The sequence below is a fragment of the Lepidochelys kempii genome, chromosome 9, assembly GCF_965140285.1.
Source record: "Lepidochelys kempii isolate rLepKem1 chromosome 9, rLepKem1.hap1, whole genome shotgun sequence".
In the NCBI taxonomy this organism is placed as follows: domain Eukaryota; kingdom Metazoa; phylum Chordata; order Testudines; family Cheloniidae; genus Lepidochelys; species Lepidochelys kempii.
The window spans coordinates 42,804,041-42,871,854 of NC_136388.1; the positions used below are offsets into that span (position 1 = coordinate 42,804,041).

General features: G+C 43.7%; 3 protein-coding genes across 4 annotated transcripts; all 3 read right to left on the bottom strand.

The window, feature by feature from the left end:
• Positions 1–19,930: 19,930 nt before the first annotated feature.
• LOC140916903 (G-protein coupled receptor 35) lies at positions 19,931–22,239 on the bottom strand. The gene is made up of 2 exons (XM_073358798.1): positions 22,123–22,239; positions 19,931–20,952 (listed from the first exon to the last, which is right to left on the bottom strand). Exon 2 carries the CDS (start codon positions 20,923–20,925, stop codon positions 19,960–19,962), a length of 966 nt encoding a protein of 321 aa, XP_073214899.1. The 5' UTR covers positions 20,926–20,952; positions 22,123–22,239; the 3' UTR covers positions 19,931–19,959.
• Positions 22,240–37,147: 14,908 nt separating this feature from the next.
• On the bottom strand, positions 37,148–42,427 carry LOC140916904 (G-protein coupled receptor 35). 2 transcript variants are annotated; one of them, XM_073358801.2, is made up of 2 exons: positions 42,371–42,427; positions 37,148–39,360 (listed from the first exon to the last, which is right to left on the bottom strand). In XM_073358801.2, exon 2 carries the CDS (start codon positions 39,343–39,345, stop codon positions 38,362–38,364), a length of 984 nt encoding a protein of 327 aa, XP_073214902.1. In that variant the 5' UTR covers positions 39,346–39,360; positions 42,371–42,427; the 3' UTR covers positions 37,148–38,361. The 2 variants fall into 2 exon arrangements, with proteins under 2 accessions (XP_073214902.1, XP_073214901.1); XM_073358800.2 differs by lacking the exon at positions 42,371–42,427 and adding an exon at positions 41,580–41,834.
• A 5,247-nt stretch (positions 42,428–47,674) lies between these two features.
• Positions 47,675–54,488, bottom strand: GPR35 (G protein-coupled receptor 35). The gene is made up of 2 exons (XM_073358803.2): positions 54,344–54,488; positions 47,675–48,747 (listed from the first exon to the last, which is right to left on the bottom strand). Exon 2 carries the CDS (start codon positions 48,707–48,709, stop codon positions 47,765–47,767), a length of 945 nt encoding a protein of 314 aa, XP_073214904.1. The 5' UTR covers positions 48,710–48,747; positions 54,344–54,488; the 3' UTR covers positions 47,675–47,764.
• Positions 54,489–67,814: the final 13,326 nt, after the last annotated feature.

Consider the following 67,814-nt stretch of genomic DNA (forward strand, 5'->3'; position numbering starts at 1 on the left):
CCACCTGGAACATCTACAAAAAGTCCTTGAGCGCATAAGGGAGGCAGGACTAACTGTTAAGGCTAAGAAGTGTCAAATAGGCCTAAACAGAGTGACTTACCTTGGACACCAGGTGGGTCAAGGAACTATCAGCCCCCTACAGGCCAAAGTGGATGCTATCCAAAAGTGGCCTGTCCCAAAGTCAAAGAAACAGGTTCAATCCTTCTTAGGCTTGGCCGGTTATTACAGACGATTTGTACCGCACTACAGCCAAATCGCTGCCCCACTGACAGACCTAACCAAAAAGAAACAGCCAAATGCTGTTCAGTGGACCGGAAGGTGTCAGAAGGCCTTTAACAAGCTTAAAGCGACACTCATGTCTGACCCTGTACTAAGGGCCCCAGACTTTGACAAACCGTTCCTAGTAACCACAGATGCATCCGAGCGTGGTGTGGGAGCAGTTTTAATGCAGAAAGGACCTGATCAAGAATTCCACCCTGTAGTGTTTCTCAGCAAAAAACTGTCTGAGAGGGAAAGCAACTGGTCAGTCACTGAAAAAGAATGTTATGCCATTGTCTACGCTCTGGAAAAGCTACGCCCATATGTTTGGGGACGGCGTTTCCACCTGCAAACCGACCATGCTGCACTAAAGTGGCTTCACACCGTCAAAGAAACTAACAGAAAACTTCTTCGGTGGAGTTTAGCTCTCCAAGATTTTGATTTCGACATCCAACACATCTCAGGAGCTTCTAACAAAGTGGCTGATGCACTCTCCCGTGAAAGTTTCCCAGAATCAACTGGTTAAAATCGTCCTTGAGATGTGGAAAATATTGTTAGTCTTTATGTACTTGGTAGTATATTTAGAGATGCATGTGTCTTATTAACTCTGTTTTCCTAGAGCTCCAGGAAGAAATCCCAGCCAGTGTTTCACCCTAGCTGAGATTTGGGGGGCGTGTCATAAATATAAAGGGAAGGGTAAACCCCTTTGAAATCCCTCCTGGCCAGGGGAAAGCTCCTCTCACCTGTAAAGGGTTAAGAAGCTAAAGGTAACCTCGCTGGCACCTGACCAAAATGACCAATGAGGAGACAAGATACTTTCAAAAGCTGGGAGGAGGGAGAGAAACAAAGGGTTTGTGTGTCTGTCTGTAGTCGTCTTGGCCAGGGACAGAACAGGAATGGAGCCTTAGAACTTTTAGTAAGTAATCTAGCTAGGTATGTGTTAGATTATGATTTCTTTAAATGGCTGAGAAAAGAATTGTGCTGAATAGAATAACTATTTCTGTCTGTGTATCTTTTTTGTAACTTAAGGTTTTGCCTAGAGGGGTTCTCTATGTTTTTTTAATCTAATTACCCTGTAAGATATATACCATCCTGATTTTACAGGGGGGATTTCTTTATTTCTATTTACTTCTATTTTTTATTAAAAGTCTTCTTGTAAAACACTGAATGCTTTTTTCATTGTTCTCAGATCCAAGGGTTTGGGTTTGTGGTCACCTATGCAAATTGGTGAGGCTTTTTATCCAACATTTCCCAGGAAAGGGGGAGTGCAAGTGTTGGGAGGATTGTTCATTGTTCTTAAGATCCAAGGGTCTGGGTCTGTAGTCACCTAGGCGAATTGGTGAGGCTTTTTACCAAACCTTGTCCAGGAAGTAGGGTGCAAGGTTTTGGGAAGTATTTTGGGGGGAAGGACGCGTCCAAACAGCTCTTCCCCAGTAACCAGTATTAGTTTGGTGGTGGTAGCGGCCATTCCAAGGATAACGGGGGTAATATTTTGTACCTTGGGGAAGTTTTGACCTAAGCTGGTAAAGATAAGCTTAGGAGGTTTTTCATGCAGGTCCCCACATCTGTACCCTAGAGTTCAGAGTGGGGGAGGAACCTTGACAGGAGTCAAAGGTGTTATCATAACCCCATCACTGTCCAACACTAAACTGTGCCAAACAAGGTTTGTGTTTTGGTATAAACAGACCTCAGCCTGTGTAGTACCATGGCAAACACACCATTACAAATCCTTTTAACCTTTTATTAAAGATGTAGGAAAAACAGTGAAAGCATTTGAAATGATAAAGTATTAAGCTTTTTATTTTAGCAACATCCCTTGTTTCCGTTCCCATTAGCTGGGTCCAGATTTTAGAAGGAAAGCTCCCCTTTTGTGGCAGTCTCTTAGATAGTAATAACTGTCTATTTTTGGAGGGGGGGGGAAGAGTTAATTAAGATGAGCTGGAGCTGTCACTGTTCCTGTTGTTAAAGTCTGATCCTGTTTCCCAAGAAGACAACACAAGACAGACACACAAGGAGAGATAAAAGAAAAACAAAGATGAAAATGCAGCCTCTGTCTCTGGTTTGACTTTCACTTGCATCCTTACTGCTGGAGAAAAAACAGGCACTGCATCTGTGACTCTGAGGCCTGGCAAACTTGTACCAGCATTGAACTTTTTAGAGCATTGCTTCTAGCTGCCTGTCTGGTCACAGGTGTACAGCAGAATATACAGTCTTGGCTGGCTAAACCGGACTCTTATTAGACAAATGGAAAGAGGAGAAAGAAGAAATAAGACAGGGAAGGAAATGAATGCAAGGGGAGACAAAGTCTCACATCCCAGGTGGTATTTGGGATTTAGCTGAAGCGAGTGTAGGTGGTGATGGCCTCTGGGTCCCTCTCTCTGATCAGGACATCTCTCAGGATTAGAGCAAAGCAGGCCTATAGTCTCAACAGATGGTGGACTCGCAGTCATGATGGTGAAGCTCACTCCATTAGCCAGTCCCCTCCACCCCGCATTCTCCATATTTTGTCCATTAGATAGGCCTAGTTTGCGGTGTACCAATTTTGTTTAATTGATTTCCAGTTTTCTTATTTACCAAGCATGCTCTTAACACAGTCTGAGGTTATATCAGGAGGCCTTTTGTTTAAGACTTAACTTAGTTTTTCTGTTTCACTTTTGCACCTTCTCCCATCAACATTTGTTGTTGTGACATAATATGAATGCACACTCACTCCTTACAGCTGAGGTTGTAACTAATGTAAACTTGTAGGCCAAGTTCTCACAAGAAGGTCAAGTAGTTGGGGTGCTAGACTGGAACACGAGACATTGGCTTCCGTTCCTTGCACCACCACAGATTTTCTATGTGGCTGAGGGCAAGTTGTTTAGGCTCAGAACGTCAAAGGTATGTAGGCATCTATCTCCTATTGACTTCAATGGTAGTTAAGAGCTTAAATATCTTTGGGGATCTGGGTCTCGGTGCCTCGGTTCCTCATCTGTACAACGGGGATAATAGCACTGCCCTAGCTCACAGGGCGTTGTGAGGATACATACACGAAAGAGTGTGAGGTGCTCGGATAATCTGGTGGGGGGGCCAGGAAGTACCTGAAATAGATTGCAGTTTATTATTGTTTGTATTACAGTAGCATGTGGAAGTCCCACCCATAACAGGGACTCTATTGTGTGATACTGTACAAGCAAATCAGGCACATAGTAAGAGACAGTCGCTGCCCTCAAGAGCTTATAATGTAAGTCAATAAGGAAATAGTATTATCCCACCATTTTACAGGTGGAGAACTGAGGCTCAGAAGGAGAAAGTGAACAGACTTAGGACACATCTGTGGAAAAAGCAGGAACTGAACCCATTTTTTTCCTGAGTCCCACTTAAGTGCCAAAACTACAAGATCATCCTTCCTGAAGATAAAGCAGTGATTCATTTGACCTCTGAATTGCAAACTAATCCAGTTTGGGTTTTTTCATTAGGGACACATTTTTTAATTAAAATCTCTCTTCCTGCCACTTTCTGTTTTCATTAAGGACAATGGAAATCAGTTTGTTCTTTGTTAGTGGACAAAGAAGTGACTTTTTCCTAAATTGCTCTTGGACTCAGATTAGAGGTACATACATACAATAAAAGAGAGCTACTGCTATACTGTCAGCTTTCTTCTGGTTCCTGGATTTGCTCTCTGTGTAATGATGATAGGAACTCTGGAGTAGGAACCAAAGTTACTCATAATGTTGTATGGGGGCAATTATTATATAGTGAGACCTATAAGCAGAAGTACATTGCTAAAGCACTTGGAACCTGCCAGGCAAGCCAGAAATATGTGATAGGGAAAAAAACCCAGAAAGCGACCCTATAATCATGTAAAGCTACGCTGCTGTCTTTTTTCTATGCTTATCTGTCCTTTCTACTTTGTTTATGGATAGAAAGAATGTGAACTGTGTGTAACCTGCACTCCCTGCTTTTGGGGAGAGAATTCCTTATACAGATAAGCCTCCATGCTCTTACCTACCCCAGAACTTCAAACAGACTGGGTTAACCGGTTCGAACTGGAAGAGATATCACAATGTATGTTGAACCAAGCTATAAAAGCTCATCCCTGTTCTTTGTTCGGGGCTTCACCATTTTCCTCTGAAAAGGAATTGGTGAGCCCTTCAGCTGTCGTATTTGCTAGCAATAAAGTGCCTCACTTTATCAAAGAGCCAAGACTCTGTGTTTTGTTTGGCTAATACAGAAGTCCAGAGAAGGCTACCCTCCTAACCCTAGACGGGAGGGGAACCCTTTTTCCCTAACATATGTATATGTACAGTTCTCAACAACATGTTAAGTAAAGTGTTTACTGTTACATAGAGTCTTCAGTACCTGGCAACAGTTATTACTTTTCGATTTGTTCTCACATGATGAAAGAAAAGGGTAGAACAGACCTGAAAAAACAAAGGACCAACTAAAACCTCCAGGAAAGTTTGTGTCTGAAGGAAATGCAGCAGAAAAACTGGAGAAAGTGGAAGCAAGGACTTGAGCTGTTCAGCGACCAATGGGAGCTGTGGGAGCAGTGCCTGTGGGTGCAAGGGCAGCGCGCGGAGCCTACCTGGCCATCCGTGCGTCTAGGGGCTGCAGGGACCTGGCAGCCACTTCCTGGGAGCCATGGTAAGCGCTGCTGGAACCCCACACCCCAAACCCTGTGCCCCAGCCCCGAGTCCCCTTCCACACCCAAATTACTGTCTGGAGCCCCAACACCCCAACCCCTGCCCCAGCCCCCTCCCATACCCCAAACCCCTTATCCCCAACCCACCCCAGAGCCCACACCTTCAGCCAGAGCCCTCACCCTCCCCTGGCACGCCATCCCCCTGCCCCAGTCCGGAGTCCCCTCCTACACCCCAGTCCCCTCATCCCCAGCCCCACCCCAGAGCCCACACCCCCAGCTGGAGTCCTCACCCTCCCCTCCCCACCCCAACCCCCTGCTCTAGCCCTCTCCCACACCCTGAACCCCTTCTCCCCAGTTCCACCCCAGAGCCCGCACCCCCAACCAGAGCCCTCACCTCTCTCCCACACCCCAACCCCCTGCTCCAACCCAGTGAAAGTGAGTGAGGGTGGGGAATGACGGAGGGAGTGGGGATGGAGTGAGCATGGGTGGGGCTTTGGAGAAGGGGCGGGGCAGGGTGGGGCCTCAGGGAAGGGGCGGGGCAGGGGTGGTCAGTTTTGTGAGATTAGAAAGTTAGGAACCCTAGTGAAGGAGCAAGAGAGGAATGAAACACTTTTCAATTTGATGTAGCAGGTAAAGGAAAAATACAGGTGTTAAAGAATAAGTGTGAGGCAGACTGTGCTCTGCAAAGGCACGTGTCATATGACAGCCGCAAATATTTCACTGCAAACCATATAGATGGAGACCAACGTGTGACTGATTTAAAACTGGCAGCACAATCTTGTGAATTTGGAGAACTGTGTGAATCACTCATTGTGTATGGCATTGCAGCAATCTGAGTGCGAGCTAAGTTGTTGAGGGAGACTAATATAACTCTTGAACATGTTGTGGACATATCATGCAGATGAAATGACTTGAAAACAATGAAAAGGGCTGGATAAACCGGAAAAACATGCACACATACTGCAACGTAAGCATGCCATTCATTAGTAAGCACCCAGGCATGCAGTCACAAGCCATGCCGGGCTTAAACTTGTCACAGTCTGTAAATTTAGTGCAAAAAGTCAATATGCTAAAGGAAGAATCAGAAGGTGACTGGGATATATTTAAAGAATACACAGATGTATTTGAAGGTTTAGGATGTGTAGCATAAAGATGAACTCATAAATTTCATCTGTAATTCATACACTCAAAGTTCCAGAGACATTAAGGGATAAAGTAGAAAAAGAATTGCTCCACGTGGAATAGCTTCAAGTAATACCAAAAGTGGAAGAACCTACAAAATGGGTCAATTCTATAGTAGTTGTAGACAAATTTGCCTATTTCAGAACAGAAACTGCAGGAATGTCAAGCAGCTAATGCAAATGATGTTGGCCTGCAAACCTCAAGACAAACTATTTTGAAAGGATGGCCAGATGAGTCCTGAAGTACCAGAGGGATATAGAGAGGAACTACATGTACAAGATGGACTTGTCTGTAAAAGTGACATACTCCTGGAAAGTCTCACAAAAGAGATCTTGGCTGTTATTCATAATGGTCTTCTGGAAGAAGAGCTATGTAGATCTCAAGGTGCTGTGTATTGGCCAGGCATGTTTAGTCAAATTGAGGACATGGTATAGTCTTGCAACACGTTAAATCTTCAGAAAGAAAAATCAAAAGGAACCAATGCTACCATGTGGCAACCTTATACTGGTTGATACAGAGATTAATTATTCAAGACCTTTAAGTATTCAGATTAGAGTTATGGATACTAAATTAAGTTAATACTGTTAAGTAAAAAAGTTAAAATTTTAGTTAAATTATATGTAGAGTGTGCGTGTGCATGTTACATAAAAGGAATGTAATGATAGTGGGAACTCTGGAGTAGGAACCAAAGTTACCCATAGCGTAAATGTAGTGAGCCTTATCAGCGGAAGCTTATTGCTAGGGTGGTTGCAGGCGAGCCAGCAAAACGTAAGAGCATACTGTTACTTAAAAGGTCTCTAGTATCTCCAGAAGAGCAAGTTTGCAACAGCTGTTATTCTGTCCTTCCAGGAAATTTAGGGTCATCAGTAAAATGAAGAACTGAGAAAGAGACAAGTCAACCCTGAAGTCAATAGGCTTGCATTGGGGTTTAAGGGCGCTCAGCACCTCACTGATTTTGGCCTTCCGTTAAGCAAACATCAGTAACTAATACGAAAATGTTAACACATTTTCACACATAACACATAACAATGAATGATAATTCTTTTGTTCCCAAGCCCGCGGGTCACTCAGCCACACTCTTCATATTAGTGCAGAATGCTAGTGACCAGAAAGCGTTTCCCCAAGTAGTCTTACTACAGCTGTTAAACTAGCTAGTGTCACTGATGCGTTGTTTCAACAAATTCTTCACCTCATCAGCATTACTAGTATGCCATAGCACTCAGTTTGGAAAATCCCCTCTGAAAGCAAAAGAACCATTCCTTTTTCTAGTGCTCTTGCAAAAAAAAAAAAAGAACTTGCAAGAGGCGGGGACTGCTGTTGGTTTAGCAAGAGCTCAAAAATATTTTCTCTGTTGGACAAGTAGCAGTGTGTTTAATTTGGCAAATGGTTCTATAAATAGCAGCTCCATCCGCCCCCATGGAAATTTTCAAAGGGGAACAACAAGTAAGAAGTGGTATGAGAGAAAGAAGGAAGTGGCACAAAAATAAGTAGAAATAAAATTGCATTGACTCTACACAGAATGCTGTCAAGTGCATGAAGTAAATAAACGGAACAAATAGAAATACCTTTGATTTCTAGCCACTCCAGATGCAGCCATCTTGGCTGGTTCTGGTAACAATAATAGGTTAAAAACTGCAGATAGGAATGTGACTTGAAGATCGTTTCCCTCCAACGCAATGGTTGTCAAGCTCTATTGAGTAAACCACTTCTAAAGATAGAGATCTTCTCTTTCCCTTATCTCATATCCCCTGCCTGCTTCCCAATGGCAAATGAAAATACTTGTTCATATGAAAATATTAGGGTAATGAGGAGACAAAATGGAAATAAGATCCCTTTAATCCAGTGGATGATGCTGTGTGATAAGGTTCCCTCCCCCACTATCATTTTGTATCGAAGCTGACTATTTCCTCTCCAGTTTATCAATAAAAACATCTCTCACTTCCTGTGGCTTGCACTGTTCTAATCTTCTGGATCACTTTGCAGTTTGGTTCCTCTCTCTTGTGTATTTTCTGTCCTTCCAACATGAGCGTCTAGCAAGTTCAAGACTCACCGACACGGCACTTCCTGCTGGTCATCTTGGGAATTGGCTCGATTCCAGCCCAGCGCACCCTGTGCAGCCTGGTGGCTCACCTGCCACTGGCCCCGTGTCCCTCCCCGACCCCGATGCCCCTTTACCTCGGGGTTCTGCCCCAGCAGTAGCCCCACTCTCTCTGGGTCTCCCCTCACAGGGGAACCCCCAACCCTCTAAACCCACCTTGCTTCAGTGGCTACTGCCAGTCATCATCTAGCTCCCGCTCACTGGAGCAGACTGCAGTCTGTAGTGGCCACTCATCGTTGGCAAGAGGTTAGATGACCGGTAAGACTGTAGGTATGGCTTTGCTTTGTCCAGTTGTTCCATTGCTCCAGATATATCAAGGTCAACACCTTGGGAGTCTCTTGCTTCCAACATTTATTTCAAACAGTATGTCATGCCAGAGCATTAAGCCACACAGCAATGTGAAGTTATGTATGTTTCTGGTGATTCCATTTCCCTCTGCCACTGTTCTCCCATGAACAGTTCCTGTCATAGCATTATCCTCCATAATGGCAACTATGGCATCATCTATCTTCCCAATTTGGTGTTTGATAGGCTTTAATCACCTCCACTCGACTTTCATGTGGCACTCAGTGGTTTCAGTGTCAGAGAGGATGTTCCCAGATGTTGCTTCAAAATTTGCCATCGATGAGTTGATGCAGAGAAAAATATATAGATGCTTTGAATTACATTAAAAAATTCAGCAGCCTCACTAGAAGCTGTTGCTGCATCACTGACCACCAAGTTCAATGAACGAGAACTGCCTGGGACAAATAAAAGCTTGAGGATTTAACTCTTGGATTCGTGTCTGCACTCCTCTATTCTTTCCTCTCATGTTGGCACCATTATCGTAGCCCTGACCTCTCAGGTCAGCTATCGCAATTCCCGTATCTTCCAGCTTTTTAAAAAGCACATTTGTCGTACCAGCTCCTGTAGAATCATCAATGTCAATAAATTCTAGAAAATGCTCTGACAGTCACCATTGCAGGGACATTTTCACTAGGTTCTGTTGTTGTTACAAAATGCACCATTAAAGTCATTTGTTCAGTATGGCTGATGTCAGGTGTGCAGTCCAGAATAACAGAGTAATATCTTGCTGACTTCAGATCTGCCACAATCTTCTGTTTGACTTTTGTTGCCAGTAACTGTATGATCTCATTTTGAATTGTTTTTCCAAGGTAGCAGTGTGTGTACATTTCTTGGGTGGTGACTTTTCTTAGATGCTCCTGGAGTACAGCATCAAACTCAGCCATCAGCTCCACAATTTTAAGGACGTTTCCAGTGCTTGGCACATACTGCTGATCTGAAGGGCCACGCAGTGCTAGGTTTTGGGTAGTAAGCATTCTCACAATGGCAATGAGCCTTTTCAGAACATTTTGCCAATAAAGAGACTCTGATGCAATCTTCTCTTGATGCTGATCATCTGTGGTGGCCTTGAACCTTAGTCTCACCTTAAGTTCTTTCCACCTATGGAATGCTCTCTGGTGATTTGCTGCCTTCTCATGGCATGCCAGATTTCTAGCCAGATTTTTCCAGTCCTTTGTTCCTGTAGAACCCAATGTGGCTGGAACATTAGACTGGAAGAGTTTGCAACAAAAACAGGATGCAGCATTCTGGGTTTTTGAGTACATAAGTCATGGCCTCTCCACTTTGTCACCATTGGGGATTTCGTGCCAGTAATGTGTTGGATGGAAACTTCTGTTTTCATTGTCTTTGAGGAACATGAAGTTTTTCACTTGCTGTGGCCCATGCAGTACAAGGAAGTCCCTCAGGCTACTGCTCAAGTGGGTCCACAGTCCTGGATCATCTCGACCTAAGGAACTAAACTCAGCAGCAGCTATTTCTTGCGCCTCCACCACACTCTTCTCTGAGCTACACTTTTCTTCAGGAATGTGCATGGCTACAGCCATTTGAGACGGCGATATGGATGCTGCAGTAGCTGCCAGGTCACCTGCACTCTGACTAACTGGAAGATCATGCATCTTCTCACCACTCACATCCTCACTGGGGCCAGAAGGCTCACCGTGAACATTTGTGTCCATGTATCTCAGGAGAGCTCCTTCCTGCTTAGATAGAAAAGCTTCCTTTGCTTTCTTTCTTTTTCCGAATGCTACCCCAGAGGGGCGTTTTCTTCTTTCACTCATGACTGCTGTTCTGTGCCAGCTATTTTGGGTCTCAACACTCAATTGAAGGGGACAAATGAGCAAGCTGGTAGCAGGGCCTGAGTGAGGGAAGATATCAGCGTCTTAAGGGCCTAGCTGGCTCCTACTACTTCAGTTGACAGCCTGTTCTCCTCAAGTGGGTCCAGGGAAGCAGCAGGAAACAGGTTGGCTTAACTACACCGCTTGGGGAGTGAGGATTTTTCACACCGCAAAGTGACATAGTTAAGTCAATCTATTTTTCTAGTGTAGACCAAGCCTAAGGCTGACAGGAAGACTTGACACAGTCATGCTGGGTGCAGAGAAATGCTTGGGTATTTATCACTCCAAATGGTCAGAAAAACTTTGACATTCTAGGACAGAGTCTTATCCAAGGCTTATTGAAGTCAATGGACTTTGGATCAGACCCAGAATCCAGAACTGAACTATAACTAGAAGGAAGTGTTATTGCTTGAAGGCAAGCTGACACTTCACTGTTATGGCAGAATTAGCTCTGGGGGCCACCAATAGTCCATGAACCAAAGTGTGGGAACCTGAGCTTTAAATATCAGTATTGTATCTGTCCAAATTAGACCAAAAGATTGTATGGGAGGGGGAAGGTCATAGTCCATGGCCTTGTATAAATTATAAATAAGTTAAAAATGCACTAACATGTTTTCATTTAAAAATGAAACATTTAAACCCTTTCCTCATTTTATCTGTCAAGCCCTGAGTTGTTCCTGATTCTTTGACCCTTCTGCAAATATTACTGATGCTGCAAGAACCGAAAACAGCACAGAAAAAGATGGTGCTTTGCATATATTGGGAATGCCGTTAGCTCATTCAAGATACGGAGAGTCCTGGATTCAGCTCCATCAGGTAAGTAAAAGAGGAAGCTACTTTCAGATGTTATAAAATTCAGCTGTAATATTTTATTAGTGATCTGAGCTGCTGTTCCAAAAAAAACCCCAACTTTACAGTGTACCTTTTGAGAAGTCAACTGAGATATAAAAATTTCAATCTCTAACAAAAGGGGAAAGTGCCCAAACTCTTTTCCCAGTGACTCCATGCAGTTCCGTTAATGCAATGACTAAAATTCAGTACTTAGTTATTCCCATGTAACCCTACTGAAATCAATGGGACTGGCAAAGATATGTGTGACAGGGGAGACTGGTGTAAGTGTCTGATTCAATGCCCATTAAAGTCAGCAGTGGTCCTTCCATTGACTTCTCTGGGCTTTAATCAGGCCCTAAGGGTATGTCTATACTGCAATTAAACACCCATGGCTGGTCTGTATCAGCTGACTTGGGCTCACGAAGCTCAGTCTATAGGGCATTTTAATTGTGATATAGGCACCTGGAAGGGGGAAGGATCCCAGAGCTTGGGTTCCCACCAGAGCTTGAACGTCTAGACCACAGTTAAACGGCCCCATAGCCTGAACCCCATGAGCCTAAGTCAGCTGACAATGACCAGCTGCAGGTATTTAATTGCATTGTAGACATTTCTTCAGTGGCCAATGCCCAGAGCCTGAAAGAGATCAGCCTTGAGGCAAGCAAATAATAAATGAGATTAACAGACCTGAGGTTACTTAAAAGAATTTGGGATAATCTTGTATCATATAGGAAAGGCCATCAAAAATACAATTGCCATGCATCAGCGTTATTGAGACATTTTTCTTAAGTATCAAAGAATCTTACCCTCCGAGGGTTAGACACTAAACAAATGTTTTTGGGTTTTTTGCCTGATTTTAACCAATTCTCTTGTCTTCCATTTTATTACGTCTTCCTAGTTGGCACCTCTAGTCATCAGTCATTGAGACTCTGCCATGGACTGAATAACCTAATTATATCCCTTTCTCACTGGCATCTGAGGAACTTTATGACAAGAAGAAAAAATAACCTGTAGTTTTCCTCCAGCATGATGGATAGCTGTGTAAATCCACCAATTTATGCAGATCATAAAATATAGGCATTTTTTTCAGCTGTAAATTTAATTGATGCTCAGTTTAAACAACTTTGACTATATTTAAGAGACGTCTTTTTTTGAAAGTCATGAGAGAAATGTGGCAAATGATGTGTCCGCTGGAGTCCTGCAGATGAATGCTGGCTGACGTTTTTAGGTCTTTAGCTGAATGCAGTTTAATAGGAGGTGTGCTTAAATATAATGTAGTGTTTAGTTACAGATTCTGTTCATTAATTAGGCAAAACTTGGTCTTCAGTGCTCTCCCACAGCTCCAGTTTTGAGTAGAGTAATCACAACATGAGTATCTTAAAATGTACGTCTGTTGAGGATAGTCACTGCAAAAACAATGATTTCTGGATCACATTTGCTCAGTCCACAGGTATAAAGATTACTTTTTCCAGTTGTAATTCTGTAGACTTGAACCTTGGTTCTGAAAGTCAAGCTGCGGTCTTCCTGGCTTATGCACCATCATAATTTATCAATGATAAAGGGCTTGTGGTCCAAATCCTGCCCTCAGTTACACTTGCATAGAACCACAGCATCGACCTTATGATCTCTCTGTTCGTATACCTGTTCGCAGTCATGTTATATTTCAATTCCTTGTCACAGAGTCTTTCAGGGAGGGAATCCTTCAGTTTTCTCAGTGCTCCCATGGTCTTTTCTCCCCCCATTTCTGCCTTTCTAGAAGCTGGAAGATAGGTATCATCAAGAGAGAAAACGCTATCTTAACACTTGTTGGAAGTCAATACAGGGTTTTTTGGTTTTGTTTTTTTTTAAGATGCGATACTGAGAAAGATATCCTAAGACTAAATATGTCAAATCTGTGTTTCTAATAGGGTCAGATTGTGGGTCCCTGCACAGAAATACAGAGTTCTTCTAACTCATCCTGACATGAGGTTCCGGTACCAGAGATGCAGAGATATTGTGCTGACTCACCCTGGCACCAAACAGGTGGTTCCAGTTAGCTAAAACCGAGATTTGCGTTTCTCTCTGTGACTGTGAAAATTAGGTGTAAGGAAAAAGAGTCTGTTTGTTGTTTAACAGTCAAACAAAGGTCAGAAATGGGATAAGTTTGGATCCTTTGTTTAGTGTGTACATTGTGGTAGGAGCATGGTTGGAATGCTACCTATTTACAGGCACCTAGTTAGCACCCTAATTTTCAAACTGAACTGAGAACCTGCAACTCCTATTGATTTCATTTTAATCAGTGGGAGTTGTGTGTGCTCAGTATTTGAAAATCAAGCCACATAAGTAGGTGCTTATATATACATATGTGTACTTAACTTTAGGCACCTACATTTTGAAAAAAATTGGCTTAAGTGACTTGCTTAAACCATGCAGTGAGTCAGTTGCAGAGCCAATTTATATGGATTCTCATCAGTGCCATTTGTGAGGGTGGTGATTCTTTGCAGTGGGGCTACCTTTTCATTTGGAATCAGGTCTCCATTTTAATCAAAGAGAAGACAAAATTACCTACAAGTGCTTTACATTACTCTATTGATTATTTTTTTTATCTGAGCCCCTTTATATTGGTCTCCATTGGGGAGTTTTCAGATTTTCAGCATATTTAACTCTTGTTTTTGTCTTCTAAACTTGAAGGCTACTTCATTGGATTGCAGATTGTAGACAGCTGGGGAACATGTCATTCAAAAGGAAGCTGGGTGTTTTGAAGAAGGTAGGCTGGACTGCAGGTCACTGTACTGGGTTTACCAAGCCCAGTATAAAATGTTCCCTACATGTGGAATTCGTCAAAACAATGAAAGGTGAGAGGAGTGAATGATGCATGCAGACTCACTGTGTGAATATTGTTGATTCAGGTTACAGCATTGAAAGGTTTCTGGAAATTGGTGGACTTTGAATATTAATTTACTAATTTACGTTCTGGATATTGTTTCTGACTATGCCAAAAAGCCACCAGTCCCTAGCTTACCCCAACCCATATCGCTGTGCCTGATTATCCTCGCTCTGTTTTTATACCTCCATTGACACCAGTACAGCTCCTTCTTATTTATTTTGGAGTGAGAGGAGAGTTGGGCTTTGGGGATGTCTACAGAGAAGAAACTGAACCCGTGGCAGTGAGTCTCAGAGATCAGGTCTACAGATGCGGCCTTGTGCTATGGCACTAAAAAAAAAAATCACTCTAGATATTTCTGCTTGAGCTCAGAGATCCACCCCCCTTGCTGGCTTTCAGAGCTGAAGACCCAGCCTGAGAGGAAACGTCTACAGTGCTCTTTTTAGCACCAAAGCAGAGCTGGGCTTTTAGACTCATTGCTGCAGGTTGAGGCTTTATTTTTGTGGTGTGGCCATAACTTTTGACTGTCTGGTTCCTTTAAATGAGATTTAAGCTCTTAAGGCTCAGATGAACAAAGCTATTTAGTCTCAATGGAAGTTAGAAGACTAAATACCTCTGTGGATCTGGGTATAAATACCTAAATCACTTTAAAAAAAAATATTGAGGCTCCAACTCAGGCACTTTTGCAAATGTTACCATTAGCATAATAAAGACACAGAAGCTTTTCATATCAACCTGCAGATAAGCACCACCCTGATCTTTCACTGATACTCTTTTGCAGTGTAAACATCTCCAAGTTATCTTAAGCAGCTACAAAAATGTTTTCAGGGCAGGCTTTTCGACACATTTTCTGTTTGACATCCCACTGAACTCTTACATCTAGCCTTCTGCCCTGCATAAACCTCATTCACAGGCTATGCCTGCCCTAAGAGCTAGGGGGTGTGATTACCCCCTCCCCGGCTCACATACACATACGCATGCTGGCTTTCCTCAAGCTAACCTGGGTATAAATAGCAATGTAGCCACAGCAGCAACGGTAGCGGCAGCAGAGCCATGGTTCAACTGGGCCGAGTACAATATGTATTTGGCACAGCTGAGCTGTGTCTCCGCTGCTGCTGCCCATCCCTTTGGGGGGAGGGATAGCTCAGTGGTTTGAGCTTTGGCCTGCTAAACCCAGGGTTGTGAGTTCAATCCTTGAGGGGGCCGTTTAGGGATCTGGGGCAAAAATTGGGGATTGGTCCTGCTTTGAGCAGGGGGTTGGACTAGATGATCTCCTGAGGTCCCTTCCAACCCTGAGATTCTATGATCCTGTCATGGCAATTTATACTTGTGCTAGCTTGATGAGAACTAGCACATGTCTTGGTACTGGAGCAGAGAACGATCACACCGCTAGCTCATAGCGTAGGCTTAGCTGTACTTGCAACAAAAAAACAGGAAGCCCCCACCTAAGAAAGCTAATAACAGTTACTCTACAGGTCTACCCCCACGTGGTAGGTAGGTTCTGTGACTTCAGCCTGCACATCCTTAGAGAAACCTAATGTTGCTGATACCTTTTTCAGTTCTCTGTTGTCACTGGGGAATTTTGCATCCCAGCCACTTACTTTTGTAATTACGTATTTTATAAAAAGGGCACTTAGTGGCTGTGGGTACTGAGCTCCTCTGTTAGTTCACAGGATGAATGCAGTGCAGGATGTGACAATGCAAATTTTCCTCTTCCTCCTACTAATAATATGCCTGAACCTTGCTTTGGAGGGAGCTCCTCTGATGAGAGTGTTGTTCAGTACATTGCCCATTCAAATCCTTGGTCTTTCTGGTGAGACTACCAGAGACTGTTTGCGTGGTGAACGCAGGGAGTGGGATAAGAGTTGTTTCAGAAGCAGATAAAGGCTATCAGCTCACTTTACTCAGGGTACTAAGTAGCTTCCACATGAAAACAGTCACAGTTTCAGGATTAATTGCACCTTTGAACCCCTTGTGATTTTCCTTGAGGGCACTCTCGTAAGGTTTCTGGCTCCCAGCCATTACCTCTCTCGGGCCGAGACCTCCACCTCTCTCCTTCCAGACTAGTGTTTTAAGCTTTACACCTCCCCAACACTCTGATCACAATAAGAAAAGGAGTACTTGTGGCACCTTAGAGACTAACCAATTTATTAGAGCATAAGCTTTCGTGAGCTACAGCTCACTTCCTCAGATGCATATCGTGGAAACTGCAGCAGGCTTTATATATACACAGAGAATATGAAACAATACCTACTCCCACCCCACTGTCCTGCTGGTAATAGCTTATCTAAAGTGATCATCAGGTGGGCCATTTCCAGCACAAATCCAGGTTTTCTCACCCTCCACCCCGTCCCCCCCCACAAATTCACTCTCCTGCTGGTGATAGCCCATCCAAAGTGACAACACTTTGGATGGGCTATCACCAGCAGGAGAGTGAATTTGTGGGGGGGGACGGGGTGGAGGGTGAGAAAACCTGGATTTGTGCTGGAAATGGCCCACCTGATGATCACTTTAGATAAGCTATTACCAGCAGGACAGTGGGGTGGGAGTAGGTATTGTTTCATATTCTCTGTGTATATATAAAGCCTGCTGCAGTTTCCACGATATGCATCTGAGGAAGTGAGCTGTAGCTCACGAAAGCTTATGCTCTAATAAATTGGTTAGTCTCTAAGGTGCCACAAGTACTCCTTTTCTTTTTGCGAATACAGACTAACACAGCTGTTACTCTGAAATCTGATCACAATGCAACCCTTGTCGTTAACCTCTCTCCAGAGGCTCTAACAGTGTACACCACTCACTAACCTTCCTTCACAAAACACACTGGATTCGTTCCTAAAATAAAAGCACCACAGAGAAAACATCTAAAAACAAAAAAGTTCCTATGCACATGCTAAAAATTTAAGAGGTCACCCCTCAGTCTTATGAGGCTCTAGTAGGCCAAAGCCTTTCCAATCCTTCTATGAGGGTGTGGCTGTTAGACAGGAGGTCCTGTTCACTTGCTGGATCAAAAAGAAAGCCTGAGTCAGTGTTAACCCAGATTTTTATCCCAGAGACCTTTTTTTGGTCTGGTCTCTGGATAAGCTGGTTTGAACTAGTATAGGTGAGCTTCTCCAGATGTTGGTACCTCTCTGGAGATGTTACAACCTGCATGACTTGCTGTAATCACCTCTCACAGTTTTTGGTTCCTGGAGATGTTTGTGGTAACCCTCCCTGCTCGAGTTCCAATCCTTAGCGCAGAGTGAGACATAAACTGAATATAATATGGTCCCCACAGATATTACAGGGCATTGCAATAACTGTCACGACTTTCTCTCTTTGTGAAGCTCAGCCACATTTGAAATGGCCACCTACAGGTGAAAATATCTGATTAACAAATCCTCAGGTCAGCTAGTTTTCTCCTAAGCTCATGCTGCTAAGTACAATGTAGTGTTGAGTCTTGGTGATAAGACTGTCTTTTGATTTTGTCCAAATGCCATTGGTGAATTTAGCTTGATATGTTGTGAATGTAAAATGAAGTCAAGATAAGAACTCTCACTCTCTGAGCCCAGATGGTTTCAGGGGAAAAAAAATCCTTCCCAGGGCTACAGATAATGGTAGGAATCAGGCTATTAACCTCTCGACCTTCTAGGTCATGATCAGGGCCTCATGTACACTGCAATTTCTCAGCACCAATATGATCAAGTCACTCCACTTATTTACAGTTTCTCCTCTCTTTGCCCCCTTCTTGTGGGGTTGGAACATAAGCTACTCTCATGCTTTTTGGGGTGAAACACCCTCACTCCATACACCTGACTAGTTCTGCTGGCTGGTGTGTAGATGTTGGAATGAATCCAAGTTTCCATTCACTCTGTGTCCCTTCTTGGTCTCTGTTTTGCAGGGGTGGAGCAGGCCCTCATTCTCCTGTCATGCTGCAGTGTCCTATGTGGTGCTGCAGGGAGAGGGGTCCGTGTAGAATCAGGTAACAAACCTGTAATGAATAGTGTTCAGCGAGCTAGTCATCTAGTGAAGAGAATTAGTCATTGTATAAATTATCTGTCAACATTCCCCAAATATTATAATCAATGACCAGTATTCATCATAGTAACTTTGGCACATATTCTCCCACCATTACTCATGCTGAGAAGTACTTTACTCTGCAAGCAGTTGCATCAGTTTCAATGGTACCATTGCGATGGTAAGATGCTCTTGAAGAAAAGCACTACTCACAGCGAAGAACGATGGGAGACTTTGGCCATTTGTGAATATTTCCAAGGACTTGACTTCTCAACATTGACAATTGACTAGGGTCATGATGGATCTTTCTGAAGGGTGTAAGAAGTGGTTATGCTGCCTCTAAACTAACTCCTCTTTTGTTCAACACTCGCTCTCATGAATATTCTTTGATGTCAGAGAGTAGTGGTACAGAACAAGTGGATTCACCTTAGGCTAATGCCCTCTTCAAACTGCTGTTCCTTCAAAGTACAAATAACAAAAGATTGAAAGGCAAGTTTATTCTTGGGGCAAGCACAACAGTCTAAGTCAATAGCAACAAGAGGACTATACACATGTTACAGAAGCAAGTACAATTCAGGAAAACTGCTTCAAAATACTCTTTAATAAAGACCATAGAATACTGGTCCTTATTTAGGCTTGCTCTATGAATTATTACCAGGACACTCACAATCCCTCAGTCTCCCATGAGGTAGCCCCTACAAGATATTCACCTGCATAGGCAAATCCCTAGTGACTGTCCATTTCTTCTCTGCTAAAAGGATTCCAGCCTTTTCAAAGGGCGTTCATGGAGTCCAAGGTTCTTTTTCACTCCCCTTCCATTACCCAATGAGTTAGGCCCAGATCTTGCACTCAGTGAAGCCAATGGTAAAACTCTGAGGGGGCAGGATGGGATCGTTAGAGCATGCTTTCTCCTAAACTCAGTTAACTTATCTCTGATAATCTGAAGTGAGCCTGATGCATTTGGCATAAGGAAACAAGACACCTGCATCTTGTTTCCTCCGGAGGTGGTGTCAGGTCATCTTTCCAGGTCAGATGCAGACATATAGAGCCCTATGTGCTCTATGATATATCGTTATTTACATAATTTTTTTGAATACTATGACTTGGTGCTACTTGGTGGGCCCTATATGCCGATGGAAAAAGTTCTCTATCCTACTATCATGGCAAAACTCACTGCTGTTTTGCTGCCTGCAGTGATTCAGCCAGTTAAGCACATGTCTGTTTGCAGTTTATCACGTAAATAACAAACCACTCAGGTCAGCTCAGGCTTCCATACAAGAAGATCCAACTCTCATTTTCCCCAGATGATGAAAGCAACAACCCACAATATGCTTCATTGCTAAAGATACAGTCAAGGGATGTAGAGTGCCATTTAATGGAGGGGAGAAGGGGTAAATCTGAATGGTGCTAGGACCCCATGAGCCATGTTTCAATGCCACTCACTCATATGTGGCCCAGTTGCATGGGCTGCATTTCCTGCCCACCACAAATAGCAAGACCCAGGGGATGGCTGTTTCAAACCTGAGTGGCACTGTGACCTTGAGCTTAATAGTGGTCAGGCCAGGGCTTGTGTGGCCACCCCCTATCTCTGTAGCATATGGCTTCAGGGATTTCTCTTTCAACCTTGGGATGCTTGTGTTCGTGCACAAAAATATGTGTGCAGTTGTGCAATTATCACATTTGTGAATGCAGATCACAATTAGACAAGCATTTAACTAGCTATTTTTGCATGTAAATTCCAATCTGAATGTGCAGTAATTGTGTATCCTGGGCTTCTTAGGGCTTGAAAATCCAATCTTCAATATCCCCATCAAGAAACTCTCACCCATTCATTCAAGATTAATATGAGCAGATTTGATAGTTAGGACCAATTGTCCTGCTTTTTTATGTTGCCTTCCCTGGGGAAAGTAAAGCAGTGAGCTAGGTCACATACATATTACCTAAATTTTATATTACCCAGTGGCATATGGATAGATGAGACTTGGCTGTGATTAGACATCGACTTCACAGATTTTGTCTTTGGTAACATGGACGATGCCTCCTGAAATTCCTGGCTTACAAAGTAATAACAAATGGCGTCTAAGCAGCAGTTAGTGTTTGCTATGATTGAGGCCACGTGCAAGAATACATTACCTTTGTATATTACTGGGCAGCTGGTGCTGGTGGAATCCAGTATAAACCGAACAATGTGCCCAATGTTAACAGGTAAGAAACATATAATGAACACAGCCATGTTTGTAGAAACAATGTAGATCGCTTTCTGGATTTGTTTTTCCTCATGTGGATTTGTTTTCTTCTTTCTCACAAGCTTCTTAATGATTTGAATTGAACAGAAGCTCAAGATGATTAATGGTATAAAAAATCCCCAAATAGTAAAGGCTAATGTCACTTTGGACGGCTCCGTGGAAGACTTTTCAAAGCAAATCCCAGAGTTGTCTTGCTCTTCCAATTCTACAGCTAAGCAAACAGAACTTATCGTTAGTAGCCACAGAAATCCACTGGTGACAGCTGCCTTGAAGGGGGACCTCAAAGTCATTGATTTTAGGGGGTACATTATTGCAATGTATCGATCAACAGCTGTGATGGTGATAATATAGATGCTTACATGCCGGTTTATAAAATATGAGGCTTCTAAAGCCAAGCACTTGTTATCTCGGTGCTGCATCTGGTTGTGGGAAAATGCTTTGAAGGGCAAAGTGAAGAGCAAACAACAGTCGGCAATCATTAAGTTGATCATGTACACTCTGGTTTCTGTCCATTTAGGCAGTTTACAGCAAAACACCCAGAAAGCCAGAGCATTAAATAGGATTCCAAAAAGGAAAACTGGGATGTATACTATCAGCTGTATGAGATGAAAAGTTTGGGGCACTTGGATGCTGCTGTTGCTGTTGCTGCAGTTCATTTCTGGGTTTGTTCTGATGCACAGTTACTGGAAAAGAAGATTTTAAATCAGAGAGATGACATAGAGCAAAATCATGATGATTTATGAATTTATTTAGTGGTGCTGGTGCTTTGGAGACCTAAAATGAAGTTGAAGTTAGAGTTTACAATCTAAAAACTAGACATTCTCCTAACGTATGAACTTAAATCTCAAACACTCCAGGAAGGATTGTGAGGAAGGTCTGTTTGCTGCTTCTCCCCAGGCTCTCTCTCATAGTCATCTTCTTCTTAATTAGTAAGTTCCTTGCTTATTTGGTGGAGGAACCGAGAGGGTCCACTCAGGGTTCTTTGCTGCTAAGCTCTGTATCTACATGGAATGATAATATAGACTTTTTTGCCTTCTCTTTCATGCAGTAGGACTTGCCCGAATCATCGAATTCAGTCTCTGCCTCAAACAGCACAGCAATCTGCCAAATAACAAGCACTTAGAGGATTCTGGTGGGTCTGTCAGTCAATGGTATGTGGAGCTGGACTCCCCCGTGTCACTCTGCACCCATTCCTGAAGAAATACAGCTCTATGGAGGCTCTCAAAGCAGAGAATTTTCCTAGGGAATAGAGTTCCCCCTACTAAATGGGCAGTGACTCTACCCACAACTTCTATGGATCTCCTAGGATCTCCAGGGGCCAGGACACTCCTGGCGGAGGACTGTTTTAAATCCTCCACTCCAAATACAGTCCTTAGGCAGCCATTGGAGCCACAGGGCTAGGGAAGCCCAATCTGTCTTTGGTCCCAGAGAACCCCTTTACAGGAGTGTTCCCAAAAAGGGGGGAGCATGCAAAACTTACGTAGTGCTTGATTCCCCATAAGATTGGGTGGGCCCTAGGGAGTGGAGATGTGTGATTCCCTACCCCAGTTGCACTTACAGCGCAGAAAGAAATAAGCCCAGATCAAAATGAAAGGCAGACAAAAAACTGAACTGACCCCCAGACCAACCCACCAAATGACTGAAAACCGAACAAGCACAGCAGCTAGTCTGAATGCTGCCTAGTCATTGTACAGGATCCAGAAAACTTCCAGCGTGAGCAGGCTCAAGTCTGCTTTCAATCAGTTTCCCTCTAGCTATTTTCTGATATCACTGAGGACAGTGAAAGTCATTATAACACAGTTAGTGAAATGGGGAAGATAAAGCCAAAGCAATGATAAAGAATGAAAAGTTACCTGTTCATTCAAAATGACTAATAAATTGCAAGAGAGGCTTCAGGACTTACTTGAGTCAGATGTTCTAAGGTCTGTGCCGCAGCACACAAAACACAGAGACAGTTGACTCTTTACAGTCGACACGAACAAAAACAGCCCAACACTACTACATTAGTAACACTTCCCTCCTCCTCTTTCATATAGTTTTCTGTGCACGTTACACATCCACCTCCCTGTCCAGATACATTGAGTCTATTACTGCCCTCTGTTGTGTACCCAGCATTACACTTTTCAGCTCTAATTATACTTGAATGCAGAGCTGAAATGTTCTGTTCCGTAATTAAACAAAATCAGCTTTTATAGTTAAATTTGATGCCCTTAACTTATTTTGTAATTTTTTTCACTAAGCAAAATATAAAAATTGTATAATTCCAAGTTGTTGCTGCTAATGTCTCTTCTGCGACTGTGCCTGGCCCATACACGGGCTATATAACTTGCAAGGGTACTTTATGTCCGTGCCACCCACAAACCCATGAAAGAGCACGACAGTCTGGTGCCTTTTTACACCTTTTAACAACCAGCAGAGTTGGTTAAAAAAAAGCCAATTATTTTTTCCCGGGCCATTTTGAAAATATTTTGTTTTATTGATTTTGAAAAAAGTTAATTTGTTTTTTCTAATTTTCAAATATTGCTTTTGCTTAAAAAAATGCAAGTTTCAGTAAAAAATTTTCACTTTTTGTAAAGAAAAAAAAACAAAGACAAAACTTGAACCCTTTTTTTCTATACTGAAAGATTTTTGATCTTCAGGTTCTGGTTTTTCATTTTAAAAAATAAATCCTGGAAAGTGTCAACTGTATTGAAAATTTTTTGTTTAGCTCAAACAATCCTTTTTTAGTTGGAAAAAAAATTGGATGAAGAAAAGGAGGCTGTCTAGTGCTAGTGTTTAACTGCGTTATACTAATACTGTGGACCCTCAGCGTTCTGAATACCAGAGTTACAAACCGACCAGTCAATCAGTCACCTCATTTGGAAAAGCAAGTTCACAATCAGGCAGCAGCAGAGCCAAAAAACCCCACGCCCCAAACCAAATACAGTACAGTACTGTGTTAAATGTAATCTATTAAAAAAATAAAGGGAAAGCAGCATTTTTCTTCCACATAGTAAAATTTCAAACCTGTATTAAGTCCATATTCAGGTGTAAACTTTTGAAAGAACAACTATGCTGTTTTGTTCAGAGTTACGACGATTTCAGTTACAAACAGTCTCCATGTCCAAGGTGTTTGTAACTCTGAGGTTCTGCTGTATAGGGCAGATCGGCCCCTCTGCTTTTTATTCTGGAGGCAGTGGAAAGCTTGGAAAAGGCTGGATATGGGTGGGTGGCACGGGAAGCTCAGCTAGAGGATCTTTCTGCAAACCTCAGTACCAGTACCCACATAACATAAATCTGAACTTATTGTACTATAATAGGCTACTGCCGTGTACAGCAGCCCCCCCCCCCCCCCCCGTCCCCATGATGTTGGTGCAGCTGGCAGAAAAGGGCACATGGAATCACAGTTCCTGAAGAAACCCTGCTGCTAAGGGAGCAACACAGGTTAGGTGGAGATTAGTGCTATGTTGTTATAGTGGAAAGAGGGAGGCAGGTTTTGGGTTTTGTTTTTTTTCAGGGGCGGATGGAGATGTTTATGGGACACCCAGGAGTCTGTGGTGCCCAGGGACAAGCGGCAGTGCTAAAGCTGTTTGCTCCGACACAGGTGAAGGTGGGAGGGTCACTAGAGATGCTCTCAGAGCCAGCCAGGCAGCTGCATCCATGTTCCCCTGGCTTATGAGCTGTCTGCATCTGGGTGTGCAGCCACAATTAGCACATGTTAGTAGCCTGTCAGTATATGCTAATTAACTATCATCTATTAATGTGTCAGGGCCCCTGCTAAATGTTGCGGGGGGTGGGGGGTGGGAAGGTGTATCAATACCATGCTACCAGGTGCAAAAAGTATTCACCAATTTATTGAGTTCTTTGGTGATCTTAAAAAGTTGCTGTTTGTGAAATTTTGTGGGCGTTTTTTTTTTCACATTGACACATGAAGTTTTGTAATGTCCTGTGGTTTGATGCAAAAATTGCTCTTTACAGGACTAACATGAGCATTTTGAAGCTGAATTAAATACTCCTATATCTGAATGAAAACCCATGAAATTTCAGGGTTCTGATGGCCAATTTGTAGCAGTTGCACACTATGCAAAATTGCAATTTTTGAGCTGTTTTTTCCCCAATTGTATTGTTTCCCAAAGCCCTAGTACTGCCAAATGAACTAAAGGGTGTTTGAGGGTTGGTTGTTTCTGCTAAAAAGAGCAACAATGAAATAGTTCACACTGTTGATATTTAAACTGTCATCGCTCATTATATTTCAAAGGTAGCATAGCTGGACTATATTCCCAGCCGCTGTTTGCAGACTCCCTGAGACTGCATGGCAAAACTCTGACTTCAGAGTGAATTTTGCTTTAGTAGGGACTTAATAAACACTACAGAGTTATATAATATCGCTGTTCTAACAGCCTGGCAGTCTGTTTCTCAATGCATTAAAAGAGTTTTGCAGTCTCAGAAAACCTAGAATTATTGCATCAATGGATGAGTTACAGAACTGTATGACTCAACATTGTTATGAAGGCTACTACTGATTATGTAGGTATGGCCCACTTCTTAGCTCCTTCTCACTCCAGAGACAGTTGGCACAGATCTGAGAGAGAGTCTTTAGCAGTGGAAAGTTGGTGTGGAGGATGGATTTGAGGTGTGAAAATTGTGGAATTATGTAGATAGCTAGCCCTAAAGTAATGTGAAAAAACTTGCAACCAGATTCATGGGTTGCAAATATTTTGTGCACTGGAAACACATGAGAGACTGAAGGATTATTTCACCACATAGTGGTTGGGATTTTGCAGAGGAGACTGTGACTAGATATATATGAAAATTTAGTACTGCAATGTATGTAGCGGGACCGGAACCAAAACTTCAGAGCTGAACAGTCCTGAGCGTTTGGGGGAGTATGTGCGTTTAAGCAAAACCCAGGCACAGATCCAAATTTCACAGCTGGACCCTATTAAAAAATACACTGCATATTTAGTGTGTTTAGACTCTGAATCCCACATTTTGAGCCTCTTTCTAGTGGCTTATAGTGTCACATTAGTACACCGGTATCTTTTGAGGAATTAATCAGTGAAGTGTGTTATCACTAAGGTAAGAAAAAATACACTCATCAGAGCTTAGGTCTGTACTGACTTATTGGATATACTGCTCTATGTTAAACATAACACTGGGGCACCGCTTCTGGTCTAAGAAAGCTATGGGCGTTTCCATGACTGATGTCAATAATGCTATTCTAATAGGGCTTGATCTAAAATCACTTGATATCAGTTGAAAAAAATGGTTTTAAGACCATAATTTAATGTTTGCAGGATTGGGTGCTTCAGGCTTCCTTGCAGTTTTTCCAGTTTCAGCTTCCCTGCTGCTCCCACCCCCCTGACCCCAGCAATGGCATGTTTCTGCCATCAGATGGCTTCATTATAAATCCAAGCACAGTTTATTTTTGCAAAGACGTTACAGCCAACTGTTGCACAGGTTTACTGGAGATTGGCTTCCCCTTGCTGTCCAGGTACTTGTGGCAAAGAGTTCCAGTAGATGTTTGCAGCATCCCTTGTACAAAATAGTGTGGCTTCTTGCCAAACATTGAGCTCTTCTTAGCCAGAATGTCTCTGAAGGATCATGGAGAGGGTGTGGTGAGCTGTTATGATCATGAACACAAGCCACTGGACAGCTGTATAAAATGTAATTGCTGAAGTTCTGACTTGACCTAACACACAGCCACCCTCAGCTGCGACAAGGGGCCTGACTCTGAATGAGACTGTTATAACAGCTGAGAAGCAATAACACTATATGACTCCATTCCCAACATGGGAATCATGGAAGCAACATTCTTTTTTAGTAATCATGTGAAACAACTATAAGAATCCTCCCCCATTTCTGCACACTCTGTAAGGTGTGCAGGGATTTGGGGAGAGTTCCTGTGGCCTCATTCATTCACTCAGTCTCGTGCTCTTCACAATTCAGACACTTGAGTATCCAGATGTATAGGTATGGAGCTTCACAGGAACTCATTCAATGGTATGGTTTCCTATGTCCTCCAATCCCAATACTATCTGACTACCAACACTTAATTATGGGCTGGATGTTAACACCCTCACTCACCCTGAATAGAGCCTTTAGCTCAGTCTTGTTGGGCATGAGTAGACTTGCATAAAGCTTGATTTGAGTGCAAGATTAAACTGTAAACAAGGCTGTGTGCTGGACCAGATGTTTTTGGGCTAGCTGAGATAAATAGGAATGGCCTGAACTGATCAGCTTGAAATGTGGTTAAAGTGAGATGTAAGCAATTGAGCCTTACATCAGTGGTTCTCAAAGCCGGTCGCTGCTTGTTCAGGTAAAGCCCCTGGCGAGCCGGCCAGTTTGTTTACCTGCCGTAACAAACAGGTTTGGGCAATCGTGGCTCCCACTGGCCATGGTTCGCTGCTCCAGGCCAGTGGGGGCTGCGGGAAGGGCTGTGGATGCGGCAGGTAAACAAACCGACCCAGCCCACCAGGGGCTTTCCCTGAACAAGCAGCAGACCGGCTTTGAGAACCACTGCCTTACATGATCTGCGAAGGGATTGGTCCTTACATGAACCATACGACGTCCAAACCAATTAATTCAAGAAGTATATATGTTAGTAGGTAGGAAAAAATGTATATAAACTGTGTAGGGCATAACATGATTTGGAATTGTAGTCTCACCCTCTACCAAAAGCCCTGTATCTGGCCCAGGCCAGTGTGGGCATAGAGTTGTTCCATGCCTGATAAAGTAACCTGAGTGATGAGCTGCTGTCAAACTGAATTTTTGGAGCCCAAGTAAGTGTTCTCCCTGAACTGGCAGAGGTGCTCTAGATAAGCTAAATGGAAAAGGTCTCAGAGGGAATCCCAACATACCTCACCTTACAAGTAGTTTCATTTCAATATGATCATCATTGAGTAAGGGATCATTCAATGTGGACAAAGGAAGGTCAACAGATGCTGGTGCTATATTACAGTTTTTCATATAAAACAGCATGTAATTCTCACAGATGCAGTCCATGTACCCTCATTAAGCTCTTTAATTCATCCTAGTTTCTTGCACAACTTTTAATTGCAATAAAGAAGCCACACAAACATCATCTCACAGTGTCTGAGACCAATTCTCATACTCCTAATATATGACTAGAGTTAGCAACTGACTATATTGACTCTGATATGCAATCACACATTTGTTTAAAGGAATATTTTCAGGGCAGTCCTAATTTCCTCTCTCCTTATGTGGATGAAATAATATTTCAACCCCCGAACCCCCGCCAATTTCTGTAGCATACAGTACAAACTATGCAAAAATATTTTTCACCAATGGCAGAAATTGTAAAAAAAATCACTAATTTTCAGTTCACAAAACAGCAACATTTAACAATTGTTTTCATTTCTGACTTGAATTGTGGAAAGTTTGTTTTTTTGCATCTTAAACTGTTGTTTCTCCTGTGACTATCCATGAAGCAACACTTAATAGTTTCACACAGCTCTGTGTGTGGTAAGCTTGGTTACTACTAACAATGTTAATTGCAAATAATATATTACAGCTATTTTAGACTAGCATTTAGTGCATGTATAATAGGATGTCTTGGTCTTGAGCTGTCCTTGCCTTCAAAAATTTGTAACATAAATGAAGTTTCCTGAAATCCTGTGGTTACGAAGTAATAACAAATGGCATCCAAGCAGCAATTAATGTTTCCTCTGAATGAGGCCAGATGCATGAGAATTGTAACATTTTCTATTAAAGAGCAGCTGGCACTGGTGGAGTCCAAACAAAATGATCTGAATTAACAGGTAGCAAACATACCCTACAGTTGATTGTATTTGCAGGGAAAAAATGCAGGTAGCTTTCTGGATTAACTTTTGCTCACACACAAGGATCTGTTTTTTTTCAAAAGTGTCTTAATGATCTATAGAGAACAAAAACTTTTTTTTTAAACCACATCTCTTTGCAGGTTCAGCAACTTTTATAGCCTTCTTCCAAAACTCAGGATTGTCCGCTTGACTGTTGTGCAATGTGGTCTCTCTCTAAGGTCTGTGGATGCTTGGTCCCTGTACAGGCAGTCTTTGACTTTACAGCGTTTGAGTTATGCTGAACGGCACTTACGCCACTTCTACATTGACACCCTGATTCGACTTACAACTATAGGTTTCGAGTTTGACACTTGGTCCTGCAATGGAGTAGATTCCGGTTCCGACTTACGACTTTCGACGCAATTGTAAGGAACCAATTGTGTCTTAAGTCCGAGGACTGTGTGTACTGTATCTCCAGTCTCTCTGTTGGTCATCTTCCGTTCACGGTCATTGGAAGGGCCATCCTATTAATATACCTCTTGGGGCTCCACTGGCTACTTCCATACCTGCATAACCTTGTCCCCCTTAACTTATATACACCAAAACCTCAAGATGATTAATGGTGTAAAAAAATCACCAAACATTAAAGACCAAAGACTTTTTTTAAAGGGATTTTTTAAATGCTTTTGAAAGCAGAAGTCATCTTCAGCTGGCAGTCTCAGCACTTAGTATCCAAAGAAGTTCTCAGACAAAAGCTGACATAAAGAGGGACTGCAAACATTTTTTTTTCAGGGGGTATTTGATTGGAATGTATCTATCAACTGCTACAAGGTTGATAATGCAAATGATCCTGGGCCTATTTGTATAATAAATGGATTCTAAGACTAAGCACATTGTATCGTGCTTCTTTTCCTTTCTTTGAAAAAAGCTTTTGAGGGGCAAGTGAAGAGCAGAGAGCAGACTGCCATGACTAAGTTGGTCGTGTACACTTTGAGTTCTGGCCATTTCTTCTGTTTACAGCATAATACCCATAAAGCCAAGGCACTAAATACGATGCCAAAAAGGAAAACTGGGATGTAAACTATCAGTTGAATAAGCTGAACCATTTCATACATTTTCATGCTGTTGCCGCTGCAGTTGTGTGCCATCATTACACGCCTTTATTGTAAAATAAGGTTTTAAAGACATGAAATAGAACAAGACACTGTTACCCGGGGTGCCTGGGGCAGCCCTCACTGAAAATCCTAAGGTCAGGGCAGTCCAATGCAAAAATGAGAGCAGATTCTCCCAAAATGTGGTCAACACTGAAGTTAGACTCCCCAGCCAGTCACAAACTGCTCCTGGTCCCCCACACTGGTTATCAAGAAGCTAAAAAAGAAACCACACAGCCCCCTTTATTGCATTCCAGTTCTCTGGCTCCCAATCTGCACATATGTCCAGTATGGTGAGAAATTCTTTAAAAACTCTGCTCACTATACAAAATGGTCTCAGACCACAGGCATACTACATGCCTTGTTGACTCATAAGTATATCCCCTAGTTCCTTTCAGTGGGTTCATTGTACATATGATGATCCTTGATAGGCCATTGAACAGGTATGCTGATACCAATCTGTCTTCACAAGCACAAGTTTTGAAATACAGATATGCCATACATATCTATAATTGAGAATACGAAGGTGATACAAACATATAAACAAGGTTATCATACTTGGCAAATTATAACATTTTTGTAGATGCCTTACATGGAATAGCTGGTCAGATTCCTTGCGATTTTAGAATATTGGTATCAACAATACCATAAAGTCTCTCCCATATGTCAGACACAATTGGTTTTTTTTTGTTTTTTTTTGTTTTTGTGACCTGAAGAAGAGCACTGTGTAAGCTCTAAAGTTTCTCTCTCCCTCTCGCTCACACACATCAATGGATGTTGGCCCAACCTCACCCCCTCCCTTATCTGGACCCAGCAACACTGCATGAAATATCTAAAAGTGGCAGTTTCTCTTCCGTGGGCTTGCTCTCTCTGTACGTGTAATGTAAGTGTGTAATTGGGTCAGCTTGTGTTTAATTTTGGCAAGACTCCATTCAGCGTGTGTTGATTTTCCAGTGCTAAAATTCAATCTACTTAATGGTATTCCTTTATGTCTTAGATTTACTGTAGACAAGAGATTGGGATATTTAACATTTTTGTTTTCCATTGTCCCTTATATTTTAAATCTAAAATATTATCCTATTATTTATTAGAATTATGGTAGCACCTAGAGGCTACAACTGAGATCAGTGCCTCATTGTGTTTTAAGCAAGGTATACACACTGTCTCTGCCCATAAGTGCTGAGAATTTACTTCTCTTCCATTTCACCTTTACATCATTCCAGTCTTGCTTCTAGACACCAGATGCCAACTGTTAGCAGAAAATGACTTCTCCCAGTGGCGACCTCTGGCATTCTCAAAGTTCTGTTGCAGCCCTCCTGGAAAGGGGTAGCCTTGTCCCCGACACTTCCTCTGGCTTTAAAGGGCCAATATAGTCTCATTTGAGGGACCTTAATACATTAAATATGAAAATGAATAATGCAATACGTGCAGTGGCCTCTCCATTATATGTCAATAAAATCTATTATTTTAGACCATCCCCCTCATTTTTGATATGCCTGAGATTTTTGCATTAACCACATGGACCGATGTTATAGAAATTGTCAGAGGGGACCAGGGAAGCTTGTTCAGCAGGCTAGTGCTTTTCTTTAAACTCAGGGGTGGACAATCATATAAGGGTCCAATGGTTCAAATGAACTAGAGTGCTAGTGTAACAACTGGGCCTACACGTTTACCCTAATTGTAAGCTCAACTGTAAGGAGTGAAAGTTCATAGAATGTCACAATAACCTGTAACACATGTTGATGGCAAAAGGTGTGAAAGGGAAACAGACTGAATTAGTCCACACAAAAAGCCCTACTGATATAGTTCAAGGACTGTGTTTAAAATCATGTCCCGGGCCGGGGGAGAGGGGAATGTGAGCACAAAAATTAATGAACCAAACTTGAGCTGTTGGAAATTAGGCCTAGTTAGAGGAAAAAATAACAAGGGGTGGGCTATTCCAATCATCATTCAATTCAACTTTATTAGCTTCCACATGCTATGTCTTTTATGGATACATAGAGCAAACATATACAATCCACCAAAACAGCTACTTCCACATGATACTTAAAATACTAATCAGAACTTACTAAAAACTTTCTTCTTTAGCAAGATTCTAAACAACCAAAAATTGCCACTGAGTTAATTAATACGGGAGATTGAGAAAATATTAAAAATGTTCACTTTTGAAATGGTGATAAAGCTGCCTTTTTTCTTTCTTTCTTTTTTAAACAACCCCAGTGTGCTCTCAGAAAACTCTACAATCCAGAAGACGTTGAGGAAGATTCTCCAGTGCTCCAGATGTACATGGGAAAAAAGGAAGATGTGCAGAGACCCTTCCACATCTGCCATTTGAGGACAGCAGTTTTCATGGTTTAGAATCTTAGCTGAGTAAATGCGGGCTTGAAAACTCAGTCAAGAATGGTTCAAAACCAAAAGCTGTCTTCAAAGTAGAAAACCAGAGGGGAAATTTAGACGCATGACTCATAGCCAGCTCGTCTTCTCGAATAATGTCTGCCACTCTCTTTTGAGCAGTTGATTAAAAGACATTGACAATAGGTGAGTAATAGAAAAACCCAATGGGGCTATAATAAATTGAAGGGTATTTTCCCATGGAAATAAGGAATACAGGTTGTTCCTCCACCTCCAGAAGATGAGGCACATCTTATCATTTCCTTTAGGTAACCTTAAAAGAGAAGGCTTTAGGGGGAAAAAGTTAGCAGGAGAAGAAGCTGACAGCCAACCAGCACTGGAGTGAGCTTCACCATTATAGCTGCCATCCTCACCATCTCCTCGGACCTTAGGAGCCAGCATGACACCATTGTGCTGCCTTCAACCTAACCCCGAGGACTATCCTAACCAAACAGACCAGATGACACCCTACCTGCATTGGCTCTGGCTAAATCCCAAACAGCTGTGATGTGAGACTTTGTCACCGTCCTGTCCCCCCATGTCCTTTTCCTTCCCTACCTCATTTCTCCTCTCTCTCTCTCTCTCTCCATCTATCTAACAGGAGTCTGGCTTAGCTGCCCAAAACTGTATGTTTTGCAACAGTGCTATACACCTGTGCCCAGAGAGGCAGCTAAAAGCAATGCCCAGAACAGCCCCATGCTGGCACAAGTTTGCCAGGTCTCAGAGTGGCTGATCAGACCATGTGTATGCCTGTGTTTTTCCAGCAGTGAAGGTGCAAGTGAGAGTCAATGCTGGAGACTGCATTTTCTACCTTTTGTTCATTTGTGTGTGTGGTTTTGTCTTCTAGGAAACAGCAACAGCCCCAGCTCCAGCCATCCGCTTCTTGGAAAGTTAATACTGTACTATCTTAAAGACTGTCAGACATGGGGGAGGGTTCTTTCTAAATATTCTTTCTAGATAACCTGGGTGGCGAGGTGCTAAAATGAAACACTTACTCAGTACTTTACATTTCAAATGCTGTAACTGTATTCCCTTTTTCTGTATCTTCTAATAAAAGGTGAAGAAAATTAATGGTGTTTGCCCTAGTACTGAGCAGCTGAAGTCTCTGTATACCAGCCCTTGACCTTGTTTACAACTGTACAATGCTGGACAATTACAGGTTCCTGCCTGGTAACACCTTTACCTCGCTGAAAGTAATTGAGATGTTACCTCGCTGAAAGCTGTTCTGGCTCCTCCCTGCAAACTGGAAGGGACCCTACCATTGGGCCCATTGAAAGTAATACATCAGGCCCAATGTTAGGGTCCCTTACAGTTTGTGGGGAGGAGCCAGAACAGCTGCATGGAATGTGGGAGCTGGCTGGCTGAGGGGGGCTGGCACCTAAGCTGACCAGTCAGTGTGAGAGAGACAAACAGCCCCCTCAGCCTAGCTAGCAGGCTGAAGAATCCCCTCCTTGCCCAGATGCAGTAAGGAGCTGCCCAGTGTCTCTCCAGGCTTCCCCTCCTCCCTACCCAAAACTAGGACTGGCTGACAGGCACAAACAAGTCTGGGTACTATCTGTGAGCAGGGCACTAAATGTGATCAGAACTCCCTTGAGCCTAGCAGATCATACAGGCGTACTGATACATAGGTCAGGGCTATGGTCGGTGGGGGATTGCTCACAGTTACTTATGGAATCAGCCATTCCTTATGTCTGCATTCACCTATTGCAGAGGTCACCAACTGGTTGATCGCGATCGACTGGTCAATCCTAGAGGATCTCCCAGTTGATTGCGATCTCTGGCGGCACAGTGGGGCTGTCCAAGCCCCATGCCACTCCCGGAAGTGGCCAGCGTGCCCTGCGGCCCTGGGGATGGCGGGGCAGGGGTCTCCCTCCACTCACTGCTCCTGCCTGCAAGCACCACCCCCGTAGCTCTCATTGGCTAGGAACAGGGAGCTGTCGCCAATGGGAGCTGGAGAGGGGCAGTGCGTGGAGCTAGGGGCCACAGGGCATGTTGGTCCCTTCCAGTAGCAGTGTGGGGCCGGGTTAGGCAGGGAGCCTGCCTTAGTCTTGCTGCGCCGCCGACCAGGAGCCGCTGGAGGTAAGTGCTGCCTGGCGGGAGGCCGCATCCCAACTCCCAGCCCTGAGACCCCCTCCCAGAGCCAGCATCCTGTACCCCCCTCCTGTACCCCAACCACCCTCCCAGAGCTGGCACCCTGTACGCCCTCCTGCACCCCAACCTTCTGCCCCAGCTCTGACCCCACCCCCAGAGACAGCACCCTGTACCCCTCCTGCACCCCAACACTCTCCCCTAGCCTGGAGCCCCCTCCTGCACCCAAACTTCCAGAACCCTCACCCTGCACCCCCTCCAACACTCTGCCCCAGCCCAAAGCCCCCCTCCTGCACCGAAACTCCCTCTCAGAGCTTGCACCCCTCAATCCATCCTGCACTCCTACCCCTGCCTTAGGCTCAGCCCAGAGCCCCCTCCCACAATGCAAACCCTTCGGCCCCAGCCCAGAGCCTGGACCCCTCCCAAACCCCTACCCCAGCCTGGTGAAAGAGGGTGGGGAGAGCGAGTGATAGGGGGGAATGCAGTGAATGGGGCGGGGCTTTGGGGAAGGGGCGGGGTAAATACTGGGTTACCCTTAAATTCAAAAAGTGATCTCGGGCATAAAAAATGTTGGTGACCACAGACCTATTGTATCTTTTTGGCATTAAACTTTGATAATGAATGTATGAACTGACAGTGTTTCCCTTGCTTTATTTCTTCCCTCTTTTGTCATTTTAGGTTCCTTCTGTCCTTTTCTTTCCAGAATGTGACTGTAGCTTTTTTCCCCTTCTTTCAGTGTCCGTTTTCCTTCTCATTTTTACCCGTCTACCCTTTATCCTCCCCCGCCCTGGTTCCTTGCCACTTCTTCTGTTCCCTCATCCTCACTGGCCTCTTCCCTTGCCTGAGCCTCAGGAATCTTCTGTGGAAAGGGAAAAGCAGGTGCTGAAAAATGATTGATTTGCAGAGGGGAAGCATAGGAGGTGGGAACAAATGCAGCTGAGAGGAGACAAACAGATGCAAAATTCCTCACTTTCTATCCCTACTGCAAACCCGGGCTTCCCTGGAGCCCTAGATTTGTACCCAGCTCCTATTTGCTGCTTTTCCTTGGTATCACACAAACTAGTTTTGAATTGTCAGTCATTTTTTGTTCTTTGCAGGTCAGCTTTGAAAACTAGAATGTTTGCTAATATGAACCAGGCTCTGTGAAAACCGAAAGGTTTCCACAGTAAAGAGAGGGGCTTCTGTAAAGCACTGAACAGAGAATGAATCAAAAGAAACATGAAAAACAGTCACACTAATCATGGACCAGATATTCTATTCAGCCATAATTTAGAGCTGTGGGATGCCATTTAGCCATATAAAGTGCTGTAAAGCAGCAGAGCGTCAGGGGCTTTTAGTGATGAAGATATAAATGTACACAGAGACAGGCAACACAACTGGGAATCATGGCCTTAAATCTTTGCTGGTAGTATTGCAGTGCTAGCATTGTGGTTCTGTCAGTGTGAAAGGGAAATGATCAGAAAATAGTGAAGGAAATAAGCATGTAAAAATGGCCTGATTTTCAAAGGTGCTAAGCACCTAGGACGTGCAGTGAAATTCAGACTTAAAACTACACCAAAAAACTAGATTCACTCTTCTGTAAGGACGTGCAAATTCTACCTGTTTATGTTACCATGGCCTGCTCCACAGAGGGAAGAGGCACCCAAGGGACAGTGGAGGGCAAAGGTAACACTACACCAGGTGAGATCAGCTTTTGTCTGCATCAAGGAGCCTTAGTGATACAGACAATGACTCAGCAACCTTCCCCCCCCTTAACTTTGCTTCCATCCTGGCCAATGTGCTTCATTTTTGGTGCAGCACTGACTGGAGGTGGGCTCTTAAACAAAATTGAAGTTACAAGTACCTTGGGCTATCATACCCCATCTCCTGGGGCCCTGTGGAAGGGTGTTCAGCTCCAACCCTGAAGCAGTGAAACACAGTGCAGTCAAAGGTGTATACAAAACATGCAACAAACCCAGCAGGTGCTTTCTATATAGTGCATCAGTCACACAAACTGCCTCAAATTAATTCCCCCATGCCTTCAAAAGCAAGGAAACAAACTGCACTGCAGCCCTATAGTCAACTGGTGAAAATAAAACTCAAGATTAAAAATGTAAGAGTTACCTGCAGTGCACAAAACTACTGCAAGAAAAGCCTCCACACAACAATAAAGGGGCCTTGCTCCAACGGATGTTGCCCCATGCACAATTACTCTGATGTTAAAAAAAAAAAGCCCACACAATCACTAACCTCACAACATTTTTGCTATGTGTTAAATGTACTTCCTGCCCAATGGCAGTGCTGTCTCTGAAGCTCTCACCTAACTCTGGTGCACAAACGGCCAGTATTATCTTTTTTTGGCCCAAACTTTTCAATAGGATGGGAGCAGATACTTGTTGTGAATCATCAAGGAAGAGAAAAGTTTAACCTGCATCACTCAACTGTTTTGTTGATCTTGCAAACATATATAACACTTGCATTTATAGTTTGCCTAGGCATACATGGCTAGTGTGTGCTTTTAGCCTTGATTAAGTGATAGTGTGTAAACAGCACCTCCCAAGGAGAGGCCCTCCAGAGATTTTGTGACTCAGACACACCCTGCACAATGGGCAATAAAGCTACTGTGTGGCTTAAGTGACAATGCCTCACCTGTGTTTCTACAGAGCAGCTCTTCCCTTGTTTTTTCTTCAGCGGCACGCCTGTGGCAGCCCTCCCACTGCATCAAATTTTTTTTTTCTTGGGGGTGTGCGATCAAAAAAAGTTTGGAGACCATTGATCTGGGCTAACCTGTATATCACTGGCCATAAGACTTCCCTAAATTAATTCCTTCTACATGTGACTTTTCTACGAGGTGCTGATAGCAGCAACAGTGGCTTGGTTTAAATATCTAGGGGCTCCTCTTAAAACTAACATGCACCACTGGCTTGAGCATCCAACCAGAAACCTGGGAAAACTTAAATAGCTTACCTTGGAACGCCTGATCATCATTGCCACTGCTATAATCACATCATCTTTCACATGCGATCATCATTTACTGTGGAGGAAGGGCAAATGGCATTTTGAACCCTTGAGCAGAGTCCACACCAGCAAGGATTCCTTCCTTCCTACAAAGTAGAACCCCTTTCCATGTCCTCTCCCAGCTCATGGCCATATGCCGCTTTACAGGGGTACATAATTGAGATTGTGGTTTTGGTGAGCCCCTCACTCAGGGTGTAATTAAGTATTAATTATGTGATTAAAAGGTATTAGCTACCTTTTAATCACACAATAAGAGGAACATTTCATTACCCCGACATCCAAAACTGAAATGACTAACCAAAAATTATTCGAAGGAACACACTGGCATAGTGAATGCCACTGAAGTATGCTCATTCTAGCTCTGCTCCCGGGTCATAAGATGATGGCAGCAGAGAGCACCTTCCTCTCCCACTGTAAGACTACCCTTGTAAGGTTGTTACTGAACTCTGTAGAAATTCATTCAGTGAGATTATAGTCTCGTTTCTTCACATTTTATGCATAGTGTTGCTATTTTACTTCATATCATTTGCCATGTCACACAACACACAATACTTTGTACATCTCCCTCATTTCGTACAATATTAGACCTTTTAATTATTATTACAAACTGGGAAGGGGGGACCCTCCATAATTGTAACAATGCACCAGATTAAAACAAAACTTCAACAGAAATTGAGCCTTGTTCTCATGTCACCCTTTACTAGAGGGATCTCTGAACTTTGTTGGGAGTGTTTCAGTTGGGAAGATCCTGTGTGCCGCAATTTAGCCTTAGAGACCACAACTCCCATGATGCCTTGGGGGAAAAGAGTGAGACACTTCCCCTTCCAGGGAGTGCAGGGAGAGAGGCGGTGGATTCCATTTTGGGAAAGGAGCAAGATTGCTGGTGTGGCGCTCTGTCCATACCTGAGAGCCTGCAGGGGCTTTGACTTAGATACATGCCACTGATTATTATTAGAATAGCTTTATTCTTAGAGGTTTCCAAGGCACACCATTGAGTGTCTACAGGGGCCAGGAGGTGGAAGCACTGCCAAATTTAAATTCCTTTAGGAGTAAAGGGACTGTAGTAGAGGGGTGGATAGAGGATTCTCACCTATCCAACATCACCACTGGGGTATTCAGGATCTCCTTGAATGTCAACAACATCAGGCACACAGGAAAGGGGGGTTACACCAGTATTTGACTAGTGTTGGTGATAATTCTGCTAATTGAGATAAGCGGAATTCTGATAGCGGCTTCAGGCTTCAAATGTATACTATTTGGCTGAGAGCAGCAGGAAGGAAAATAGCAGATTGTAAATTATGCAAACCCAATATAATATGAAAGATACACATCTCAGTATTTACATTCTGCTACTACATCGGTTTTCTTGTAAACACGTTCACAGCAGTACAAGAAACTAACTGACCCTTGTAGTGATGCAAGAAAGCTTCCTGTAGTTAGCTGGTTAATGTTGTATATGCAAAGGAAATCATGGCAATAATAAAATAGGCATATGCATAGCTTCAAAGAGAGACATTGATCCTGACTGGAATCTCAGTTACATAGGTGTAAATCAGAAGTAACTTTGTTGAAATCACTGGAGTTGGAATGCTGTAAGACGAGTACAGTATAAGTGAGATCAGAATCAGGTACACTTTGAGGAAGTTTGTGACTATTACCCATGATAATTACAGACTTTATGGCAAGTCAATGGAGCTATGACAATTTATATCAGCTGTGGATCCACCCCTGTATCATGCATTTTTTTGTGATCACTTAGTGCATTTGTGGTTATGGTTTGGCTTTGATTTGATCTAGACTTCAGAGATTTAAAAGAGGGTAACAGAGAAGAAGCTTCCTGAAATTCCTTGGCTACAAAGTAATAACAAAGTGTATCTAAACAGCAGTTACAATTTGCTACCCACGCAGCCACACGAATAAAAAGGCTTGCATTCTGGCGTAAAGAGCAGGCAGCTCCAGCTGCGTCCATTGCATACCTAACAAGTAGCCCGACATGAAAAGGCAAAAAACATATGATAAATACACTCAGGTTCATAGAGACAATCCAGAGAGCCTTCTGGATTGATGTTTCCTCAGGTGGACTCATGTTCTTCTTCATCTTCAGACACTGGATGACTTGAATAGAACAAAAAGTCAGTATTATTAGTGGTATAAAAAAACCCCAAATACCTGACACCAGTGTAGTTACTGCAGGTTCACCAGAAGTTTTCTGAAAGCACTTTTTTTCTTTTTTCTCAGAAAATCGTGGGTTGAAGTATGCATAAATGATTATTATTATCCAAAGAAATCCGCAGCTAACAGCTGCCTTCAGTGGGGACCTGAAACTCTTTGCTTTCAGGGGGTACTTAATTGCAATGAATCGGTCGACTGCTATAAGGGTGATGATATAAATGCTTACAGGCATGTTTGTAAAATATATAGTCTGTATGGCATAGCACAGTTCATCTATGGGATGTTCAGTCCTGTGAAAATGCACAATGAAAGGCAACGTGAAGAGCAGAAAACAGTCTGCAATAACCAAGTTGATCATGTACACTCTGGTTTCTGTCCATTTTTTCAGCTTGCAGCAGAATACCAGGAAGGCAATGATATTAAATATAACTCCAAAAGAGACAATTGGGATGTAAATAATCAGTTGTAAAAGGTTAAGATTTTCATGCATTGTGACGTTCATGCTGCTGCAGTTCATCCTGATAAGTAGTTACTGCAATGGAAGAATTAAGAGCTGTGAAATACAACAGAACACACTGGTGATTAATTTACAACTTATTTATTCTTCTAATGTTCACATCTTGTAGGGGCCTAAAATCCCTTAGACATCTAAGTTTCTGCCACAAAGCTGCCTCAGACCTGACACCACTGCACAGCTAACATGCTGCTTTTAGGCCTTGAAGCAGGATTTTCAAACTAGTCAGAGGAACATGCTGTCTTGTAAGCAGGGCCCAATCCTGTCGGTGTGCTCTGAGCATGCTTGAGCCTGGATACCTGGCAGACCCTGCAGGAGGAGGGCCAGAGATACAGGCTACCAATTGGTGTGTGGGCATGCGGGAGTGGGGGGCAGCAAAGCAATCACACAAAACAGCTGGGGGCACAAGAAAATGCAGGTCGAGTGTGAGAGAGGTAATGAGCATTACCAGGAGGCAGAGAGTGAGAGACAATTTCAGCTGCTAGGGCATGGGTTACGGAAGAGGCTGACCTGGCATAGGTGCCTAACTTTAGATGAGCGCCTGTGGCTAAGCATCCTGAGTGGCATGAGGTGCCTATCTGTGGCTTGTCAGGCAGGTGCACCATGTCAGCCTCTTAGGCCCCTCTTCCTGTCCCTTTCCTCAGCATTTAACTCCTGGCTGGCTTTTAGACAGCTCCCTGCTCAGCTTGCTGGCTTCTAAGGATCCCTTTCTTAGGAGACTAGCTCTGCTGTCTAGACATTGTCCAGATCCAGAGAGAATTAGTCATTTAGATTGCAGTCTTTATATGATGCCAGCACTCCAAAGCCAGGTAATCATGGCCTATAAAAATTAAGGACCAAATCGCCTTACAGTTTTCATTCATTTCCCAGGTAAAACTCCTAACTGCAATCAATGGGTTTGATTCTCAGTTATGCCGAGGCTCCTTTACAGTGTTCTGGCAGTGTAAAGGGCCTTAATACTAATGCAAATGTAATTTGGTGCCCACTTTGAGCCCCTTTACACTGCCAGAGTGGTACAAAGGGGCCTTAGTGTAAATGAGGCTCAGGCCTCAAGTATTTTTCTACTTAGGTTCTGGTGAAAGCGGAGATGTGCATGTCTTTATCTGTACCCCAATAAAGCCTGAGGCACATCCCTCGGCCCGGGCCGTTTCCCGCAACCCCCATCGGCCTGGAGCGGCTAACCATGGCCAGTGGGAGCTGCGATTGGCCGAACCTGGGGACACGGCAGGTAAACAAACCTACTTGGCCCGCCAGGGGCTTTCCCTGAACAAGCGGCGACCCTAGTTTGAGAACCACTGAGTTAGAGCAAAGCAATTTTTAGTGGCCAAGATATAGGGCCAGACCCAACACCCACCAAAGTCAGTCTGGAGACTCCCATTGGCTTCAGAATCATTGTTGGATCAGGCATTGCATAACGCTAATAGTATATCAGTTTGTTAACATTTACAATCCCAAATCTCAACTGTTCATGATATTCCTAAAATTAGCATTTTTAGTATTTGGGGGGGGGGGGGGGATTTTCAAAAGAGCCAAAGGAAATCAGATGACATACTTCCATTGAAAGTCAATCAGTTGTGTGCCTAACTCCCTTTGGCTTCTTTGAAAATCCCAGCCTGCATTATTATTGTTCATTATTTTCACTGGGGTAGCACTGAGAAACGACAGCTCCATAATCCATAGGCACTGATTAGACACACAATGAAAAGAGGATCCTTGTCCCCAGTGAACTAACAGTCTCCGCCTCCATTTCTCTATCTATAATATAGGGGTAGTCACCCTTACTCACCTCGCTGAGTGTTGCAAGATTAAACTAATTCATGGTTTTAAAATGCTTTAAAATCCCAATTCAGAAGATGCTATAGAAGTGCAAAGTATCACATAATTATGATCAATAATAAGAATGATGTGTTTTGACTCTCACTACAAACAGCAAATATAATCTAAAACAGAGTGATTCAATGCATGGGAGAACAAGCACACAGAAAGTAACAAAAGTTAGAGTAAAAGTAGGTGGAGAGAAAACCTGCAGAAAGACAGCAGCATTTGAAAAAGTGCCATCAAAGGTATATGAAAGTAGAATTTTTAGCGTGCTGACCTAACCGCTGATTAATAGCCATTTTAACTTTAAAAATAAAAAGTAGTAACCTGCCTACTAATGATTGAGAAGCCTCACTGTGGCCCAAGTCTGCATTTACTAGTGCAAATTGCATAAGAATGATGAAAGAATTAAAAGTTACCTGCTTCTTTGTAGCTCACTGCACAATTAATTTACTCCACAAGAAAAGCTTTGGTTCAGCACAGATTAGTTTATCTGAATGCTATGGAGTACATTTAATAGACTCAGATTTTGTTCCACTTGATGCTGCTTATTGTTCAGGGCACAAGTCCAATGATTCTTTCATCACTAGCTCTGAAGTAAAAAAGCACAATGACCAAATCTCCTCCTGTTCCTCCAGACCATCGGGTATGTTTCATGATTAAACTTCCTTTTTAGTGACAAATGTTTCTCTGGTGCCTCCTACTTATTCCATTACATCAGTGCAACCCTCTACAGCAGTGCTTCTCAAGCTATCCGATGTGGGGGACCGGCATTTTTTCCCCCGCAATGTGCATGCAGACCTGCAGTCGATGAGTAGCTACCACTTTGAGTAGCACCGCTCTACTGTACAGTTTTCCCCCAGCAAGGAACTGATACTAATATTCACAGTCATCAACTCAAAGATAAGTTTAGTAATTTGTGGAAGGAAAACTATAATGTTTTCTAATTGGTTTTGCAGCAGCAGCAGCAAGTCCTACACTGACATCAGTGGAAAACAAAACTTTTTATTTAGCCACAGAACAAGCAGTCAGTCAGCAAGCAGTTCAATACCTACTAACATTCCTGAGCTGGATTATTATTGGCTGGGCACTTCAGAAACCCAGAAGCAAGGGCAGCAGAACGAGGTTGCACATGGGGGAAGCAATGTCCTGTTTCTCCTTGGTCTGGCTGTTGTCAGTAAGGGTGTCTGTGATGGGGCACACAACTCACCACTAATCTGGTGCTTCCTCCTGGCTGCTCTGGGGATTAGTTCACCAGATTGATGCTCATTCCCGCTGTTGCATGCTGCCACTCCGTCTCTCTCTCTCTCTCTGGTCTGCAGCCCCTCTTTCATTCCAGGAACCGCTACGTCCTCTTCATGACCTTCCAGCCAGGTCACTCAGTGTTCCCCCCTTCTGGGGTATATCAAAGTCTTTTCTTCAGTAGTCCTAGGCAGGCTTCCCATTCACTGCCTCAGGTGCCACTCCTTCAGTGGCTGGTAGGAGAACCCAAGCCCACCCTCTACTCTGGGGGTCCAGTTCAGGGACCCTCAACCCAGCAGTTCTGGGCTTCCCCTCTTCTGCCCTCACTGCTCCTTCCCTGGACTTCTTCTTTCAGCTCCTGGCTTCCCTCCTCCCAGGGAGTGACTGCAGCCTATAAATTTCTGCAGCCACTAAAGACGCCTCCCTCTTTCCAGGGAGTGTCTGCCCTTTCCCAGCAGCAGTCCCGGTCTGTTGCCAGCTTCCTGGTTTTATTCTGCCTATTCCTGTACTGCTGAAACTGAAATCAATTCCCTGGCTCTTCCTTCAGGTGCAGCCTGTGGAATTAATAGGCCTACCTGGCTACCTTAACCCCTTCCAGTTCTGTGTGGGGTGGACACTCCTTCACAGTGTCAATTATGATAGTGCTACTTTTCTCTGATAAGTGGACTGAAATTACCAACTCTTTCCATATAGGACACTGAAAAGCCAATAGATAGTATGTTATGGTTACTACCCACTTCAGGTGGTGTTGAGCCAATGATACGAAGGTGAAGGCTATGTCTCAGTTACATCTGAGCCATCCCGTTCCCCATATACCTTTTTAAAATGTTCAAGTATTTTTTTATATTCCTTGTGGTGCTCATCTGAAGAGATCCTGGTTAGGATTTTATTTTAGGTTCTCTGCCTTGGAGAGTTGGGCAGATCGAACTAAGGAATCATAATTACTCACAAGTTTTGGAATTGCATTCACAAATTAGTGAAACATGCCCACAGTTGCACACCTACAGCTTTAACAGTCAGATCTGGCGTAAACTTGTATTACACTAGTAAAGTCAAGAAAGCTTTGCTGAAGACTTGGCCCTAAAGTGTAAGGGTCTGATCACTCCCTGGAAGGACTCTCATTGACTTCAATGGGCATTGGCTTGGGCCCAAATACTTTAGGAGTGTAAATGAACTCAAAGATGTTTATCCCCTGTATCAATTGGTCTTTACGCTTTCAAAAATGTGAGCCACCACATTCCTGACATTTATTTATTTATGTGGATTTATACATCCAGTCTATGTAACTGACATCTTATTGTAACTGCCACCTTTCTCTTGCTTGTTGTATCTTGGCTTAAATTCGAGGGTCAGAGTTTTGGGTCAGGACTGACTTCCTCTGCAGTTGTTCAGCACCCAGTGCAATTGGGGACTCTGTGTACTACCGTAATTAATAAATAATAATGGTCAACAGTAATTATTATATTGATTAATTATTATTATTAAGTTCCAACAGGTATTGACCATTATTCATGGCTTGCATCCATACAATCACTTCATCACCAGTAAATCTGGCATGTCTGAATTGCACAATTTAGGTTGGATATTAGGAAAAACTTTTTCACTAGGAGGGTGATGAAACACTGGAATGCGTTACCTAGAGAGGTGGTGGAATCTCCTTCCTTAGAATTTTTTAAGGTCAGGCTTGACAAAGCCCTGGCTGGGATGATTTAGTTGGGGATTGGTCCGGCTTTGAGCAGGGGGTTGGACTAGATGACCTCCTGAGGTCCCTTCCAACCCTGATATTCTATGATTCACAATGTGATATTCATAAAACGAGCTCCTCAGATTTATCTGGTATGTTTCAGCTTAAAACTTCCTCTTTGGTGTCATGTTTCTCTGGTGCCCTCCACTGAGTCTATTACATCAGTGCAATCTTTTGCATTATGTTTTGGTTCCAGTCTGCATTTCACCAAGGAAGGAAGCTATGAACCTTGGCTAGGGCCAAAGTGCACAGAACACAAGTCAGGAAGATTGCTGTAAAGATGGTTTGTAACTCATCCTTGCAATCCCCCAGGGCCGGATTAATGCAGGGACTTTAGGGGCTGCAGCCCAGGGCCTTGGGCTAAGGGGGTCCCGCAGGCAGCCCGCTGCTTCTTTTCATCCAGCCCGTGGCAAGTCTCCACACTGCGTGCTGGACACTGGTCCCTGAGCCTCGGCGCCCCCACCACCCCGCAGGGCTGGAGCCGCAAGTGCCGGGTCGCCAGCATGCCCCTGTGGCCCCTAGGTGAGGGATGTTCAGGGAATCTCTGCGTGCTACCCCTACCCCCAGTGTCGGTTCTGCAGCTCCCATTGGCCAGGAACCATGGCCAATGGGAGCTGTGGGGGTGGGCACAGGCAGCATGCACTGCACAGAGCGGCCTGTCCCCTAGGGGCTGAACATGCCAGCGACCTCAAGGAGAAGAGCAGCGTGGAGCCAGAACAGGCAGGGATCCTGCCTTAGCCCCACTGTGCCGCCAACCAGGAGCTGCCCGAGGTATGTGCACCCTGCACCCCAGCGCCCTTCCCCAGCCCGGTGCCTTCTTCTGCATCCAAACTCCTACCTGCACCCTAACCCTGTCCCAGCCCTGAGCCCCTTCCTGCACCCAAACTCCTACCCATAGCCCGCACCACAAACCTTCTGCCACACCCCAACCCCCTGTCCCATTCCTGGCCCCACCCCTCCAGTTGGAGCTGCACCCCCTCTCACACACCAATCCCCTGCCCCAGCCCTGAGCCCGCTCCTGCACTCCAAAACCCCAGGGGCCCCACAAAATCTAATAGCCCCGGGCCCACAGGAGTGTTAATCTGGCCCTGGCAGTCCTGTGATCTTAGTGCTTCTCTGTGTAGTGCTGGACCCTCTGTGACAAATTAGAGCAGCCTTGCTGATCACTGTAATGTACTCTGGATGCCACAACCACAGGGTACCAAAAAAAAAAAACCCAACAAACCAGCCAAAGGCCAGGGTGGCATTAAGTTGGCCACATCCCTTTCCTCTGTCTTCTCTTGCTTTTCTCTTCTGTGCCAGGGATGGGGAATGACGCAAGAGTCCTATGCTGATTATGTCATTGGCAGATCAATCCTCCCTAGCCAGTTAAACTATCATTTTGGCCAGATTATGCCAATGGTGGTGCAAAAAAACTGCACCAGGCTGAAAATTCTGGCCCTACATGTAGCCTATTCAGACTTCAAAGGTAGAGGAAAAAGTTTTGTAATTAGTACAAATACATTTTAAACTGAGGCAACAGGAGGTTAAGTGATTTGTCTAATGTTACATAGAAAGCTTGTACCAGGACTGGGAACAGAACTCTGATCTTACGCCCAGGCTCAATGTCACGCAGGTACTTGGTAGCAGAGTGGAGAATAAAATTCTGATCTCCCAGAAAGTTTGTATTAGGGCTGAGAAGAGAACCCTGCTCTGCCACGGGGTGCACCACTCACTGCTTGTATGGCACCTCCTTTTGGTCATTCTGGGGATTGCATGCCATCACACCATCTCTGCAGCTCCTCTCTCATCCCAGGAATTGCAACGTCCTCTTCGTGACTCAGCCCTCCGGCTAGGTCACTCAGCGTTTCTCCCTGTGACAGGTGTCAGTCGGTCCTCCGAGCCCCTAGGGGCAATGGAGAGCAATGGTCTCCGTGGCAGGCCTCGGCCCCACCTCCCGGGTGTTGGGGAATTAGCGGGCAGGGGAGCGCCGGCCAGAGTCAGTAGCGCGCCCCTCGGGCAGGGGAGCGCCGGCGTAGGGGAACGCAGGCCCACCCAACTCCACTGCGTTCCAGCCCAGGCCCTGACAGTGGCAGAAGGCGAAGGTCCCGCCGCAGGGTCAGCGGGGCAATCCGCACCCGCTGACCAAACACACCCAGCCCACGGTGTAGTTGGGCCCCTGAGCTACTTCCTACCTGGTCTCTTTCAGGCGGGTCGCTCCAGTCCCTCCATCTCCTCCGGGTATTCCACTGCGGGCCACCCCCGCTCCCCCTCGGTATCGGACTCACGCTGGCCCGGGCTGCAGTCAGGCCCCTCCAGGTCCTCTGGGTATTCAGCGGCCGGCAGCCCTGGTTGCCACAGGCCTTCCCCCCGGTCAGGCTCCTCCTTGCCCAGGGCTTCGCCTGGGACAGCAGCAGGATCACAAGGGAGCAGCCTGTATCTGTCTCCCTCCCTGATGCTCTCCTCACTGGGCAGAGGGCCCCGCACTTTGTACTTCCTGTCCCACCCCTCCCCTTCCGGGGATTGGCGGAAGCTTGGCCTGGCCCCGCCCACTCAGGCCCAGAGGGTGGCTCTTTACCCTCTGGTTCGGAGGGGAGCCACCCTGGCTCCCTACACTCCCCTTTCAGGGTACAGTCCTTCAAATCCTCTCTCACTCCCACATTGACTCGGGCAGTCTCCCCGTTCACTGCTCTGCCAGTGCCACTTCCCCAGTGGCAGGTAGGGGAACCTGGGCCCTCTGCTACCCTGGGTTCCAGTCCAGGGACCTTCAACCCAGAAGTTTGGGGCTTTCCTCTCCCAGCCCTCACTGTTCCTTCCCTGAACTGCTTCCTAGAACTCCTGATTCCCCTCCTTCCCCTGGGTGTACCAGGTCCAAACCCTCTTCCCAGGGAGTGACTGCCCTTTCACAGCAGCAACCCTTGTATGTTTCCAGCTTCCTAGCTTTATAGGCCCCGTCTATTCCTGCATAGCTGAACCTCCTTGCAATTAATTCCCTGCTCCCTGGCACTCCCTCCAGGTGCAGCCTGTGGAGCTAATAGCGCTACCTGGCCACCTAGCCCCTTCCAGTCCTGTGTGGGGTGGACACCACATCTCTTTCCTATGTTGGGGGCTGGAGAGTTTGGGGTGTAGGAGGGTGCTCTGGGCTGGGACCGAGGGGTTCAGAGGGGGATCAGGGCTGGGGCAGGGGTGCAGGAAGGGGTGCAGGTTCCAGCTGCGGGTGAGGTTATATAATGCTTGCTAATACTCCTTTCTCCCATATCTATAGCATTAATGATCTCTGAATTTCTCTCAAAACTTCAACAAAAGAAAATGTATCTGTATTCGTCTCTCAATTTAATGCAATCCTGTTAAATTAAATTGACAGAAGGAAGCTGAATTCTTTTCATTTATATTCATGACAGAAAGATAGCAAATAGAAGATGTCAAGCTGGAAAAGTTCATGCATCAATGTTTGCACTACAGTACAGTCACAGCAGTTACTTGTTTAATGCTGTGTATATACAGGAAACCATGTTAAAATTAACAACAGCATGGTATGTGGTGATTTTATTTTCATAGATTAAACACAGCTATGAATATTCCACGCTTGATAAGCCCATTGCTTCTCTTATTACTTCTGGCTTTGGTGTTGCAATATTTTTATACCAGCATTTCGAATGTCCTCAACTGAGAGGTGGGGGTTTGCTTTGTCTCAGAGTGATGAGATTTGGGCTTATGAAAGAAAGAAGCTTCTTGAAATTCCTTGGCCACAAAATAGTAGCAAATGGCATCCATGCAGCAGTTAGAATTTGCTATACATGTGGAAACAGTAATAAAAGTTCTAATCTTCTGGATTGCAAGACAGTTAACTAAATTTTTTTCCATCACAAACCTAGCAAGCATCCCAATTTGGACAGGTAAAAAGCACACTATAAATACAATCATATTTGCAGAAACAATATAGATAGCTTTCTCGATTAGCTTATTTTTGTGTGAATTGGAGATAATCTTTTTTTTAAGACTCCTGATGATGTGCATGGAACAAAAGCACACTATTATTAGTGGAATTAAAAAAATGAAGATGAAGAGATATAGAAAACCGGTTGATGGTTTTGTGGAAAGCTTTTGAAAGCACAAACGTTCATTTCTCCTTTGTTTTACGATCAGACCAGTTATCGTTGATACCCAAAGAAGCCCACAGATAAGAGCAGCCTTCCATGGTGACCTTAAACTCTTTGCCTTCAGAGGAAACTTTATGGCAATGTATCGGTCGACTGAGATGACAGTGATAATGTAGATGCTCATGGACATATTTATTAAATATATAGACTGTATAGTTAAGCACAGCGTGTCACGATGCCAATCATTCCAGAGGAAGTAAATTGTGAAAGGCAAGGTGCAGACTACAGAACAGTCTGCAATGACCAAGTTGATCATGTACACCCTGGTTTCTGTCCATTTTTTCAGTTTCCAGCAGAACACCCACAAGGCAAGGACATTAAATATGGCTCCAAAAGGGAAAATTGTGGCATAAATAATGACTTGAACGAGCTGAACATTGTAACTCAATTTTAGACTGTTGTTGCAGTTTGTTGAGTTTGTCATTACGATGCACCTCTGCTATAGAACGAGGTTTCAAAGACCTGAAATATAACAAACACGATTCTTTTCATTAAAAACGAAAGCTCATCTCTTATTTGACCCACTGCACCCTCTTGCCAAATTGTCTGATAAACATTCCCTATAAGATTTCCCCTCCCAATAGGGCAGCAATGGCCTCCCTACATTCCTCTGGTCCCTCAACAGCCCCATGACTGAATCAGAGTGCATAAAAATCAATGATTAAAAAAGTTGGATTTTTAAAAAAATACTTTAAAGTTTAAGTTATATGTTTTTATTTTAAAAAATAAACCTATTAAAATTAAATTTAAATTTATGAGAACCTATGCCAAGGCCTACATTTAGTGTAATTTTATACCATAGTATAGTAAATTTAAATTAGTATATTTTTTATTTTAAATTTAGTATAATTTTATACTATACCGGGGTGGGCAAACTTTTTGGCCCAAGGGCCACATCTGGGTATAGAAATTGTATGGCGGGCCATGAATGCTCACAAAATTCGTGTAGGGGTGTGGGATGGGGTGAGAACTCTGGATAGGGGTGTGGGCTCTGGGGTGGGGTCAGAAATGAAGAGTTCAGATTGAGGGAGGGGACTCCGGGCTGGGGTGGAGAGGGTGGTGTGTGGGTGTGGGTGAGGGCTCCGGCTGAGGGTGCAGGCTCTGGGGTGGGGCTGGGGATGAGAGGTTTGGGGTGCAGGAGGGTGCTCCGGGCTGGGATGGAGGGGTTTGTAGGGCGGGAGGAAGATCACGGCTGGGGAAGGGGGGTTGGGGCACGAGGGGAGGCTTAGGGGTGTAGGCTCTGGGCAGTGCTTACCTCAAGCGGCTCCTGGAAGCAGCCACATGTCCCCTCTCCAGCTCCTACGTGGATGCATGGCCAGGCGGCTTTGCTGCACACTGCCCTGTCCGCAGGCACTGCCCCTGCAGTTCCCATTGGCCGGAGTTCCCGGCCAATGGGAGTTGCGGGGGCGGTGCTTGGGGTGGGGCCAGAGTGCAGAGCGGAGTGCCCTGGCTGCCCCTACTCATAGGAGCCAGAGAGGGGCAATGCTGCTGCTTCTGGGAGCCACGCAGAGCGGCCCCCAACCCTGCTCCCGGCTGGAGCACCAGAGCTGGGCAAGCACCAGACCCTGCTCCCCCGTGGGAGTTCGAGGGCCAGATTAAAACAGCTGGTGGGCCGGATCTGGCCCACAGGCCGTAGTTTGCCCACCCCTGTACTATACCATAGTAAATTTAAATTAAATAAAAAAAAGATTCAAGTAGCACATGTTTGCTGCTGAAGTTTTAAAGAAAATGAAAGCATGAATTGGTGGATTAAGCCCCTGGACCTGGGTATGTTGAAATGCTAAATCAGCTTTGGACAGTAACAGCCTCTTCTGCAGGTTCCGAGAGAATAATTTTCTTTGTTTCAGTTTAATCAACTAGTTCAGTTCATTGCCTAGTTCATTCAAAATTGAGAAAGTGATTGGGAGTTGAAAAAAGCAGGAAAGCTTGTTTTCCTCCTCTAACCTATCAATAAAAATGAGGCATGAGAGGATGAGATCTACTAATTCTGAAACCTTGAAGCATGTGGTGACCAAAAACAATCCATTCAAAATTCACTGACTGCAGATAATTCTTCTTTTGTTTAATAAATCAGTGAGTTTTAAATGCAAAACATGTTTGGGCAAAAAAATATTTTCTTATTGCTCCAGCACACAAAGTAGTTTTATGTAACTAGTAAAAACAAATTTTAAAATGCTGTTTTTCTGCTATTTTAATTGGTTTCCAATTTGCTTCCAAATGTAGCGTGACACAAATCACAAATAAAAAGTTGATCATCTCGTCAATAAGAAATGAATCATTCACCATTTTAAAACATAAAAGAATGTAACAATAAAACTCAGAATTATGCTAAACTATGCTTAAATAAATGTGTATAATTATAGTGTTTTCGCCTGTTTAGCAAAACAAAGTACCAAATTATATCAACAATGAGACTCAAGCTTTCTTTGGGAGAGTAACTCAGTACAAATGCAAAACAAGATTAAAAATTGATTATTTAAATCAAGGTTTTCTGTTTGCTGACTTTAAATCATGTTTAAAATCAGTGATCTAAATCACTGATTTAAATCAATCAATCCTGCTCCTACTATCTTGGATATTGGCAGGACTCTATTCTGAATTTTGCATATGGTCCCTCTCTTTCATTGAAATTTTGCTTTTGTGCTTTTCTGGAGGAGGTCCCCAAAAGCAGTGGTTCTCAAACTAGGGCCGCTGCTTGTTCAGGGAAAGCCCCTGGCGGGCCGGGCTGGTTTGTTTACCTGCTGTATCCACAGGTTCGGCTGATCGCGGCTCCCAATGGCCGCGGTTTGCCGCTCCAGGCCAATGGGGGCTGCAGGAAGGGTGGCCAGCACAACCCTCAGCCCGCGCCACTTCCTGCAGCCCCCATCGGCCTGGAGCGGCAAACCGTGGCAAGTGGGAGCCACGATCAGCCGAATCTGCGGATGCTGCAGGTAAACAAAGCAGCCCAGCCCACCAGGGACTTTTCCTGAACAAGCAGTGGCCCTAGTTTGAGAACCACTGCCCTAAAGCTTACCTTATCATGCAAAGCAAGTGTTTTTACAGCTATTTGTCTGATAACATCATGATGTTTACTATAGATCTGCACTCACATAATGCAGTAGAACCTCACTGATATACATTAAATAATACTAGACCCATTGCAAATTAACAAGTAATGAATGTTGAGGGGAGGAAGTCAGTACATGTGACATGGTTCCCTCAAATTTCACAAAAAGTGACTTTACTGTTGAAGCAGAGTATCTGAGGCCCCCCCCCTACCCCCGCTGGAGTCATTGCAGTGAAGAGGAAGGCAGCAAGGGTATGTTTACACTGCAAAGAAAAACACACCCTTCAAAGTCCGAGCACCTGGGCTCCAGCCTGGAAGTCTACATAGCAATGAAACAGCTCCACAGTCCAAGCCCTGCGAGCCTGAGTTGGCTGCCATGGGCCAGATGCGGATTTTTCTTTGCTGTGTAGACATACTCTGAGTGGCTTCAGAATAGGTCATTTAGTGCAAACATGACAGGCCTCAACCCTGCTAATTTCCTCTTTAACAAGTGGCTATTAGTGAAGCCAACACTTCCTGTGAGGCTCTGGGGCTGGGCTAAATGCTGAAGGTCTGGAGGGGTCTAACAGGCATAACTGCTATGCTGACATTGGAGGGTAAGCAGTCCAAGAGAAGACAGATTTATCTGTACTAGATACCACCCTCCTGGGTGGTAGCTTGCCTCAGAGTCTGGCCAGGACAACGTACAATGCCAGACATGAACTGGGACAGCAGCTGTCAGATATTTTTTAGTAGGACCAGTCCGTGCCCTAGGGGACAGCAGTTTCCCATTGCTCTGGCGTTACTCCCATTCAATATACTGGGCAAGGTCCTGCAGCTGGTGAGGCAGATGATCAGGGTGGAACACCTATTGTCCTCCTACAAAGCCTGAGGATGCAGCAGGCTCCAAAGAAAGGAGCCTGTCAAAGAGGCACAGTAGGGCCCTCGCCCATAACTAGAGGCTTCTAGGTGCTATGATAAATAGGCTGTAACTTTAAATGGAGTTTGGACCAGCTGGAGAAAGGGAAGTGAGTTTGAGGCAGAAGGGATAATGGTTATTACTGCACAGAAGACAACCTGTTTCTCATCAGAGTATTTAGGGCTTTACTGATTCTCATGACACTATGATGACAAGGGACCTAAAATAAACATGCCACCGCAAGGTTAACATAGCCAAACTGAACATAAAACCAGCCTCACTACATATAGATGCTATGGTGGCTGAAAATTTCTCCGCTGTGGGCAGCACAAGAGGGCTGGAATGGGGGTCAAGGATTTGGCTCTGAAGGTGGATGTGACAGACGGAAAGAGCAAACCTGCCACATAGAGTGAGTGTGAGGGGATCTATGAGGAGAAGAGACAGGGAGGGAAAAGGGACAGACAGTGGCAAGTGGGAGGGGAGAGAAGAAAGAAAAATAGAAGACAAAAGCATAGAAAATATCACTGAGAAATGGGCAGCAATTTTTCACCTTCTGGTGGCTCCCTCCTCTTCCATGCAGCCCAATACCTTCTGTTCATACCTCCCTAACCTCCACTAATAGAGCCCTGCCCCATGAGACAAACATTCTGTTTTTCACACCTGGTCAGCCTGTAGATAAGCACATTTCATTTGTAAATAGAAAGACCGTCTCCAATGACCATCAACATTTCAAGAGCTGCTTGAGTTTGAGTTGCTGCAAAAGTCTGATAATTTGAGATGGTCTTTATATCTCACCAGGGTTTTGGAGTATGATTTGTCAAAAGAGAAATCCTAGTCAAAGCAGGAGACAATCTTATACCTGACTAGAGCTATGGGAGGTTAGACACTATATACCAGGTTCACCTGGGGAGCAGTTTATGGAGCGTTTACAGACTGACCATGAGTGCATCATTGTAAAAGGCTCAGGCATTTGACAATCTAAGTAACAGCACAGCAGGTCTGAGTGATGTTCAAAGAGCCATGCTGCGCACTTTTGACAAAATTATTATTCATAGCCCCAAATCCTCTCTTCCAGATGAAGTTATTTTCAGAATAAAATTGCAGTTTGACCTGAAACAAGCTGATTTAACACCAGCAGGATTATAATTGAGTGACTCATTCTTAATGAATAATTTCAGCAACAAATGTCACTTCCTTATTTTGTTCATAAAATGTCCACCAGCAGCCTGACATGTTCTCCAGCTGTATTCATTATTCAATATTATCAGACACATGATTCATTAATTCTTTTTCCTTTCTTGGTTGCTATTAAAAAAATGAAATTCCAAATCTGAAGTATGTTGCAGTGGTGTTATTGGTCACATACTATTGCTTTGCTCCCTCATTGTATAAGTGTAAATCTTGCAGTCAGGTTATGGTCTGCATGCTCAGAAAGTGAAGGTAAAATTTATACTTCATGAATATTTCATTGTTTTACTTTCTGCTAGGAAAACTGGATTGCTGGAATAGTCCAGGTAAGCAAACATAAAAGGGGAGCAAACATGGCTGAAGCCTATTCAGCTAAAAATGCTATTGAGAGAAACCAGGTGGAAAATGGTTTTCCTTTGAGATTTTGAATTTTTTTACCATTTTGTTTCAATTTTGACCTTTTAAAAATTGGTTAACCTTTTTTTGTTATGTACAAATTAACTAAAATTTTGAAATGTAAAGTAATGTAGAATTTAAAAAAAATGAAAATTTCCGTTTCAAAACACATTTTGTCAGAAAATCCCCAACCAGCTGTACTATTGAATACTGACTGTAAATTGTGTGTGATATTCTCCCAGTCATCACACCTGGAAGACACTTGAGACTAAAAGCACACAGAATAAAATTACAGGAAGAAACAAAGTACATTAAGTCAAAACTCCCGAGATGTCTGACCAGTGTAATATAATTCAAAGAGTTAGTTGATTGCTGCCTGTTTATTACACTGATTACACAAACCTCTTAAAAACAAATTGTATGTACCCTGCCATATATCTAGTTCCTGACAGTAATGAGAAGCAAGGAAATAAACTGCAGTGCAAAAATGAAAACAAAGTAAAAATAATCATGAATGAATGAAAAGTTACCTGTTGGCTTAGCTTCCACAAAACAATTATCACTTCACTCCACAATAAAAGCTTCAACACACCAATTAATAGACTCAGACTTTGTTCCAGCTGACATCACCTGGTACTCAGAGCACCAAAAAAAATCTCATGGTTGCTTAATGGCTCTGTCCTCTCTGGAGTGAGAAAGCCTCATTGGCTTGCTCAGTATTTCTAAGAGCATTGCATCTTCCTCAAGAATTGAATTTGCATCTTCCTGTTCATCTTTGTAGAGTGGCCTCTGCTGATGGCTTAGCAGTAATTCCTCTTATGATTCAACTTGACTTATTGGACAAGGAAGCAGTGGATGGATGGGGTTTTCAAAAGCACCCCAGTGTTTTTTAGAAAAAGAGGCCAATCATGGTTTAAAACAATATGGGAAGTTGTGGTTAGAGAAGAATTAACGTATTTACACATTTTGGAAAATATCATAGAATGTCAGGATTGGAAGGGACCTTAGGAGGTCATCTAGTCCAACTCCTAGCTCAAAGGCAGACCAATCCCCAACTAAATCATCCCAGCCAGAGCTTTGTCAAGCCTGACCTTAAAAACCTCTAAGGAAGGAGATTCCACCACCTCCCTAGGTAACCCATTCCAGTGGTTCACCACCCTCCTAGTGAAAAAGTTTTTCCTAATATCCAACCTAAACCTCTCCCACTGCAACTTGACATCATTACTCCTTGTTCTGTCATCTGGTACCACTGAGAACGGTCTAGATCCATCATAGAATATCAGGGTTGGAAGAGACTTCAGGAGGTCATCTAGTCCAACCCCCTGCTCAAAGCAGGACCAATCCCCAATTTTTGCCCCAGATCCCTAAATGGCCCCCTCAAGGATTGAACTCACAACCCTGGGTTTAGTAGGCCAATGCTCAAACCACTGAGCTATCCCTCCCCCATCCTCATTGGAACACCCTTTCAGGTAGTTGAAAGCAGCTATCAAATCCCACCCTCATTCTTCTCTTCTGCAGACTAAATAATCTGTCTATGACAAATAGTAGACAGAAAAATAGAGGGATACTTAGATATTTGGTTACCTTTTATTCAATACTCAAAGTACAGTAAAAACATTTTTATCCAGCAAGTTGGGGGAATGGGGGGTGCCAGTAAGTGACAAATTTCATTTAACTAAGAGGGAGGGAGTTTGGGTGAAGGGGGGGTGCAGGGCTGGGCTTTGGGGCACAGGAAGGGGCGTGGGGAGTGGGCTATGGGAGGAAGTTTGGGTGTGGGATGAGGCTCAGGGCAGGGGCACGGGAGGGGTTTTGAGATGCCGGATCCAGGGGTGCTCACCTCGGGCGGCTCCCCACAAGTAGTGACCTGTCCCTGCTGCTCCTAGGCCAAGGCGCTGCAAGCGACTCTGTGCGCTGCCCCTGCCTTGCCCCGGGTGCTGGCTCTGCAGCTTCAATTGGCCGGGAACTGCGGCCAGTGGGAACCGTGGGGGCGGTGCCTGTGGGTGGAAGCAGCGCGCAGAGCTGCCTGCTGCGCCTCTGCCGCCTAGGAGCACCCTGGACAGGTTGCCACTTGCAGGGAGCTGCCCGAGGTGAGCGCCCCCTGAACCCAGCACCCCGAAACCTGTCCCGTGCCCCATCCCGCACCCAAACTCCCTCCCAGAGCCCATGCCCCACACCCCATCCCACACCCCAACCCCCAGCGCCACACCTCTTCCCACACTCTGAACTCCTCGTGGCTGTTCCTCTACCTAGGGACAGCAGGGACATGTCACTGCTTCTGGGGAGCCGCACAGAGCCAGGTAGGGAGTCTGCCGGCCCTGCACCAATCAGACTATTAACCAGACTTTCTATGAAGATTAGCAATGCTGATTTATAGAGCTTTCCTGTTGGTATAAGGCTGGATAGCACAGCTTTTACTGCACATTCACCCGCAAAACAAGCAAATACAGCACACCTGTTCATTTTTATTATTATTAACATTTGATAGCCATACCTGGTCTGTTAAATATGTGCATACAAAGATTGACTCAATTTAATAAAATCATTAAAAACCAACATGGGTGTTACCACATTATAGAGTGAGCATCAATACATCTTTGTTAAATAGGAAGATCTGCAGACCATATTCCCGTATAATCTCTCTTTAAACAAAAACTAACTTGTAATGATTGCTTTGTTTCTGATATTTACATGGTAAGGATTTGTAAACCTGTTAAAACTTCCTCAATAAATAGTGAAAGAAAGAAAGACACACTTTTCAATTGGATTTATGCTCCTGATTCACTTATGGGTGTTTGAAAATCCTACCCTGTATCTAGCATCAATTAAACAAAGTCTTCAAATGCATTGATTTTTTTTTTTAAAGCAGACTCAGTGCTGTATTCATCAAGGGCCGTAGGCATCTTAATTGCCACTTTAGGTGCTGTTGAGATCCTCAAAACTCCTGCTCAGCTAAGACCTAACCCTGGAAGCCTAAATTCCCTTGGCGCCTGAATTTCTACCAGTAAAGTCTCCTAGGCACCGAGGTTTCCGATGGTAGGCTTGCACCAAACTGCTTAAACCTTGATGACACTGAGCTGTTTGGTGCCATAGCTCATGCCTAAGCCTCAGTGGGATTCTTCAACTACACGTTTGCCCACCTATCTCACCTGCAGGGTCTGAACATGTCTAACCTGCACAAATGACAGCCAAGGAAGACCAGAGCAGGAATTTTTGGAGTGGGACAGCATATTTGTTCCTCAGAAAACACAATATCCAGGGGTTAGAGCACCTAATTTCAGATGTGGGAGGTTCAAATCCCCACTCTGCCTACCTTACACCAGGGATTTGAATGCAGGTCTCATGTGTGTGCCCTCACCACTGGGCTGTAGGATATTCTGGGGTTGATCTCTCAGTCTCTCCTGTTGAAGCTGTTCCACTTTGTAGGAATGATGAAATATTCATTGAGGCAAAGAGACTGACTGTAGAGCCTTCTGGTATAGTACTCACCAAGGATACAGGAGACCCAAGCCCCTTCTCCAAATCAGGCTGAACAAGGATTTCAAAAATAGGTCTCCCACATCCCAGGGCCTACCAGTTAACTTGGCTCTGTGAATTCCACTGGATGGCAAATCACCTACAAATTAAGAATTGCAACATCTCAGTCTCCTGGTGGACTGTCCAATAGCATAAAAGGCCTGGTAACATAGCCCCTCTAAGGAAGTGCCACCCTTCCCCGCAATGAACATTTAAAATTTTTAAACACATTAGTACATTTTTCTTACCATTAGTAGCCTCTGCTCCTTACTCATGTTATCTGAGAACCAAGGATATTCGAACAGTTACATTCCTGGAATGCTGAAAAGTATCAATATTGTGGCCAACAACAGCAAAGTTATGTTATCTGGGGAGATTTCTTGGGTTCTTCCAAAGGCAAAAAAATAATGTTACCCTTCTCTTAGAGTTGGCAGGACCTTTGGCACCTGAGAGGGGAACCATGCCACCAGGTAGACAGGAGCAGCAACCCGGAGATGGTAGAGGCAGATGGAGAAGGACCTGGAAGAGCTGCTTATAGGGATGGACAGGAGAAATGAGAAGCAGTTTGAATTTCTCTGGGTACTGGAAGATTGGGCTCTTCAGCAGGAAGATAAACCAGTTCCTGGAGCAGGAGGAAAGCCACAGGGAACAGGAGCATTCTGTAATGGAGAGGCTCATTGAACTGGTGGCCGAATGAGTTCAGGGTCTACCTGCTGCTGAGGCCACTGAACCTGCCCATGAAATGCCACCCCCCCTCTAGCTGCTGCCTAGAGTGCTACTGAACTAAAAGATCCTCTTTCAAGGACTCCACCTGCCCCCCGAGTGACTGGAAGGAGAACAGGGCCCTCGGGACCTCACCCCTCCACTGGCATCCAAAATCCCTTGCAGGAGGACTCCACTGAGCTTCCAAGGAGGGGCCTGACGAGTCTCTGAGAGTCCTGGAGGCCCCCCAAGTGCCCACCCTCCCAAACCCCTTGCAGAAGACATACCCAGCTTTCCCCAAGAGTGATTTTCCCCCCATCACATGCACTGTCAGGAGGAGGGCAAAGAGACAGCAACATTTGGCCAGTGTTCCCAGTTGCATTCCTTTCAGTTTTTAAAGGTTTTTGGTTGACCTTTCTTTATAAAAATATTTAAATTTCGTGCTTCATCTAGTACTTTTAATAAACGTTACACTTTCCTTGACATGTGTGTGGTTCTCCTTCCTAACTATGATGAATTAAAGATGTTTTCGTGTTCAGGATTGGGCCCCACCATTTTCAGTCAATGAAATTCAGTGGTGTGTAACTGTTTGGCAGGGATGGAGAAAATGCAGCTAACATTACATGCTTACAGAAGGCACTACTAGTTTCCAATGCAGCAGAAGTCTACAGTGCAGAAAAGGGGCAGGTGAACATCTTTATGGCTTAGTTAACATGCAGAAAATCAAAACCCAATTCCAGTAATAATTCAGGAAGTGACAACATCTGTCACCACGTCATGTATAAATGGCTCCTCCTTCCTCCCCCAAACTGTAACCAGTTTCAACTATAGCAGGGTTTAGTGCTGTATAACAGCTGCTAAATGCAGTTAGCACCACTGACAAGGAACAATTAAAAAATGAATGGCTACATACCCTTCTCTCGCTGCCTGCCCCCCCAGCAAATCTGAGTCACTGAGAGAGACTGAATGCTCCCAGTAACAGGTTTATAAGAAGTGAAGACAAAAATAGTGAACAATGGCCACATTACAGCTCAGCTGCCACCTCACAAACCCAGTGGAAGTTGTCCTGAGGCCAAAGATTCTAGCGCTTCAGATCTAGCATCCCTTGAAGTCAATGGAAAAAATGGCACTGACTTGAATGTGAGTTGGACCAGGTCCATCGTAAGGACAAGAGCAGCTGGATACTGTTCGTCAATCATGTAGTTGATGAATAATGTGTTATTTATGAAATAAATTTTACAATTCACTTGCTTTTCATTTTCACCTAACTCGATAGCCAGTCAGATAACACTCATCAGTTCACATTCCTTGACTAATGTGCTATTTGGCGAATAATATCATCTTGTATTCTAGCACCTCATGTAAAGAACATGAGCAAATTAGGCAGTGATATATATTAAAAGTACAAATATCAAACTTCATGAAGAACTGAGTCCGTTTAAAATTAGATCTTTAGAATTGATCTTATGCCTATACACGTGGCAACAGAAAGGAAACGAGTGCTAAAATCTTTCCAGTTGATAACCTGCTCTCAGGGGACTGAAAAATTGAGATTAAAACAAGATAATATTTCTCACGATAGATGTCTGAGGGCGGATTCTCTGCTATGCCAATTTCTGCTGTGTGGGGGCATGGAGCAAGGGAGCTGATTGTGAGTCCTTGATCCAGAGCCAGTTCTACACCAGACTTGCTGCCCATATAGATTAGAGCAGTTTAGGGCACCACTTTTGAAAATAGAGATTCCCCCAGGCTGCTCTGATCTATTCCCATTGGCTACAACCCTCTGTCAGGTGGAGACTGCCAGACACAGTGTGTTCCAGCTCCACCCCCTCCATTTTGTTCTGCACCCCCAATATGTCCTAAAAGATGAGAACTGCAGGTGGGTAGTATCAGAACCCTAAGACGGCTGTACACATGTTGGGTATTCACCATGCTCGGGAAATCACAAGTCCTAGCCAATTTCTGGCATCTTTGGGCTGCTGTAACAGAGCAAAGGGCACAGGATAAGCCAGAGAATCATTGATTTTGATCCAATACATTTCTCATGTTAAATTCCCTCCACCAAAAATTTAAATGAAAATTACAGAAAGATTGGGCCATATAAATACAGCAAAGACAGTTATGGAAAGAGATGTGTTTGGGAAGGGTAAACTCACTGCTTCAGGGTCACTGAAATATGCCAAGGAGTCCTATTTTCAAAGCTGGCCAGCTAAATCCTACAGCTCCCCCAGCTTCACACCTGGATCCATGCTCAATGGTGCAATTATCTGTTTTGAGTCCCCAACAATGCACGCAAATGCTCAGACTGGCTTGCAGCCTGGTCAGCTGCAAGGCCACATCCTTCTTTGTGTCATACCACCATAGCTGTGGCCAGCAGAGGTCTGAAACTGGATCCTCACTGGTTCTAATGGGAAGAAGCTGCTGGCAAGGCATCTGGCAACGCCTGAACCCACTTCAAATGGTTGCAAAACACAGGAGCAGGACTGTGCAAAATAAATCAACAAAAATGGAGGGGCGGGGGGAATGTCTTCCACATTTTCTGTGGAAAATTTCAACTTTTTATAAAAAAACAAAAACAACAAATATGGTTTTTGGCAGAAACATTTTTGTTTTGGTTTGTTGGGGTTTTTTTTGACAAAAAGTCAAAAATTTCCACAAAAAGCAGCCAGCTTCCACAAAAAAAAAGTTTGATTAAAAACTCAATTTTCTGGCTAAAAATGGTTTTGCTAGAACATTTTCAGCCAGCCTGACTCACTTCCCTCATAGGTCCACCAGAGTCTGGATGTCTTAGCCCTCTGGGCACACTGCAAAGGGAATGGCTTCAGAAGGTAATGGCTCTGATACCTCTCCTATTTCCCCTGAATTGGTGCAGTGCGCATGGGCCAGTACCCAAGAGGCAAGACGCTGCTTTTGCAAAGCCTAAAATGCAATAAAAATAAATTATTAAAATTAAAAAGCCAGAGAAATATTGTAAAAATAACAATGTAAGTGAAGAAAGGGATTAAAAATGCATTTACAAAGTTGGAACTTTTGGGGTAGTATCTGTATTGCCTTTAAATTATTTCATGTCAATTTAAGAAAGCAGATTAGCTCAGGTAAACGTTACATTAAAGTGCTTGAGCCTACATGGCTTACTATGCATTGAAAAAAGAAAAGGAGGACTTGTGGCACCTTAGAGACTAACCAATTTATTTGAGCATCAGCTTTCGTGAGCTACAGCTCACTTCATCGGATGCGTACTGTGGAAAATACAGAAGATGTTTTTTATACACACAGGGATGAAAAAAATAAACACCCATTTTTTCATGGTCTGTGTGTATAAAAACATCTTCTGTATTTTCCACAGTATGCATCCGATGAAGTGAGCTGTAGCTCACAAAAGCTTATGCTCAAATAAATTGGTTAGTCTCGAAGGTGCCACAAGTACTCCTTTTCTTTTTGCGAATACAGACTAACATGGCTGTTACTTTGAAACCTATGCATTGAAAAACTGCCAGGTTTTGGTGGAAGTTTGAAAGAACTTGTTTACAGTTTGTGGGCAGAAAGAAGTACGTAGCAAGTAAGTACTAAGATCATTATCAAGCACCATTTCTCCTTCTTTCCTGTCAACAACCACAAAGCCTCAAGCCTAGAGGCTATTTTAGTGCATTTTTACTGGGACTGATGTCATTTTCCCCCTTCTTATTGCAGTGATGTGGCTAACAGATCTGACTCATAACACTGAAAGATCAGACTTGGGGTGGCAGACAGCATGGGGTCCTATCTAGATATTTCAGAATTATATTGTGGTTTTGCCACTACCCCCTCATATGCGTTCATGCAACTTTTCCATGGGAGGAGTTGGAGTGGAAGGAGGAAGGGTGATGCACCTGCCATGCTGGTACACGTGCTGGCTGTGGATGGACATACGGTATATGGCCCATTGCATAGTTGAGACTCTTAAGTATCCCTCCTAAAGATTCAGTCCATATCTGCTGACCAGGCCCTTCTCTCTTGTGGTCAAGTGTACTGAAGAGGGAAGATGAAGATAACAGTGATAAGAAACACATGGTTACACAGACTCGCTATGGTATATTGTGCTCATACAGTTTAGAAAAGCTAACCAATTCCTCTTAGTATTGTCTGTTACTATATTAATAAAGCAGTATCTAGCACAGTTGTTGTTTTGGGGGGAGGGGGGGTTGGGAGCGGGGCGGAGATCAGGGCTGTTAATCCCAGAGTTCTAGACAAATTTTAAAAGCAGTCCTTGGAGTCCCAGACTTTGATCAATACACCTGGTCTTCCTAAATTCTCCTTAAGTTTCAACTGAATATTGTACACTTTTCTACCTCACTTACTAAATTGGTGTGTAGTTCTGCTGTATACTGTTAACAGCTGCTGTGTTCCACCTCAGAAGTGGTTGCAGTTCAATGATGGGAGAAGTGGTCCTTATAGCTCCTTGACTTAACTGAGTTTCTGTGAGATTAAGTAGTTAACTGCACCATGTAAAGTGCTTGGAGACCCTACATATTATGAATTTTATATTAATAATGATAATAAAATGAAGAGGTCCCTAAGCTTGTGGAATATGGGAGCTGTTCGCAGACCAATGTCCTTCTCCTTGACATTTTAAAATACATATTTAAAAGACAGCTGCCGCAGGTAGATAAGGATTTGGCTTTAGTAGTGTCCTGAAATTGATTAATACAAGTATATTTGAAGTTCTATTGCAATGTACTCTAGTGTTGAAGTCTGATGCTTTTCTACACAGGTCATTTCATTGTATAAAACCCAAATTTTGATAAACAATAATTACAAAGATGTTAGAATTATTGGAATTCCACTTTTCATAGAAGGCTCAATGCAGCAGAAACCTCACAGCGTTACGAAAACAGACGATGACCACAGTGTAAAAACTATCTTGAGAAAAATCCTGTTTGTTTTGAATATAGTTGCTAACAGAATGCTCCCATCTCTGTTAAATATATAAACAAGTATTTATTTGTTTTACTTTAGAAGGGTATTCTGTCTCCTGAGTAACTTTGCTTAATGTTTTCCCTTTAAAATAAGTTTAATATATTTTTTCTTAAACTTAAATGCTTCTTTAAATACATGGGCCTGTATTCTACTTCTGATATTATTAATTATTATTTGTCTGGCAGTAGTGCCTCAGAGTTCTAGTCAGGAACCCATTGTGTGAGGCGCTGTACAAACACAGAACAAAAAGATGGTCCCTGCCTCAAAACCCTGGGTTTTTAAAAAATAGGAGCTTAAAGATAGGCCCCTGGATCTAATATTTAGACAGTTGCCTGATTCTTAAATGTGCTATAATCAGTACATGGCAGCTACAGCTCTTTAGAAGGGAACTGTGCCTACTTTTTGTAGCATTTTTAAAAAACTTGTGCTATACTACCATGAAGTTTACATTCTCCAGTACAGTGTTGGATCATATTAAAGAAGTTCTGAATTAAAATCACAAATGAGTTTGATTCCCCATAGTTCAAATTCCAGGGTATTACTAATTAAGAGGTCTCTTGGTTTTTGGTACTCTTTCTCTCCCTCTATGTGTGAAACTTGCAAGCTGCTAATTGTGTTAGTACATTCTAAGACAGAGTCTGTTCTCAAAGCAATTCACAAGAGAGAGAGACTCAAAGCAATACTCTAACAACAGAAACAGCACCCAGAGACTCCCCGCCCTTTTGTTGTATTAACAATTGTGATTAAAATAGAGATAGAGGATGCTTGGTGTGGATAATAACTGAATGATCAGGGAGGTGCCAGCCTAAGAATCCAGTGTCCATCGGCTGAAGAAGGCGTCAAGTGGAAATAACCAGACGACCCCCCCCGGAAGGCAGACTGGAATCCACCCAACAGCCTCAAGAATGGGAGAACCAAAGAACAAGATAACATCTTGGAGCTGTCAGGAATGTGCTATGTGCTGATTGATTCAGCAACAGCATGATGAAGCAATTCCCATAGACTGGCATAGGAAGAAATTCCTATAAAAATAGACTCTAAAAAGTGAGAACTTTGGGGTCTGATTCTGCAAACCAACTTCCAGGAGCATCAGATGAGCATCTGACAAGGCCCTGCTCCCTCCTCATGTCCAGGCCACCTGGCCAGTGGCTTGGCATGAGCAACTCTAAGGCTGGTAACTATGATAACAACCTTGCAGAACCTGTGTGTATGTGTGTGTGTGTGTGTTTGTATGAATGAATGTGTGAATAAATATGAGATGGAATGGAATGTTATAGCTATAACTAACTGCTTACTATGATTCTTTCTGTATTCACAATAAATGTGGTATTTTGCCTTTTTCCCTTTAATAAGATCCTGCTGGTTTTTATTTTATTGGTACAACAACAGCTCAACAGGACCGAAAGACTTTGCCCTCTGTATTTTCCCTATCTCTACTAATAGCTTTTAAGTCATAGAACCTGGTACTCAAACTGAGATATACCTTACTCTGCATTGACTATAATGGGAATACTTATAGAATAAAATACTACACAGCTTGAGTAAGGTTGGCAGAATTTAACCCATAGGATCTAGGACTATAGCAGTGAGACTGTTGACATGCCGTGAGATGACAGCTACATACAATTCACCATTTACACTTTTCAAAATATTTTGAAGTGTATTTATGGCTCACAAGGGTGTTGAATAGCCGTATGTTACAGCTCTGTTCAGGATCACTGGCCATAATCCCTGATGTAGCTAATGATGAGAGTCTCTAATGCCAACCAGGGCACATGTAAGCCCAGCCACTTTTCAAAAAGTTTGGTATCCTCAGAGAGTTTAGCTTCCCTCTTCTTGGTGTATTATAACTGCCTAGGTTTGTGCTTATGCATGGCAGGCTGCTGAAGAAGTGGCGAGATCTCACATCAGGGACTCAGCATATTTATTCCTAGTGACTAACAGCATATAGAGGAGGAAGGTGCCATAGCGTGGGAATGAATGACACATGTAGTAAGGGAAGCAACAAAAGAAATGGAGCTGGGTCTCCAATGACCAGGAGTTGCAGACTATTGGTACAATGTAAACATGGTTTGAGTTGAGTATTTCTATCTTGTTGTGTAATGACACATCTACTGCAAATGCACATTTCCTCCACCACCCACACTAGTAAAAATGCTTAAATAGACCTTCCCTAGTGGTTTAATTGCATCATCATGAGGTGCAATTGAGTTGGAATCCAGAGCTTAGTATCTCACTTCCAGGTAGGGTGACCAGATGTCCCAGTTTTATAGGGGTGAAAACAACTGAGTGAAGCAGCAGCTAAGAGCTCAAAGCCAATAACTTCATTTCTCAAACTACTGGAAAACACACCTTACCCAACAAACAATGCTACAGATAATGAAAACTCCTCAACTGCAACAGGTGATATTTCAATGCCAATACCTGAACATGAGAACATTAGTCAAGAAGGAGATGTGACAACAGTAACAGATGCAGCAGAAGATCCTGTGTACAATCAAGAAACTCAACAGCAACAGGAAGATGTAGCTCTTCCGCAGCAAGAGCAATTAATGAGTACTACAGGTTTGACTGTGACTGACATTGGAATTATGGACAAGAGCAACGCTGCACAAATGCAATCTTTTCTTCAACTTAGTTGTTTCAAAATTCCAAGTAACATTCCACAAGATGCTGATAATCATGCTTTCCCTACTTGTCTGCTGACAAAAACTCTTCCAAATGGTGAGACCTGCACAAAAGACTGGTTATGCTGGAGTCTGGAAAAACAATCTCTGTACTGTGCACCCTGCTTCATTTTGAACTAAAGTGCTGCAAATGCATCAGTTCTCTCTCATCAATCAGGATGAAGCATCAGCTATGGGACAAGAGCATTTGGATGGGCTCACTATGCTTAATATCAACTGTGACATTGCATGAAAGCTAGATTTTTCCTCAATAATTAGTGTATTTGCACAGAGAAAGGCTAGAAAAGCATTTGTTACATAAAAAAGGTATTCATATTATGTCTCACTCTTTTTTTTGGTGCCTTATTTTGTTTCCATGTGTCATCATTTTTTATTTTTATTATGTCTAGGGGCCTCAAAAGCTGGAAGTGGCCTGGGCCTCTCTGGACCTCTGAGAGGGCCTGAACACACTAAATGTAATCTATATGACAATTCCACATGGAATTCCCAGTGGTTTCTGCAGAAAACTAAAGCACAATGGGCCAAATTCATTCCTGTTATAATGCCACAGAAGTCAGAAGAGTTATGCCAGGGAAACATTTGTCCTACTGTATTCCCTGTGAGATCTCTCTTGTAGGAGAGGAGGAGGTGGAGATATTTCATGCTGTAGCACTGAGCCACTGGGGTCTCTATCGCTTATTCTCCAGAGCTCTGTGGTGGATTGGGGGCCTTTTGAAACCTCTGCTGACGGTGTCCTTTGGGGCAGACAGTAGTGCACACTGACACACACACAGTACAAATACTGAAGAGTTCTGTCTCCTGTGCTGGGTGCATGGAGGCATGAGTATAAACAGGCATACGCCAAATATGCTTTTTAATGTCATGATGCCCAGCCTGAATAGCTTCTAGTCTATGCATGATGACTGTTTTTCCTCCATGGGCAGTCATACGTACACTGTAGACTTGATTCTTGGTTGAGGTTTCTAGACATTGCTGTAATATAATACTAACACCACCACAGGAAAATAGAGACTACAAAATGCCTCAAAATCCAAGGATTTTTGACTGACTGGCAGGTACTGAGTATGAGACCTGAATACAATTCAGAATACAAAAGGAATACAATTCAGAAATAGTTTTAAAAAGAACCAGGGTAAATCTGGGGGCTCATTTGGGCACTGAAGTTCTTCTTTCAGACAGTCCAATATCTGTATGAGACACCGTGCCCTTATATGTTTTTAAAAGGCAACTGTAGGTTGCCTCCAGTATTCCTAGCAGATTCCCTGACAATTGTCTTGGTTCAGTTCTGAGTGATAGAGTTCTGCAGGCTGTTGGAGCAGAGAAGGAAATACAGACCCAGAGGAGGAGAGAGAATTTATTTTTGCTAGAGTTACCTCTAGCAAGGCAACACTGACAACAAAAAATTGCATTTCTGAAAACTGAATTTTGTTGACTTACTAGAGCGGTCACTGATTTATCCCACAAAAAGGAAGGATGAGCCATCAGAGGACTATATTTTTATTTCAAGTTTGTAATGGCACAAAGACTGGCCTGGATGCTGGGCTGTCTGTGGCGGCATTTCTTCATCAGGGTGCAGGTGTCCAATTTTCAAATATGCTAGTTGAAGTTATGGCTTTAGATACAGCTTACCTGGATTTATTGATATCCGAGGGCTTTTTATGCCTCCAATAATTTTGTCTAAATATATTATCTTGAGGGTTTACATTTATTATTATTTTATAGCACCTACCAGTGTGACTAGGCAGTGCACAAGAGACAAGTACGACTGGCCTCACTCAGCTCCCTTTGCACTACAGGAGATTAAAAGTTTCCATTTCTCCCCAGAGAGCAAAGATCTGGTGTAGCCACTAGGACATGGGGGTGGAGGGAATGCAGCGTAGCTGGAGCATAGTGGACTCCAGCAATTCCCTTGGTGGCCATTGCCAACTAATGTAGTTTAGGGCAGCAGCTCATGGTGGCTCTAATATATGGCTGGGATAGCACAGGTTAAAGTCATAATAGGTTCCCAAACTCTCAACCTGAGTGAATCTTGACACAGAAGAGAATCTGGGATTATAGCAAAATTTATGCATTCTAATGGCATGTTTGTTATTTATACCTCACACGCAAAGCCAATTTTTCACCCATAGTGGTTTATGTTTGC

Bases quoted from the DNA above. Each gene is read 5' to 3' on its own strand.
- LOC140916903 (XM_073358798.1), bottom strand. From the start codon at position 20,925: ATGAACTGCAGCAACAGCAACAGCAGCATCCAAGTGCCCCAAACTTTT.
- LOC140916904 (XM_073358801.2), bottom strand. From the start codon at position 39,345: ATGAACTGCAGCAGCATGAACGTCACAATGCATGAAAATCTTAACCTT.
- GPR35 (XM_073358803.2), bottom strand. From the start codon at position 48,709: ATGACAAACTCAACAAACTGCAACAACAGTCTAAAATTGAGTTACAAT.